The sequence below is a fragment of the Crinia signifera genome, chromosome 3, assembly GCF_055691185.1.
Source record: "Crinia signifera chromosome 3, ASM5569118v1, whole genome shotgun sequence".
Lineage (NCBI taxonomy): Eukaryota > Metazoa > Chordata > Amphibia > Anura > Myobatrachidae > Crinia > Crinia signifera.
Window position 1 is genome coordinate 47,814,414 of NC_139219.1, and position 72,089 is coordinate 47,886,502.

At 44.3% G+C, this 72,089-nt stretch overlaps 1 protein-coding gene across 1 annotated transcript; it reads right to left on the reverse strand.

The window, feature by feature from the left end:
* Nucleotides 1-36,776: 36,776 nt before the first annotated feature.
* ETAA1 (ETAA1 activator of ATR kinase) lies at nt 36,777-56,760 on the reverse strand. Its single transcript, XM_083175750.1, has 6 exons — nt 56,331-56,760; nt 54,350-54,490; nt 53,041-53,117; nt 50,857-50,963; nt 48,172-50,060; nt 36,777-37,279 (listed from the first exon to the last, which is right to left on the reverse strand). Exons 1-6 carry the CDS (start codon nt 56,554-56,556, stop codon nt 37,155-37,157), a joined length of 2,565 nt encoding a protein of 854 aa, XP_083031876.1. The 5' UTR covers nt 56,557-56,760; the 3' UTR covers nt 36,777-37,154.
* Nucleotides 56,761-72,089: the final 15,329 nt, after the last annotated feature.

Genomic DNA, 72,089 nt, shown 5'->3' on the forward strand with positions numbered 1-72,089 from the left:
CAAGAAGCAGCACATGTAGGAGAAAAAACCAGAGAGCGCACGATGTGATTATAAACATAAAGAGCACTTTTACTGTAGTAATATAGTCACATACATGTAAGGTTTAAAACAGCAGGCATGCAAAGGTATATTAACCCGGAGAAGCAGTTCAGGCATCCACACGCTGACACGGATAGCGCGGCAGCAACTGAGAACTCCAAGCCGGGACCAGGAACAGATCAGACGACGTCACAGCGTCAACACGTCATCCAGGACCGCCCCAACGCGTTTCGTCATTAGATGACTTCGTCAGGAGGCGTACGCCTCCTGACGAAGTCATCTAATGACGAAACGCGTTGGGGCGGTCCTGGATGACGTGTTGACGCTGTGACGTCGTCTGATCTGTTCCTGGTCCCGGCTTGGAGTTCTCAGTTGCTGCCGCGCTATCCGTGTCAGCGTGTGGATGCCTGAACTGCTTCTCCGGGTTAATATACCTTTGCATGCCTGCTGTTTTAAACCTTACATGTATGTGACTATATTACTACAGTAAAAGTGCTCTTTACGTTTATAATCACATCGTGCGCTCTCTGGTTTTTTCTCCTATATATATATATATATATATATATATATATATTTGTGTGTGGGAGGGGGGGGGGGGGGGCGCTACAATTTTTTAGCAGGGGGGAGCAAAATTTATAGTTACGCCACTGTTTCCAGAGAAGCATTGCACGACTACCGAGTGATGTTTATGATGTCACATGGACCTTCCCGCATTCCCAAAGCCCCTTTAATGTTCTTTGATAGGTTTTAAAATGCTTTCATCCACTGTATGTGGGCAGTCAGTTTACTTTAAATATGACACAGGTATTAAGCCTTATTCCCAAAGACCTAGAGCCTGTTTCAGATCTGTATTGCAATGCTGATGTTCACGCAGCTGAGCATTTATCAGTAGACTGTGCACGCGCCAAGGTTTTCTATCGATGTCACCTGCAATCACCAGCAAAAATATAGTATATGGATTGTTTGAGCAAGGAGGGCCCCAAACTAGCATCTTGCTAAGGGCCCAATGATGTATAAATCCGCCTCTGGGCCAATACATCTACCGCTGGTGTCTTAGATCTGTGGTTCCCTGCATGGAAAGCGGACAGGCAGCTGACATCAGCTGTCCACCCCTAGCACCTGCGTAACCGAAGAATTTCCATGGGAACGCCCAGTGTTTTCATGGGAACGCCCAGTGTTTTCATGGGAACGCATTTCAAAAATACCTACAACTTACTGTCTTATCCGCTGCTTCATCCAAAAATTTTCCTCCAAGCCTGGAAAATAAAGGCCCATTTCCCCCATTTTTTTTAATGCTTCCTGAAGTGGCCATGACATTTCCCCAAATCCAGCAGCATGTTACTCATGCTGTGGCATTTGGGGTGCTGTGAGCAACAAGGCATTCCCAGATCTGCACACGTGTAGTGCAGCTCCAGCATATGCGCAAATCTTTAATCCTGGCCTCCTCTGAATCAGCCCCATTCTGGGTTTGTGCCCCCTTACAATTATAGTAAAAGGACAGAGGTTGGAACAGGGTGTGTAAGTGGTGGCAAAGCACGCTATGGGGAATTCATGCAAATGAGTCACATGCCACAAAAGTGCAGGTGCAGGTGCTTGACTCCTGTTGCAAAACACGCACCGCTGATGACCAGCATACATTTCTGATTGGCTTAGTGCATCTTACCCCTGATACAATTACTATTATTAGTGTGTGCCTGCTCTCTTCTCTTGTCATAACGTAATTGATATTTGCAAGTCTACAGCATTAAAACAGATTTGCATTTGATCTTCAAAGGGGCAGATGTTTCATTTAATTGAGATTAATTAGTATTACTATTAAGCATCATGTGTATTTGCATTTGGATGTAATTGTATTTTCAATACACAGACTATATTGTGTATAAATTACACTGTAACTTTAGTATTTAGGAGGAAATGTATAAAATGTTGGAGAGCGATAAAATGGGAGAGATAAATTACCAACCAATATGGGATGGGGGGGGGGCATCTTGAAAGCAAAGTATTACACCCAGGTGAATGTGTGGTTAGGTCTCACAGGCAGAGCTGGATTTGAGGAGGCAGTGGGAGGAGTATCTTGGCTGCAGTTCTTCCCACTGCACGAAGTTGACCCTTCACCCGCCCATTTCTCCATGGTAACGATCTTCCTGAATGAAGCAGTTTTCAGTAAAACAGGACTTTTCCCTTCTCCATGAATATACCCCTATGTATGAATTCATATATACATTATTCATATGGTGCTACCGCAAGCCGTTATCAGCATATAGATATATAAGAGGTCCTGCACAAGAATCTTGATAACAGTATGTCGATATAGTCAAATGTCAACATAGAAGTTATGTTGACGAGCACATTGTGCATGTTGACTGTCAGCATGTTGACAGAGAATTTTTAAAGTATTTAATCCTAACCCGAGTCTAACCCCAACTACAACCTAACTCTAAAATTGACATGCACTGTCGACAATATATTCCCATTGTGAATGTTGACATGCTGTTATTGATGATCATACTGTCGACATTTTGAATGTCGAAATGATTACATATCATGGGGTAGATGTATCAGGGACTGGAAACATAGGATAAGTGAACCAATGGAAAAGTTGCCCATAGCAACCAATCAACTTTGAACTACTGTAGCATTTATCCAGGACGTTCTATAAAATTACACATAGAAATGGATTGGTTGCTATGGGCAACTTCTCCACTCTTCAATACTTGATACATCACCCCCTACTGCAGGGCCATCTGGCAAATACAGAGAGCCTGAATGGCTTTGGAGAGCGCACCCAAGTCCGTTTCTCTTTCCAACCCCCCATCGGTTGCAGGGCCGCCGAGAGGTATGCCGGGCCCGGTAAAATTGGGGGCATGGCCTAATCACTGGAGGTATGGCCAGGCTCTCACGCTGTCAGTTCATGCTGAGCCTGCTGCTGTTGCCCAGGAGGAACAGAGGGGATTGGCCCAGGCCACCGTCATGTCCCTCTAGCAAGCCCGGGCCTGGGTAATTAGTACCCGCTCCCCCCCTCTCGGAGGCCCTGATCTGTCGTGCCTGGCTCCAAGAATGAGAGGTGTGCCATGAGGCTGGCACCCCTGACTCGTGACACATCATGAGAAGTGCCTCCCCCCCACCCCCTGTAACTTGTACAGGGCTGGAAAGCAGCTTCAGTCTGTCTCTGTCCTACTGTATGTCTGAAATGTGTTTTTGACCTCTGCAGCCATTGTCCTGTGAACAGCTCCTTCTCCTTGTCATTGTCATGTCAGAACTTTGTGCATAATCCTCACAAATGATCACCTACATATGAGCATCCAATTTTTCTTATTGCTATGACTAAGGGCCAGATGTATCAAGCTTCAAAAATTGATAAAGTAGAGTGATAAACAACCAGCCAATCTGCCCACAACTGTCATTTATCCAAACCAGGCCTGGGGCATGGCAGTTAGGAGCCCACTGGATGGTTGTTTATCACTCACCCATTTTATCAATTTTTTAAGCTTTATACATCTGGCCCCAAATGTTTTATTTTTATTGACTATTTTATTAGTTGGAAGCAGTTTGCATCAATGACAAGGAAGTAATGCTGCTTTCCCACTGCAGACCAGTTTAAAGTACTGGTAATCTTAAATGGTATTTAAAACGGTATTAGCATTCCCACTGCAGCAGATTACCGTTTTAAATACCATTTAAGTACCATTCCCATTGCAGTGAACCGTGTAAAATGTAGAGTGCCTAACCCCCGCCCCCAGTGTAAAGAGTGCCTAATCCCCCCCCCCCAAGTGTAAAGAGTGCCTAACCCCCCCATACCTGCCCTGTGCCCCCACCTCCCCTCCCCTTGTACTTACCTGCACGGGGATGCAGGGCAGTGGGGAGGCAGCGGGGGTCCGTGCGGGGTCCAGGCAGTCCCAGTGCCTGATGAGAACTAGTAGTTCTCACTTTGCGCATATGTAATGAGTGCACATGAATAATAATGAGCCGCTCAATACATATGCGCATATGTAATGAGTGGCTCATTATTATGCACGTGCACTCATTACACATGCACAAAGTGAGAACTACTAGGACTGCCTGGAGGCTAAATAACGTTTAAGAGGCATTCCCACTGCCTCTTAAACGTTATTTTAACGTGTAGGACTCTGCTTTAAAAACTGGTTGAAATACCATTTAACTTTAAACTCTGGCACTTTCCCACTGCAGCCTTAAAACGGTAAATTGCGCTGAAAATCGGCAATTTACCGTTTTTTAGCTGCAGTGGGAAAGGGGCATTAGTTACAAGACTACGGATTCCTATCAGTCTTCCTTCACTAATTCCGTTATACCAAACATAAATTTGAATAAATGATGTCACAAGTGGGTGTGGACAGTTTTTTAAGTGCATTGTAACAAACAAATCAGGATAAATGATTACACCTCATCACTGGCATCACACGCCTGAAGAGACTTAAATCATTCCGAACTTAAACGCTTACAATATATCACCCTGATAAATAGAGTAACTAACAATGAAAACATATATTTCTGTCTTATTTGCAAAGCAATACAGAAACTATTTCAACGATGAAGAGTAGGATATTATAAAGGGCACCACCGCTGAAATACTATCCGAAAGAGCAATTAAAGTTTAAAGTTAGCCCCAAATTGTGCTCTATTTTAAATGAGGTCAACAAATGCAGCAATATATCTGCAAGGACAACCTAACCCTAATGAACCCCACAGTGATCTCTAGAGTCAGTTGTTCAGAGTCACATTACACTTACATCCTGTGATCTGTCTTCCTGGTTCCAGCAGTAAAAAAAAAAAAACTATATTCATTGTTAAAAGTCATTATGATCAAAGAGGTGTAGGAATCTTTTACATCTTGCAAGTATTGTACAAGCATTCGGAGCAGCGAACACACAACATTGACATCATTTTAAGTCACACATCTCAGACCGTAATGTTTCTATTTGTATCTTTGTTATACATTATTAATAAACTGATGTAAGTACATGATACAACAACAAAGAAAAGACATAATAAAATACACTGAAAAAACAAAATAAGGAAAACTTTTTAACCAGCAGAGGGCAGCTTACCCTCTATTGAGATGTTGCCCAAGAACTCATCGCTTTGTTCCACCATGTTCTATCCTATTTAATCAATAACAAAAGACTACGGTATCTTGGGTTGGAGGTAATGGGTAGGGACGCACAGCCACCACTGTGTTTCCTTTTAACTGTTTTGGAAAATGTGTATCCAAATAATAGTCACTGCTATATAAAGTTTAAATAAAATAGTACATACTGAATAATTACAAAATATATAAAAATACCAAACGATTAACTGTATCTACCTGTTATATTCTGCAACTGATCCATTAATAATCCCAGATGGAAGCTCTTGAATATTAGATGGAGCAGAAAGGAGAGGTTAAAGCATGTACAACCAGGATGGATTTACATGCACCGCCATTATCAACACCAGTATATCATTCTAACTATTTTTTTTTTTGCAGGGGTCTTACAAAACATAGGACCTTATTCTGGTACATTCATTGGCCCACGTGCGTTTGCATTGGGCCGATGTTTGGATTTGTGCATGCACATTTCTGCGCATGTGTGTGTGTCCACCTACGGCGCACAAACTGTTCGCTGGGTGCACGCACACATCCTTGTGGGCGGAGGGCGGCGGGGGCAGTGGACTGGCACATTAGCATCAGCATTTCATGGGTGTTCCCAAGAGAACCCTGGGCGTTCTCATGCCAATGTTGCTATGACGGACATGCGGGGGGCGGGCAGCTGACATCAAGGATGTCAGCTGTCGGCCTACTTCCCCCTGAGCGTACATGCATATGTAAGGTTGCTCATAGCAACACTTACATATGCGTTCACCTTCCACATCTTTTGATCATCGAAAGATGTGGGAGGGTCCCAGTGGCATGAGAATGGATGTTTATGTAAAATGGCACACCACCATTCGCAAGGCGGGATCTGGTTTACGTGCAAGGATGCAAATTCGCATCCGACCGAATGAACCAGAATAACCACCTTAATCCAGCCTTGCCTTCAAGAATGAACTCTTGGAATTTCTTGGAGACTCCTACATTTTGGGAACTTTTCTCAGGCTTCCAGAACAGTAGATCACCCTCCCGGTTTTCACTCACTTCATTGTCAATCACTTTATCATGGCCACAATACCCACTGCATTAAACAGCAGGTTTGGGGCCCATTTATGCAGATGGTGGCACCACATTCCCTGCTCCTCCATCATGTCTATAGCCTCTCCAGATCTACTGGTTATCAGCATGAAGTCTTAGGTATTGGGTAAAGTAATGGAGCCATTTAGCCAGTGGCTGGTTTGTAGACACAGAGGGGGTGATTCAAAGACAGACACAGGCTACAATTTTTGTCACAGCTGATACTGTGCATTCATTTTAATGCATGACTGATGGGGATCCTATTGAGATGCCCACTGGCTATGGTGAGATTCTGCAGATTGGTGCAATATCATTTGATATTGAACCTGTCTATGGCATTCATAGAATGCCGTAGACAGACCATGGCATTATTGATCCATCTTCCCAACCGCAAGACCTATGATCCATTATTTTCATTAACACATGGACATTGATTATTTTATAACTTTGTAGACTCTATGCTTTGAAATCTCCTTATTTTCCCTTTTTGCAAAAACTTTCTGGAGAGGACATACCTCGTCTGTTTGTTATATACATAGGGATAGCCATGTTGCCTTATTGAGGAAATCATTAGTATTCTACTGTACATATACTTTCATAACTACAAACTATCCTGCAGTCCTAACATAAAGAATGACAACTACATTTTGCAGTAACTTAATATTCGCAAAAAGGTCCATTCTGTAATGATTTAGGCAATATTGTTAACCTGTTACAAGGTAGGTAGTGTGGACAACACTGTTGGTGTAGTAGTTAGCATTACGGCTTCACAGCACTGAGGTTCTAGGTTCAGATTCCTTTAAGGTCCTATCCAGCAGTGGCTAGACATATAAATATACATGTTATCATGTATATAATATTTGTTCTGTATGGTTTCCCGGGGAACAGCAGCGTTATACACATGTGGCCCCCGGACATCAGCATAAAGGTGGCCATACACACACAGATTTATCTTCAGATCTGGCTGGTTGGAACAAAAACATGGTTATGGATGAGAGCAAATGACATTTGACCATTTGCTTGGAAATGCTGGAAAACTGACAAACTGTCACTCATCCATAACCGTTTTTGTTCCAACCAGCCAGATCTGAAGATAAATCTTACTAGTGTATGGGCACCTTTAGCCTTCACACACTCTTAAGCCCACCCCCTACTCCTGTGAAACTAGCCAATGGGAGTCTGGAGGCGGGCTTTGAAAGAGTATGTGAAAGGTTATGTTGATTGAAGAGCGTACCATTGCGCCCCATGTATACAGCACAGTCGGTCCCTGGGGGATTAATCCAGCACATATACAGTATTACAGACATGATAACATGTATTTATATGTGCTTAGCGATAACCCCTACACAACACAGTCAGTGCTGCAGCCTGGGGACTACAGTCACAGCTGGTCCTATCTCTGTGGAGTTTGTATATCCTCTCCATGTTTTTGGCGTTTCCTTTGGGTTTTGGTTCCTTCTGCAAGTTGAAAACATCTGGTAGGTTAATAAGATTGAGAGCAAAAAAATTACCCCTACTGTATTTATATGTATTCTGTGTACATGTGGTGGGGAATATAGACGGTAAGCTCCATTGAGGTGTGACTAACTATTCTCTGTAAAGAATATAATAATGTATGCACTATAAAAATAACTTAATAAATAACAATTATACACATGATTCCACAAAGTGCGAGTTTATGGCTCAGTGGGTTCACAAATTATAGCACTTTTAAACTATAACACATGAAACTGACTTAAATTTAAATGTCTTTGTTTCACACCTCTCTATTTAATTTCCAACTCTATGCTTCGAGGTGTGCGCGCAAAAGGTGTTGAAGTCCGCGCAAATTAAAGGTTAATGAGTCCAAGAAAAACAAAATGGATATCTCACTTTAAGGCGCACTGATCCTCTCCAGGTCCGCGTTTTGTTTTCTAAAAGAAGTCAAATGTAATAATTCAGTTACAGAAGAGTGCAATAGGAAACAGAATAAAGGAATTAGTATGACCACGTTATGAAGTCCCACAAGGGGTATCGGTTGAAAAGTTTGGAAGTAACTTAATGGGGAAAGGATCCAGTTGAGAAACGTAAAATGAAGACATAAAATAAGACTAGACACTGGAAAATAAAACAGACAATTATATTCTTTAGCTGTAAGGCTGTGCCAATTGGAAAGAAGAAAGAAAATTAGAGGGCTGAAAATAATAATAGTTCATAGTCACAAACTGAGACTAACATATTTGTATTGGCTTGGGATTATGGCACAACGCACATTAGTTGAAACTAAACAGAGGGAAATTAATGAGGGTTAGAGTATATTTTATTGACGGATAATTAATTTCGGAATATATTCCGCACTGTAGATAGTGACTGCTTGGAGCTTAAGCATTGTCAAGGTAATTCTGGATACAGCCTTTCAAGAAAACACATTATTTATAGATTTAATTACAAGAGCAGCTGAAAAGAAAATGAAAGCTAAGATTTCGTATGGCAAAGGTTCACAAGATGCCTTTTCCCCCAAAAGTAATTGAACTTGCGCACCGATTGGCCGCCCTTTTTATTCCTACAAAGCTATTTGCTTGATGTGACTAAGTTGGATTTGAAGTGGAAATTATTGCCGCATCAGAAAAGAGCTGCGGCGCCTTGAATATAACAAATGCATTTCCAAGAAGATATTTTAGTTACCGTATAAGTCCAACCAGCACTGTTAACAGCTATAGGAGTGTGAACTACAGTATATTATTCAATTATTATTTTGAACACAGTTAGTTTGTTGGACTTTCTAGGTGCTAATTCCAATTTTGAGGACGATGATTATTTTATACTGTAGCTGAGTGTACACTTCAGTTGCTTTTTATTACGTAAGCTTGGAGAACCCCCAGTTTTAGTTTTTTAAGCATAATAACAGTATTAATAACATTATGAATGATATGACTCTTACACAAAGGTTTCTATGTATGAGTCTTCTTTTTTTTTCTTAGCAACATATATTTTTAAAATAGTTTTTATCAGACCATCAATAATTTGGTGACAAAATTGTGCAATAAGGCAGGGCCGAAACTAGGGTTTCCGGCGCCCGGGGCAAGGCAGTCATTTGGTGCCCCCCCCTTCCCCTGACCGGGGGGGGCACACACCAAATGACCGCCTTGCCGCTGGCGCCGGAGACCCCCCCTCCCCGCTGACAACATACATACCTGTGTGCAGCCAGCGGCGGTCCGGGGACAGGCAGCGGGGTTCAGGGGACTGGTGTAGCCGGCAAGTCTTTTCAAAGTCATCAGCGCTTCCTGCCGCCGCGCTAGTAGGAGACGGACGGAGTGAAAGTAAGTTGCTACTACAGCGGCTACACCAGTCCCTGGAACCCCGCTGCCTGTCACTGGACATCCGCTGGCTGTCCCCGGACCTGACAGCACCCCCCCCTCCAGCGCCCGGTACGCGTGAACCCCCAGCCCCCCCCTAGTTACGGCCCTGAATAAGGTTTAATTTTATGCCACATAGTAGTGCCGTAGTTTATTTCCTGAACCATAATAATGCCCTAGTTAATGGTATTCCCCATAGTAGTACCCTAGTTTACAGTATTTTCTGAACAATAGTGGTGCCCTGGTTCACATTATGTCATGTTGTACGGCTGCCAATACATATTATGCAAAACAGTACCCTTGTATGCCATACAGTGTCCCTAATTCATATTATGCTACATTATGGTGCCTCCATTTCATTTTGTGCCACTTTACATTACCGCCAATTCATATTTTGCCACAGTGTAGTGCCTTCACTTCATATTATGTAACATTAAAATGACCTGCAATTCATTTTATACCGAATTACAATTAACAAGTCCAGGGATATATATTGTAGACCCCAACCCATAAAATGCTAAGGACCCCAATGTATCTAGTAATGGTGAAAAATGTATATGACACACACTACTTTGATAGGGAAGATGGGTCTTTCTCTCAGCTCCGGGCCCCATAGCAACTGTACTCCTTGTACCTATGGTAGAATCTGCACAGCTCATTAGTGTTAGCTGGTGCGAGATTAATTACTTGTTCTAATAGAAAATAATTTGTTATACTAAAATGCAATGCCATTTAAGAGGTTTTCAATTTGTGCCATTATTTCCACTGATGGAAATAGCTGCACTCGCCTCTACAATGCTGCCGGTACAGACAGCATTGAAGGCAGTCAGATCTGACTTTTTTTTAAAAATCTGTTGTTTAGATCTGTTTTGTTAGAAACGGCATAGGTGCCGATTTATGTTTTTGCTGGTGGGTGCTCAAGCCAAAAATATAGAGGAGTGGCTTCATGGGTAAATACCCCCACAGTGCAGGTACATAAATGCCTCCACAGTGCAGGTACTCCGCGGACAGAATACACTCTTCACGGCATACTGTTTCCCAGGTGGCCGCAAACTAGCAAGTAAATATGGCGGCCCAGCAGCGGGACTCGGGCCCGTGGGTGCTCGTGAATTTCCGTGGGTGCTCGGGCCTTTGAGCACCCACAGAATAGGCACCTATGAGAAACGGCCAAGGATTGTTGAAATCTGCCGTTTTTTGACAATCCGCAATCGTATTCACGATCCACAGACTTTCCGACACTCAACAGTCGGAACATTGAATTCCAACTGTCAAGTTACTAAAAACGTCCCGGGATTTCGACTGTCGGCACATTCTGACAGTCGGAATCCAGAACTGAATACCTCCCTATAACTGCAGATGGAACCACATTTATTCTAATCCAGTTTACATAAAGTGAAGTTTCTGGAACCACTTGTTTACTAAATTGAGTTGCATGCAAATCATGTGTAACATTTCCCAGAAGTGACTTTGCTGTGATTTGTATTAATGTTCCCAAACGTAGCGGTTAGCTGTTGGATTCATTGAAGTAAGAGAAACCCAAGGGCTACTGACTTGTTATACGTCAGTTGCTACCCTTTTACACGCTAATGTGCAGTAAACCCAGCTAATCAACGTAAATGCTATGACTCCTGTATGCTACAGATAATGAATTTACCAAAGCAGACTTTAGGACGACCATGTACAGAGTTCCGTTATAGTTTATTGAACATTGACAATGTTCATATGTGATAGGTCCAACAACAACCTTAATAAAAGTTCCCATTCCAATGTCATGTAATACACTGAGTTATACACAAAATTAATCAACACATAAGTACTGCACAATTCCAGATGCTAAACATTGGACTAAATACAATAAAAGCATTAACACATGGGATAATCACAGCCATGGATTTACAAGCATAGTCTCATTATGAATCATAAAAGCTTTTCAAATAGAATATGATATTCTAGGCAAGAATATTAGTTAAAAGGTTTTGTAAGCATTGCAAAAAAAATCTTTAAAATATGCAGAACACATCAATCTGCATTTTTATATAACAGTTGTCATCTCTGCTCCGTGATAAACAATGCCCCATAACCTCAGAGTGTTTACAATGGTTTTGCATAGCCGGCTAATGGAAGACGTGACAAAAATGTAATTCTGGGTTTTATTTCCTGTTGCGCACGAGTTTGATGGAATCAGAAACATTTTAATGATGGAATCAAGAAAATACATCTCATCAACATTTTCACATTTGTTCGAGAAGCATTTTCTGTCGCGCTCAGTGGCAGATGTATTAAGACTGATAAAGTAGAAGGTGACTGCCACTGATCACACTCACTGTGCAAAGTGACAGTTGGAGGCTGATTGTATATCCATTATTACCTTCTACTTTATCACCACTGTATCACGTCGGGTGCCGGACGGGGTCCCGACAGTCGGGATCCCAACAGTCATTATCCCGACGTCGGGATCCCAACTGTTAAAACACCAACGGCCGGGATCCCGACGGCCGTCGGCTATTTTCCCTCGTGGGGGTCCACGACCCCCATAGAGGGAGTATAGAATAGGTGGCGAGCGTAGCTCTCCACTGTGCCCGCAGCGTGTCGAGCGCAGCGAGCCCGCAAGGGGCTTTGTTGCGCTGGCCACGCTGTCTGAGACCAGGCAGTTGAGATCCCGACGTCAGGATAATGACTGTCGGGATCCCGACTGTCGGTGAATCATACCACACCCATCACTTCACCAGGCTTAATACATCCACCCCTCATTAACAATCAGCATATCGTTATCATACTACAATGATACACATCAAATGGACTTCATTCATTGGGATCTCTGTAAAAGTGTGAATTATATCCAGTGTGTAAGAACGGTGCTTTCTAATGTCAGAATGTGCAAAGTGTTCACTACACTGCTGTCCCCAGTTGCTTTGTGTAGTAAGAGAATAGATGCACAAGTACCAGTTACTGCTAGGGAAGATTACAGTCAGCGTATGTTGACACAGAAAGATGAAACACACAAAGGGACCTATTGAGGATTGCTCATAATGATCCAAATATGGCCCCAAACCCTATGGTTGGGGTTTCAGCATGCAAAGGACCGTTGTTTAACGAGCGGAAATGAATTACCCCAAAATTTCAAGATCACTACTGAAAAAAATACACTAGCAGCTGTTCAGCTATTGCTTTATCCATACTTTCTCATATCAGAGGTTTCCACGGGACAGTGTTTAACTCAGTTCCAATTTTCCAAAATGTTTACTCATTTTCTGTGGGGATTTGTAGGGCTCTCTGGAACTCAGGTGGTAACACAGCAGAAGTGGCAGTTAGAGGAGCACCTGTTGCTGGAAGCTAGGGCTCTCTTTGTGTGTGTGCGTGTGTGTGTATGTGTGTGCGTTTGTGCATCTGGGGGGCTTTCTCTCATGTGGGGTCACAAACACAAACAAAACAGGCCTCAGAGGTACATCGGCTCACTGGTAACCTTCCCTGTGAACCCTATGGCCAATCCGCCTCTGGGTCAGTGACAACTACTTGGAGAACTTGGATAGTTGCATACATTTCTCAAGCTATGGCATATACACTACATACTAGGGGACACACTTGTAAGCAAGTGTAGAAACAACCATCTACCCATGACAGGTGTAAGTACACTTACACCTTCTCCACGCATCATGAACAGTTTCACCAGTAAAAGCATAAGACTAGTAGTTGCAAAGTACAAAAAACTTGAACAGTACTTTATGTGCTTTTAAATTGGAATGTATTTTGAGTTCTATGACATCTGCTAACTGAAACATATCACCTTGGTTTTGCAAAGTGGGTGGGTCATTACGTAATAACCTGCTTTCTGTGCAAGGTACCAATGCAACAAGAAAATAAAATAGGTGCAGTATTTAAGGAAAGTAGAAGCCTGTGCACATCTTTGTAAAGGGAGTGTGGTTTTGTGGGTCTTGCTCCAGAGCTGTAACTTTGCATTCCTGTGTTTGAATCCTACCTCAAATTCAAAGGGTTCCCAGAAAAAGGAGGTTGAAAGTGACATCAGCCAAAACAGTGAAATGAGTAAATGTGCTGATTTGCAAGGCAATTTAACATGCTTAGACAGACGTTTCACAAATATCTTTGGCTGGAGATATGTGGTTTGTGGGAAGGCAGCAATTGTATATTTCAGGGAACCTGTGGATATATTTCACTACTTATAACTTTTGTGCCTTTGGAAATAAGGGATATGCCCAAAGCAGTTTATCATTACAAGCAGGGGTCATTATCAGTTTCAGCGCCGTACCACATTTTGACATTACGTGTCAAAACCAATCATTTTTAAGGTACAAGACTGTTTTTGCTCAGTTTTGATCTGTATGACTGTAGATTATTTGATGATTGCTTGCTATTAAGGAAAGTACTTTTTTGCAGGTAAAAAAGGCAAAAAAGGGGTAAAAAACTGTAAAAGATGGTGCGATTTTGCTTGTGATTCCACCCAATTCAATTGGAATCAAATCAAATGGCAAGCAAAACGCATTTGATTTGGACTATTTATTTATTTACAGTTTCTTATATAGCGCAGCATATTCCGTTGCACTTTACAATTGGAAACAACAGTGATTAAACAAACTGGGTAGATACAAACCAACATGGAGGTAGGAGGGCCCTGCTCGTAAGTTTACAATCTAAAGTCTTGCCTGCGCAGTCTATTTTTCTATCTGATTTTGTTGCCGGTGAGCTGCTCTTCGGGATGCGACCGAGGCGAACGGACTGTTCGCCAGGTGCATGCACTCAACATTGCGGGCAGTGGGCAGGGGGACTCGCCCATGGGAACGCCCAGCGTGTTAGCTGCCCGCCCACTTCCTGAGAAATGTTCATGATTATATAAGTGACCTGAGAGTCACTTTATATATGCGTGCACTCACCACATCTTTCGATGGTCGGTGACCATCGAAAGATGTGGGAGTTTCCCCCCCCAACCTGTGAATGGATGTTTATGTTAACTCGTGGACTCGCAAAAGTGCGAATTTGCATCCTTGCAAATCAACCAGAATAAGGGCCTAAATCCGGCAACAGTGCAGCCATTAGCTTTACATTGTTAGCTTTCCCCATTGCTTGAAGGCTGGGGGCATTGTTGTAATCATCTAAAAGCATCTATAAACCTTATAAATGCACATAAGTAAAGAGAAATAATTATACTCATTAACTTCATAGTTTTATAATACAGGAGATTATCATAATAAATGTACAATTCCTGCCAGTAAAAATGGTATGACTTACTTTTGGCTCCCATTAAAGCTGTCAGACATTGTGCAAGGAGGTTTTTTTTGGAAAGTGTTTACTGTCCTGCTGTTCATACAATCACATATCTGCGTTATTCTGTCTGTGTAGTTTGTCAGCAATCGTTGTAAATGCCAAAATTCAGTATACAAGTTATTGTTCTTGCTTACTGTATTGTCATGTTTTTGTCTTGCTTTTGTGAACATTTAGGTTGTGATTCAGGTTAGATTGCAAAGCACATTTGGTTTGCTAATGAACAAAACCATGTGCACTGCAGGTGGGGCAGATGTAACATGCAGGGAGAGTTATGGTGCCTATACGCTTATGTGATCGGATGCGATGGGACTTATGGTACCTAAAGTGCCCTCTTCCTGCACCCAATGTCGCATGCCATCTGCGATGCCACATCGGGTGCTGGAAGAGGACTGGTGCTGGAGTAGTGTAGCGCTGTGAAGGAGCAGCGGCGGCGGCAGAATTTTTTTTTTAAATACTGGGCGGTTTGCTAATTGGCTGAGAGCTCTCTCTGCCAATCAGCAGCCTCACATTCAGGCGGCCGCTGATTGGCTGAGAGAGCTCTCTCCCAGCCAATCAGAGGGCCACCCATTGTTTTAAACTTTTTTTTTTCAAAATCTGCTGCCAGTGTTCCATCACAGCACTACGCTACATGGACGACGGACGCCACCTGCGCTCCATCCGCCCCCTCTTTCCAAATTTGATTTCTCAAATTGCTCCCTCTGAACGATCGCATGTGGTTAAAACATGCAATCGCTCCTGCAATTCGATAGATATTATGTGTAGCATATAATATCTATCAACGTGAGATTCGACCGGCCGGCCTGCACATAGCTTCGCATGGTACACAAAATATCCATACAGTCATTTGATTTATTACACTGATGCAGTCAAAATTTAATGATTGTATGCAATATCGCACCATTAATTTGTTTCTGTGCAGGATAAATTCTGGCTGCTTTATTTTTACACTGCAATATAGATATCATTTTGAAGTATACACCCCACTCATATCTAAAGGCCCCCATACATTGAGCCGATTTGGTCCGATTTCATCCGACTGCGACCAATCGGGCCTTTAAAGCGGATCAAATCAGCTGTCCCTGACATGCCGTCGGGTTCCGATGCACGGTCCCTTGCAGCAGGTGGTCAGACCTACTGGCCGTCCGACCACCCATCCTGGGACCTCCCTCCTGGCGGCGAGACAGGCGGGAGGCAGGGACAACAAATTGTGACAAATCGCATGCGTCCCTGCCACCCGGGAAGGTCCCGGGCGGCTCGCAGGGTATCGGGTGTCCGTACACTGCTGCGAGACATCGCAGAAGTGCATGGGCACCTTAACTCTCTCTGCACATGTTACATCTGCCCCACCTGCAGTGCACATGGTTTTGTCCATTAGAAAACCAAGGGGACGATTCTGGTTCACTCAAATTAACCCTAGAATATCTGTGTGTGTGTGTACATGTGGTAGGGAATATAGATTGTAAGCTCCACTGGGGCAGGGACTGATGTAAATGTTCAAATAATCTCTGTAAAGCGCTGCTGAATATGTGTGCGCTATATAAGAAACTGTTAATAAATGATAAATAAAATAATACCGTGTTTCCCTGATAATAAGACACTGTCTTATTTTTTTTCCAAAACAAAAAACACCATAGCGCTTATTTTCAGGGCAGGGCTTATTTTAATTAACATTGACAGCAAATGTAAAAAAAAACAGGTGCCCCCATTCCTCCTTTTAAAGTAACATGCCCCGAGTCCTTCTTACACAGCCCCCATTCCTCCTTTTAAAGTAACAGGCCCCGAGTCTTGCTCCTCACCGACAATACAGCACTTTCCAGTTCTTCTTCTTCTTGTATTCGGCCTGCACCACTGCTCCCTCCGTGCAGCAGCCGCGTGATGTGCATGGTGACATCACACGCTGGGCGCAGTGCATCCCTGGGACCGGGAGCTGCAACAGCTTCTACGGTACAGTAGAAGCCTGTACAAGCAATGGCGGCCGTGAAGGGGGTTAGCGGGGGTGGAGAGGTGGTTATAGAAGTTAGTACCCGCACTCGGCTTAGGGAATTTTTATAGGGTTTATTTTCGGGGTAGGTCTTATGATCGGGGATACACAGTAGTTTTAGCATTCCCTAATAGCAAAACTGTGGCAAGGCATGATGGGACTTGTAGTTTCACAACAGCTGGAGGTCCATAGTTTGGACATGGCTGTGTTAGTGGATTGAAACATTGCAGCAGTTTATTTCTAATGTACGGGGGCCATAACTCTAAAGTAAATTAGTATACTAATAAACTATCAATACATAATACATAGGGGCATGACATTGTGAATTCCAAGGCCCTTGAGCTACTGACAGGTGCATGGTCCGGACAATCCATCTTGATGGTTCCCTGTCAGGCATCAGTACCCTGTAACCACCCAATCGACTGGTGCCCCTGATCATACAGGCACCTAGCTGTATTATTCCAAGCATGTACTGTTACTATATATCTTTGTACTTTGAGATCAAAGGCTTTTAAGATGGACACCAGATGGCTCCCCAGCTCTGAAGGTGGTCACACATGGGCTGATCCTGTTGTTTGACCTGAGAGTTGTTTTTATTCCAGGTGGCAATCTTGTGTAAATCTTTTTGTAACCATGCTTGGCGTGCCCCTGTGACATGAAGCCGCAATACAGGCCACATTAAACATTTTAAACAAGAGCTGAACTGCACTAGCTCAGGTTTGATGACTGGATTTCTTTTGCAGAAGAAAATCTCTCTGTGTACCCGCAAGGAAAGTCTCACCCTGATAATGATGACTCTTTACCCTGTATATCATTTCGGTAGAAACAGTGAAAGCTTATTTGCAAACTGCTCTCCAAAAACCAGGGCCGGTGCTAGGGTGTCCGGCGCCCTCCTGCAAACCATAAATTTTGCGCCCTTTCACATTGCCATTGCAGGTTCGCCCACACAGGCTGCAAATGGATGTTTAGCATAAACATTCATTCATATCCCTCGAGTAACCGCCCACATCTTTCGATGGTCAGCAACCATCGAAAGATGTGGAAGGTGCACACATATAAAAGTGACTTTTAAGTCACTTACATATGCGTGCACGCTGGCAGGAAATGGGCGGGCAGCTGACATCCGGTGATGTCAGCTGCCAGCCCCCCGCTCCCGTGCCACTGCCTCAATACGATGAGAATGCAGGACCGCAGGCGTGCACCATCGGTCCTCCGTGCGAATGCACAGAGGACCGAATGGACTAGAATAGCCCCTATAATGATAACCCGGCCCATTATTTAAGTCATACTTGCCTACCTGACCCTCTCCATGAGGGAGAAAATGCTCTGTTCCTGGGCTTCCCGTGTAATGTAGGATTGCCATCACCTGTGGGGAGCTAGGGAATTGATAAGAAAGGTGTTTCACCACAGGTGATGGTAATATGATGGTCATACATTACCAGGGAAGTTCAGGACCAGAGCATTTTCAGGTAGACAAGTATGATTTAAGTACATCATTTATCTGTCTAACTGAATATTAAAAAAATATACAATTATTAAAAATATGTTATAACATGTATTATAAAATACTCACTCATTGCTGTTTAAATCTTGTGCAGACCAGTCCTTCCTCTTCTATCTGCGTAGGCAGGACCAGGACACAGAGGACGCCATTACATTACACCCCTCTCGTGATCGAGGGGGAAAGGAGGTGATAGAGGGGGCGGAGTGTAGATGGCTGACACTGGCCACTCCACACAAGGCTCTGCTGCTCATTTGATTGACAGCCTGGGGAGCAATGGGTATGGGGCGGCCATGATGACATCAAGGGCAAGGCATTGTGTCAGTGAGTGAGGGGAGCTGCTGGTGCCGCTGGCTGCCTGTCATAGTATTTGACAGGCTGCGGCAGCCAGTAGCTAACTATCACAGTCAGTAGCCATTATTAAAATAAATATAACATTGAGTAGAGGGCTGTACTGCTGCAGGCAGGAAAGATGGCAGAGATTGTAATACAGCCTTATCCTCGCATATAAGGACAGGGACATCTAGGGTGCTAGCATACATAGGTATCATGACATTCTCAGGATCTGAGCATTGAAGCATAATTTTATCTTCTCCAGCATCATACTTATCAATAGAAGGGGTAGGGATCACATCTCCCTGCAATTCAGTGAGCTGAGCAAGAAGCCTTTCAGTAAAGGCATAGATAGCCTGCAGGATTTGGTGATGAGAGGATTCCATCGTGTTGGGAGCTTTAACTGGTCAGGGAGAGAGCAGGAATACTGCCCAGGCGACAGGATTTTAAATTAAGATGAATAATGTGTCCCTTTTGATAGTGAAGCAGATTCTCTTGCAAAGTACTTTATGAATATCCCTGTATAATAAAGGGGGTACACAGGTAGCCCCAGGCCAGCACAAGGGCAAAATTAATAGTGGCGCTTGTTCTAACAGGGTCTCCCAGGCCAAGATATCCGTGTCCCTCTCCCTATTACCGCATTGCACAGAGGGGTCACTCACGAGTCTAGGCGTTTAGGTTCAGGGGATGCAGCAGGGAGCCAGTGTGAACGGAGCGGCAGAGCAGATCGCCGGTGAGGAGGATCCGGCCAGGCGAGACTGTAGTCCAGCTGTCCGGAGCTCCACCAGGGGTGGCCGCAGCAACAGCAGGATGGCGCCGGGGTCCGACCACTGTGCAGGATCTTCACTGTGGTAGATCTGAAATCTCCGCAGTAAGTTTTGAAGGAGAGAACCGCATGTCAGATGACACAAGATGGCAGCTAGCCGCGAGCGCACCAGGGCCAGCACGAATAAGACCAGGGGTCCTGCCGCGCCCACTAAGAAGGATCCCAGGAGGATATCAAACAGCCCGGCAGTGGCAGGGGGGCATCAGGGGCCACAGTGAGCTGGGCAGGGGAGTCCAATGTCCCGCAGTCAGGATTTAAAGCAGGATTTATGAGGAGCGCAAGCACCCTGCGTCCTAACACTTACTCAGCCAAGCCTCGCCCCCCCCATTATTAAAATAAAATACAAATTGAAGCCTAGCGCATCGCACTGCGCAGGCTGTACTACTGTACGGAGACTGGTGCAGGGGGGGGGAAACAGCTGAGCCAGGCACTGCCGTGACCGCTCTTTGCTGGGGACAGGAGGCGGACTTATATAGGGAGCAGGAGGCAGACTTTGTAGGACTCTGAGTGTGTTTGTGTGCGCACAGCCGCACACAGCGGGGCGCAGCATCCATCTCTCCATACTGTGTACTCCGTCTCCATACTGCCGCCCGGCGCTGTCAGACAAGCGCTGCGGGCGGCATGCAGGCAGTGAAGGCGAGGGGCCGGGCTGAGGCAGCTTTAGCAGCAGAGCAGGGAGAGTGTGCCTTTTCAGCATGGCGCCTCCCTGCTTTGCAGGAGCTGCTGAGCGGCCAGCGCCGGCCCTGCCAAAAACATAAGATGCACTAGAGCAGGCATGTCCAAACTATGGCCCTCTAGCTGTGAAACTACAAGTCCCATCATGCCTTGCCACACTTTTGCCATTAGGGAATACTAAAACTATGGCAAGGCATACTGGGATGTGCAGTTTCACAACAGCTGGAGGGCCACAGTTTGGACATGCCTGCACTAGAGAGACAACTGTGTACTTCACTTGGGAACTCTGCCCAATACTTCCCCTCCACACACTGTTGCTCATCTGTAAAGTTCTCCATCTTACTCCATAAACCAATTCTCCATAGCAGAAATCTAAGGACACTTGTACTGTACAAATCAAGTTTCATGGTATGTGCAGGAACATGTTTGTACTTCACCATTATGGCAGCTCACAATAAATAATGGCTAAAGGGGGGGGGGGGAGGAGACAACTCATTAATTCTTGTCTTGTTGTTTTCCTTCATGCTGCACAGCCAATAATTTGTCCAATCAGTAAGTATTGTTTATATTTACAGCACGGGAAAGAACAATACTGTAATAAACTCTGCACTGTATATAGGGGACTGATTTAGAGATGTACGTTAATGCCACTGCAGCTGCTAATTTGTGTGCGGCAGCAGCTGTGTGCAAACTTCACAGCTGCGGGAAATTGCCAGTTCTTTGACACTGGTGGTGTCAAAGAACTGGCGATTGCATACAAACCATCGGATGCACAATGGTCAAACATCAATCTTCTGAGTAACAATTTGGTCACACAGAATGGCCACATGATATTAGGCACTGAAGCCACTGTAACTGGAAAAGGAATTGCAGTCACAAGCTGTGACGTGGTCGCATTAAGCCTGTGATCGACTTGTCATTCCCCCATTGCCTCCCATACACATTGGGCCTAATTCAGACTTAATTGCAGAGCACATTTTCATTTTTTCTCTAATGGACAAAACCATGTGCACTGCAGGTGGGGCAGATGTAACACGTGCAGAGAGAGTTAGATTTGGGTGGGGTGTGTTCAAACTGAAATCTAAATTGCAGTGTAATAATAAAGCAGCCAGTATTTACCCTGCACAGAAACAAAATAACCTACCCAAATCTAACTCTCTCTGCACATGTTACATCTGCCCCACCTGCCGGGATTGTCCATTTAAAAAAAAACATTAGTTTGCGATCAAGTCTGAATTAGGCACATTGGGATAAATTTACTAAGATGGGAGTTCTATTTCAAATGGAGTGTTGCTATGGGCAACCAATCAGAATCTACTTCTTTATTTAGAACGTTCTAGTAGATAATACATAAAAGGTGATTGATTGTTTATAGCAACATCACATCTGAAATAGAACTTCTTTCTTAGTCAATTTCCCCCATTGTCCATGACTGCAAATTATTTTGCAAATAGATTCTCTCTGTGGCACACCGTAAGACCAAGGCGGCACATATGCGGTGCCACTATTTATTTATTGTTTCTTATATAGCGCAGCAGATTCCGTTGCGCTTTACAATAATAGACAGTGATAGAACAAACTGGGTAACAGACAGACTTGGGGTTAGAGGGCCCTGCTGCAAGCTTACAATCTAAAGGGATATAGGAGGGAAACACAAGGACAGGCACCAGTAATAGCATAGCAGTCCCAAGTTACAAGTCCAGAAGGGAAGCTATATAATACATAAGTGCCTCAGAGGGTTATGCATGTAGAACTTAAATATGATCGGCTTGCCTGATGAGGTGAGTTTTCAGGGAACGCTTGAAAGTTTGGAGGCTAGTGGAGAGTCTTATTGTGCGTGGAAAGGCATTCCATAGGTATGAAAGTCCTGTAATAGTGAATGGGAGCTAGTGATCTGTGCAGAAGAGAGACGCAGATCTTCTGCAGAGCGGAGTGGTCGAGATGGGAGATATTTTGTGATAAGTAGAGAGAGATATGCTGGTGCAGTATGGGTAATAGCTTTATATGCTAGTAGAAGTGTTTTATATTGAATACGGTAAGATACAGGTAACCAATGGAGGGACTGGCAGAGCGGATCAGCAGACGATGAGCGTCTTGCAAGGAAGATCAGCCTAGCAGCAGCATTTAAAATGAATTGTAGTGGCGAGAGTCTGTTCTTGGGAAGACCAGTTAGGAGGGGATGCAGTGTAAATCCCGGTGGTCGGGATCCCGGCGTTCAGAATCCCGACGCTGGAATCCCGATCGCCGAAATCTCGACACTTAAATTAGTGTGCCGAGTGTAGCGAGGCACTGGGCCCGCTGCGTGGCGATCCACGTCCCCCCCTTGTCGGGATTTCGGCGATCGGGATTCCAGCATCGGGATTCTGAACGCCGGGAACCCGACCGCCGGGATTTAATACTGAATCCGTTAGGAGACTATTGCAATAATCAATGCGGGATATAATGAGTGCATGGATAAGAGATTTAGTAGTGTCTTGTGTGAGATACGGTCGTATTTTGGATACACTAGACACATGTACTGTTACCAAAAATTTGCTACACTGCATACTAAATCGCCATTGCTTCGATCTCTGAATCAGGTCAACAAGACCACATCGCTGAACAATTTGGCTTTGTTCTGTTGAATGTTGGCATGCAATTTTTAAGAATAGACTTGTCTGCACTATGACGAACCCATGATGGTCATGTGAAAGATCTAGTCCAGGATTTAGAACAGCAGCAGTTGCAGGGCTAGCAAGATCCAATCCGGGTTTTTAAGATGTATTGTAAATCTCTCTCTGCTGATTAACAGCACCTGTTACTACCTCTTTTAGGTTTATCCAGAGCAGGGGGTCATTGATCCCAATCCCTAAGAGACTGAGTGATAGGCGGGGAATGTGCGGACTATGGGCCTTATTCTAGTTCACTCTTTCTGACAAAATCCTTCTCAGATGGACAAAACCATGTGCACTGCAGGTGGGGCAGATTTAACATGTGCAGAAAGAATTAGATTTGGGTGGGGTTTTACTTCAAAGTGAGATCTATATTGCAGTGTAAAAATAAAGCATCCAGTATTTACCCTGCACAGAAACAAAATAACTCACCCAAATCTAATTATATCTGCACATGTTACATCTGCCCCCCTGCAGTGCACATGGTTTTGTCCATCTAAGAAGGATTTTGTCAGAAAGAGTGAACTAGAATAAGGCCCTTAGTTAGGTGTTCTCTGGAGTGTATCCTTACTGTGGAAAACCTGCTATGCTGTAACTGAAGAATTGCCATACTGTTACCTTGTACATTATACCTGCTACAAATAAAGAACAAGACTTTACTGATATCGAGTCCATGTGATTCCTTGTTACACACACACACACACACATATATATGCAGGGCTATTTTTCAGCAGGCTCCAGCAGGAACTGAGGCCCTTATTCTAGTTCACTCTTTCTGACAAAATATTTCTTAGATGGACAAAACCATGTGCACTGCAGGTGAGGCAGGTGTAAAACCCCACCCAAATCTAATTATCTCTGTAGAAGTAACACCTGCCTCACCTCCAGTGCACATGGTTTTGTCCACCTAAGAAATATTTTGTCAGAAAGAGTGAACTAGAATAAGGGTCTCAGTTCCTGCTGGAGCCTGCTGAAAAATAGCTCTGTATATCTCTTATATATTTGGCTACATCTGTCACTCAAAGTGTGTCTGGAGCTGTAACGCTGGGTTGTGGACTTCCATCTTAATTTATGATTGTCATCACCTGTTTTAAACAGGGTAATTGATAAGAAAGGTGTTTAAGCACAGGTGATGGTAATCCATAAATTAAGAAGAAAGTCCAGAAACAGAGCAATGTGTCCCTCCTGGAGAGGTCACGTTGGGAGGTATGCACCTCCCTCCCTCCCCCCCCCCATTCACGGCATCCCCACGATTAAATGGCACATGCAAAACACTGACATGGCTATGGTCGACAATGAAAAAGGTTGACAAGATTTATTTTTCACTTTTTCAATGTTTTCATATTCATTCTCATGTGTCGACATAGACACCAATGAAGTGCCACACTTATGTCAACATTTACATGTGTTGACCTTTCTGTGTTGATTTTTTCTTGTGGCGATTCGCGGGACACACCCCTCCCGCGACCCCCCTCCCGCGATTTTCAGCACACCCCCCGCAATTCGCGGCACCCCCGGTGACTCCAGCGATTCGCGGCCCAACCCCGTGACACACACCCCCCCTCCTGCGATCCGCGGCACCCCGCGACCCCCCCTCCCACGATTCGCGACAACCCCCTGGGCCCCCCTCCTGCGGTTCACGGTGCCCCCCACGACCCCCCCTACTGCGATTCCCTACCCCTGACCCCCCTCCTGTCATTGCGGCAACCCCCCGCCCCCGCGACCCACTCTCCCGTGATTCACTGCAACCCCTTGCGCCCCCCCCCCCTCCCACAATTCGCGGCACCCACACCCCCCCCTCCCGCAACTCACGGCATCCACCCACGACCCCTCCTCCCGTGATTCGCAGACACCCCTCACCTCCTCCCTCCCCCCCCCACCCCCGATTCACGGCAACCCCAGGATTAAATGGCACATGCAAAACACTGGCACGGCTATGGTCGACAATGAAAAAGGTTGACATGAGTTTTGGAAGATTTTTTTTTATTTTTTTTTAATGTTTTCATATTCATTCTCATGTGTGGACATGGACATCGATGAAGTGCCACACTTATGTCAACATTTACATGTGTTGAACTTTCTGTGTTGATTTTTTCTTGTGGCAATTTGCGGCACCCCCCGCGACCCCCCTCCCGCGATTTGCAGCACACCCCCCGCAATTCGCGGCACCCCCGGTGACTCCCGCGATTCGCGACCCCACCCCGTGACACACCCCCCCTCCTGCGATTCGCGGCACCCCGCGACCCCCTCCCACGATTCGCGCCAACCCCCGGGCCCCCTCTACCGCGGTTCACGGTGCCCCCCACGACCCCCCCTACCGCGATTCCCCACCCCTGACCCCCCCTCCTGTCATTGCGGCAACCCCCCGCCCCCGCGACCCACCCTCCCGCGATTCACTGCAACCCCCCGCGCCCCCCCCTCCCACAATTCGCGGCACCCACCCCCCCGCGACCCCCCCTCTCCCGGAATTCACGGCATCCACCCACGACCCCTCCTCCCGATTCGCGGACACCCCTCACCTCCTCCCTCCCCACCCCCGCTCGCGATTCACGGCAGCCCCAGGATTAAATGGCACATGCAAAACACTGGCACGGCTATGGTCGACAATGAAAAAGGTTGACATGAGTTTTTGAAGATTTATTTTTCTTTTTTTAAATGTTTTCATATTCATTCTCATGTGTCGACATGGACACCGATGAAGTGCCACGCTTATGTCAACATTTACATGTGTTGAACTTTCTGTGTTGATTTTTTCTTGTAGCAATTTTTTTCCAGTGACAACTATGAACTATGTGCACGTCAACCTACACATCATCAACCAATTCTTTGTATAATATATAACACCTGTTCTGTTTTACTGTAGGTGTTTTAAGTCAGACCTTTTACTGCTACTATTACTGTTTATGTAAATGCATTCTGAATGACAGCAACATCCTACCATCCTTCTACAAGAATATATAACCAACTAGGTGATTCATCGCGCCCCGTGCCCCCCCCTCCCGCAATTCACGGACCCCCCGCGCACCCCCCTCCCGCGATTCGCAACCCCCCCCTTGCACAATTCACGCCCCCTCCCACGCTTTGCAGACCCCCGCCCTCTCCCGCGATTCGCCGACACCTGCGCCCCCCCCCCCTCCCTTGATTCATGGCACCCCCGCGCCCCTCCCGCAATTCACGGCACCCCTAAGCCCCTCTTTAGTCCCCCGTATACTCACACACCCCTATCACTACCCAGCTTCCTGCTCTCCTGAACCGTAACTTCCACCACTGGGGAGTTTGCTGACGCTGTTTTGCCCACATGCCCCTATCATGCCTCATAGCCCAGCCTCCTGCTCTCATGCACCCGAACTCCCACCCAGTAGGAGGAGACACTGACTAAGGGCCACCATCCTGTACTCCTGTACTGCCACGCTGGACCCTCACCCACTGGCAGAAGCTGCACAGTATCTTCCACCCTCCTCTTTAGTCCCCCTTATGCCCACACACCCCTATCACAACCCAGCCTCCTGTTTTCCTGTGTCGTGACCTCCGCCAGTGGGGAGCCGCTGACTCAGAAACACCCTACTATACTATTGCACACACACACACCTAAAAAACATGCACACACAGCCCCCCCCCCACACCCACAAATGTCACTGTACCATCCACACTATCAATGTACATCTTACTCTGTAACCGCTTTTTAATTAAACAAAACAATACACACCCCCTTCCACATCATATGCTCTCTAACACATTTCACCTATAACTCAAGTTGCAATACAGGCCATCTTTCATACAATTCTAACCATCTTTCTCATATGCAAATGTTCACTAATTAAGGGGGCGCAGCCCCTTACGACGGTGTGAAGAGCGCCCGTAGGGCGCGATGAATCACCTAGTATATATATATATATATATATATATAAATAAAATATATATATATATATAAAAGTGGGTTAACCTCCTTGGTGCGCTAATACTAGAGAGACAGCAGCTCCTCCGATAAGGTTCTCCTGTTAGTGAGAGCCAAGGGTGTAAGAAGATACAAATGGGGGTTATCGGAGTGCGCTAAAGTGAGTACCACTTAGCCAATTCACAATTAATCCAGTCAGCTGGTATTCTTATCAGAATTTCTACAGAGCCGTTCTTTCATCCACTTTTAAAATAAGAACGAGATTCCTATTAAGATATGCGATCCTTTATTCATAAACCCAACGCGTTTCGTCGCACAGGACTTCGTCAGGGGTATGGCAATAAAGTTTTATATAAAAAATCTCAGCGAGATGGATGTGGAATCAGTGTCTTTGCACTGTGTGATATCTATAATTTCAATTTCGTATGTGTGAGGTTATCCCTTCACGGGGATCCTTATAGATATGGCAGGTCTATTTCGGATTTAAAAGGTAGTGGTCACCATGGCCTTGATGGTCCTAGGGTATGTTCCACCAACTTAGAAAGCAAGGTATACTGATCCAGTCCACAGGTACCTTTATATCAATCAATGGTGTTCCCACAATAAGTGTTTTCTAAACAATCTGCCGGCAGATGATATATTGCTGCTGGATATCTCCAGTAACAGTCACTAATCTCCTCTGCAAGCAGGTACATATCTATATATATATATATATATGGGTATCAAGGCGTCTGCACTCTTTTGGCCTGCATGATCCACTGCTGTCCCTTAGTGATATTGTTCCTCACTCATGCTCCAGTGTTTAAGGACCAAAACGTCGGGGCTATGTGATTATAAATTACTCTATTTTGACACCGTTGGATGAATAAAGCTTTCTTTTGATTGTATCAATTGGATATTTCATTGATAAAGTGGCGAGTGCGCATTTCTCAACCTGAGAACGTGTATATATATATATATATATGTCTAGTGTCCTTGAGTCTCCGAAACACTGTTATCTGCTGGCAGAGAGTGAAACTACATCTGTTTCTCACACATGCACAAACACAGAAGGTAGCAGACTAGCTTTTGCTTCGAGCAGGCTTACTAGTGTTATATATATATATATATATATATATATATATATATACACATATATATGATTACTGTGTTCCACTTTAATGCAAAAACAGCTCATTTGAAAAACAGGGCATTGTTAAGTATTTTGCTTCACGGACGTTTCATAATGAAGATGATTCTTGAGACTAATTAATCCTTAAAATGATCAGTTGATCTATCTCATTGAGACCAATACATTTTTAATTGTTCATTTTAGTCAAGCATCATTTGAACAGAACTCAATTTGCAATTTCATTAGTGTACAAAAAAAAAAAAAAAAGCCTGGGGTCTGTTACTGGTAAAGAAAAAAATCTTTGGCAAAAATTCCTAACGGATGTTAATCCTGTAATTAATTCTATGTATCAAGCAAGAATTAATGTGCCTTTCAATTTCAGCATATTTCATTGTGCCAAGAAGTGCGTTTTGTCATACCTTCCCCTTCAGAGAGAGAAAATCTTTTAACAAGCTCTGTGGCAAAATATCCAGGCAACTAATGATAAGCTTTGAAACAACATTCACAGACCATTTGCTTTGATGGCATTTCAAGGTTTCTTCTTCCGCACGTATAGCCTACTGTATGCAAAGGGAGGAATAACTATTGCAACAGCCTTTAACATTGAACGCTCAATCTGTTTCTTTATCTTGTTGCACACATACAGTCTGATTCAGGCTTGTTTGGAAGGGGCCAAATTCGTGCAAGTTCCGATGGCGTGGGCTCTGCGCGTGCGCAAATTTGGGAATGCAGGCGGGCCAAGCAGCTGACTTCACATGACATCAGCGCCAGCCCATTTTTGGTGGTCTCCAACGGTAATAAATAGTCAGTTACTAAAGGGGAGAGAAATCATTGACCATGCAGCATTGCAGATGCAATATATCTTTTAGATACAGTATATTGTGTGCATCTGCCAGCTTTTAGTGGCACCCGACCAATCAATATAATGGATGCAGGAAACACCCAAAATGACATTCCCATTGGTTCCTGTGACAAGAAACTAAAGCCGGCTGATTGGTTAGAGTGTATGCTGTGCTGTATACTTACCAAAATGGTCAGTTGGTCAGATAATCTATTGCTCATCATTGTACCACACAGAACTGTCACTTAAGGAGTTAGATTCATGGACAGAAATCTAACACCACAACTAAGCCTTAGCCTTTTTTTTGTTTTGCTGGTCCTTATTTCCTGACCCAGAGGGTTTTAGGCGGCTCCAAAGCTGAACAAGGTGGTAGATAGCGATAGACAGAGGTCACTGCACGGAGAGCACACCAACAGTTTCCAATCCTTCACCCTTAAGGGCCTTTGGGTGCCGTTGACCCAGCCGGCAATAAAATGTAACTTTTTTTGCATTGGAATGTTCTAGAGTTTTATTTTTCATCTCTAACTGCAAATTTGTAATTAAATAGGGTAGCAAGTTCAATGTATCACTACAAAGTAAGGCTTATGAGTCAATGTAGTAAAAAACAATTATAAAATACAATATAGAGTTAAATTTAAAAAACAGCTTTTAAAAATCAGCACAATTATTTCCGGTACTTGAATAATTCAATGTACTTGACATGCTGCATATCTCTTAGTGCAAAGAATTTTAGTACAATTAATAATACTTATCATAATAGAAAAGACAGTATTTGTAGGCCAAAAGCTATGCAATTAGTAGACATTTTTTTACTAACCGGGCTTTGAATGAATTGTATGAGTATTTTGCTCTACACTACTTTTAATCTTTCAAACGGTGATAGATCATTTGTGCTCAAGTTGCAGTATATCAAGAGAAAAGCCTACATTGAAAGAACAAAGAGACTGGAATTCTTTTTAATACATATTCTTTGTGATATAGTGTCCTATATTATTACAGCAACAGCTTTTGATGTTAGAGAAATTATACCAGCTTTGTAGATAACATTCAGAATCATTACTGTACAAAATGTAATATGCATGACTAGTAATTACAAGAAATATACTACACAGAAGCAGATTGCAGAATCAAATGCCACTGTAGACATTTTCTGTCTGTTCAAGGTGGCTACATAAAGATAACAGCCATTTCTGTGCCAGAAGTGCGTGCATAAGTGTGTTTTAGATGGGCCATTCAATTTTTTTGTATTTGTGATTTTTTTTTTTTTGTATTTGTGGTTTATGTTGTGTTTTAGAGACTACTGCTGTATTTTTTATAACCATGTACTTGCAGTGTGTAAAATCTATTAATACACTATTTAATCCCGGAAGATATTCCCATCAGGTGGAAATAGCGTCCATTTCCGGAAAGATTAGGTTGAATATGAAGTTTGTTGTTTCGACTGTCGGAGATTCCTCTGTGGATCGGCGAAAAATAGCCGCCAATAGTCGAAAAGAGCAGTGGATTCAGCAATCCAGCATCCATTTTCCACAATGCAAATTAGACTTTAAACAAAGTCGAACCTGCATCTGTTTTGGGTTTCGAATACTGATGACCGATATTTTCACCTATAGAAAATATCGACCAACATTGAATATTCAATTAAGTTTGTTTTTTCAGCTAGCCGTAAAATATTTTTTAATTCTAATTGAATAAACTCCCTTTGTGATAAAAAACTTGAATAAACCTATACAAAAAAGTCGATAAGAGGCTGTTTTCTTTGTAACAAGCCATTAAAAAAAGGTGGCTAGTCCTTTAGTGATCTGATTAGTGATCAGATGGTGATTCTCTGAATGATATAAAAAGACATTATTCTAATTGTGTAGTGTTTTTGTCCAAAATACAGGTGTCATTTGCTTGCAAACCAAAGGTAGGAATAAACGAGGCGGTACTTATGTAATATCTGGGCGCCCGATTTTTTCATCGCATCGCATAGCATTCAATATAGTGGCATACAATTCATGCAATGCAATTTTTCATTGTAAAGACCCGATTTTTAATTGTATAGTCACCCATGGGTGATTTCATACCCCCACTATCCAACTACGCATGGAGTTGATTTTATATAGTGTGGCGAGCACAGCGAGCCACCGAGCCCGAAGCGTGGCGAGCCCCGCGAGGGGCTGCAGAATACATGTAAAGTAATCCGCATGCGCTCGCCACGCTTCGGGCATGGTGGCTTGCTGCGCTCGCCACACTATATAAAATCAACTCCATGTGTAGTTGGATAGTGGGGGTATGAAATCACCCATGGTTGACTATACAATGAAAAATCGGGTCTTTACAATGAAAAATCGCATCGCATCGCATGCCTTAAGTAGTGGCATGCAATGAAAAAATCGGGCGCCCAGATAATACATAAGTACCAACGAGGCTTACAGTATCTGTTGTAGTATGGTACGTAGTTGCTGAAATCTAAAGAATATTAGGATGTAGTCAAGCATATGGATGGCCCAATCAATATTATTATTGTTTATTTATATGGTGCCACAAGGGTTTCATAGCACCTATCAATACATTCATGAGCAAAAACAAGAAAACAACTTCAGCACAAGGCAAATCGGGACAAATACCTGGTAAATATAGTTACTTTAGGATACAGGACACTGAAGTAATTATTAGGGTGCAGAAACCTAGGGTTAGGTACCGTTAAATGGAGGAAGGAGTAAAAAATAAATATAATCTAAGAGAGGAAAAAGCACATAAGGAAAGAGGGCCCTGCTTGTGAGCGCTTACATTCTAAAAGGGAGGGACAGAAAGACAGCAGCAACACAGAATGGGTAGAAGGCATAAACAGAAGGTTAGGATAAGAGATGGCTGGGTATTAATGAAGTGAGTCTTGAGAACCCATTTAAAGGTTTGTAGAGAGGTGGAGTGTTTGATAGGGACAGGTAGAGAATTACAGAGATAAGGAGGCAGGAATGGGAGGACGTATCCAGTTGGCAGAAAAAGTGGCTTGCATTTGTGGAGGGCGGCTGATAGTGGATATACAGATAGGAAAAGATATGTAAGTGGGAAAGGAATGGGTGAAGGCTTTGTAAGTGAGGAGCTTGGATTGGACTCTGAAGGGGAAGGCAAATATATAATATCGATCCAATATGTCCTTTCTAACCAAATCAGACGGGCAGATCATGTACATCACTTAGTGTGTATGCCCAATATGTTTACCAGCACCGGTTCGGCCCTGCTGAACAGTGACCATTCTGTCCTTCATTAAAACACTGTCATATCATCCAAGTGTGTATACGCCTATGTAACATTTTTAATAGTAAACAGTACAAGGTCATGAAATTCCGGCGTTAAAATAAATGTGGGCTGTAAAAAGCTTTTGAACTACCAACCTGTGTGTTGCCCAACACCAATAAATAATAGCAAAGCAGAATTTTCCTTACATCAATTTCAGTGGGGAACTAACACTAGAGAGGGATTGTATGGTGGATTTAAAAAGTCTACACACCCTTAGTCAAACTGCAGGTTTTTCTGATGTAGAGCAGTGGTTTTCAACCTCAGTCCTCAAGGACCCCCAACAGTGCACATTTTCCAGGTCACCCGGCAGGTGCACAGGTGCTCTTATTACTCAGACACATTTTAAAAGATCACAGGTGGAGCTAATTATTTCACCTGTGATTCTGTGTGGAGACATGGAAAAGGTGCATTGTTGGGGGTTCTTGAGGTCCGAGGTTGAGAACCACTGATGTAGAGCATGATATCAAGATAAACTCATGCCAGAACTTTTACATGAGTTACAAAAAATGAGTTACACTGGGCCAATTTGGTCTGATTATGACAGATCGGGGCCTGAAATTGGCCCAAATCGACTGGATGCGCATGCCGCTGATCACACCGGCGGGACTTAAGATGTCTTGCAATCAGACCCATCAGTGGCATATCATGGGTGCTCTTTAGCACCCACAATGAGTCGGGTCCAATCCGTAAGTGTCCCAGCAGTGAAGCACACACCTTTAAGCAGTGATGTGATCCCGGCAGCGGGGTCGAAGCGGCAACTGGGAGCTGGTATCGGCATTTGCCGGCTGGTGGGGTGGGAAGTGGCTGGTGAACTAGAAATAATATTTTCAAAAGTCTGGCCGGACGCTGATTGGCTGAGAGAATACGACCAGTCTTTTCAAAATATTTTTTCAAATTCAGTTGCCGCTTCCCGCCCGCCTTCTAGCAAACGTCGCTAATAAGTGCCAAAACATAAGCGAGCCTACTGGGGAGCAGCTAGGGGCTATCAAGGGAAAACTGGTCCGACTTGTCCTTAGGACAAATAGGCCCAATGTATGAAACAATAGCATCCTACTCAGGAATCGGGACATCTGTCAGAATGAACTTAGGTCTACAGTCATTAGGTCGACCCCACTAGGTCGACTGGCAGGAAGGTCGACCTGACTTAAGGTCGACATGGGCCAAGGTCGACATGACTTAAGGTCGAATTTGCATAAAGGTCGACATGAGGAAGGTCGACTGGTCATAAAGTCGACATGGGTTTTTCACTGTTTTTTTATCCGAATGTCGACACAGTTGGTAATGAGAATCGGACCCTCGCATCGCTCGCAATGCTTCGGGCACGGTGCCTCGCTGCGCTCGGCACACTATTTTATTCTCCCACCACGCCCTAGTGGATGGTAGGGCATGAAATACCGTCTGTCGGCTCAAAAAACAGTGAAAAACCCATGTCGACCTTATGACCAGTCGACCTTCCTCATGTCGACCTTTATGCAAATTCGACCTTAAGTCATGTCGACCTTGGCCCATGTCGACCTTAAGTCAGGTCGACCTTCCTGCCAGTCGACCTAATGACTGTAGACCTAAGTTCATTCTAATAGATGACCGCTTCCCCCTACAACACCCTGGCAACATGTGTGCTTACCAATAAACCAATACTTATACCCCTTTCACACCAGAAAATGCAGTGACTTACCCAGGAATACATCCTGGGATCATTCACTTGCATTTTCTGGTGTGAAAGGGGTATTAGTGGAAATCCGATTTGTTTTTATTACAACAGTCTTCTCATATAATTCTCAAATTGGCAATTCTACCCTAAACTTACTTGCAAAAAAAACAAAACTTCAAGCTCCATAAAATTGTGAGCACAGTGCAATTTTTGTGTTTTTCATGGGTCTGAGCTCCTACTAGCCCATTCCCAGACTTTCATCTTCCTTTTCTGTAGCCATTGCTTGACTGGATGGCTCAGTCTTGATGGGAAGAGAAATGTAACTTCAGCTTTCGGACAGAACACAGGCTTCTCACTAAATCTTGACATTTGGAGCTATTTATTATGTTCTCCATCCTGACTGGAACTCCTCTCCGAGCTGAAGAGAAGCAGCCCCAAATCATGCTGCTGCCACTCTGCCTCCCACTAGGTTCTCTGGGGGTTCTCTTTCACGCCAAACCTCTTTCAGAATAGGTCAAACTTGGTCTCAATCAAGACAAGACATTTTCCCCATATGGTTTGGTATGGGTAGCCAACATCCCAAAGGAGGAAATCCCGACAGTGGTGAGGTAGCAGGCTAGCAGCCTGTCCCTACCCCCTCCACACACACATAGCCTGTCCTGAGCAGAATACAGTAGATTGTGGTCACATGCAGGGGTTGACCAGTTCCTGACAACATCCCATAGAATTTTAACATAAATCTCTTGTTCACCTCCCTGAAGAATTTTCTTATACCCCCTTTAACATTGCACTTAAAATAGTGTTCACACTAGGTTTTTTTTAGGGCAAGTGCTGACTCCTGGACAGGGCACTTTTTTTAATCAGGAGGGCACACTTTTTATTAGAAATTTAGAACAAAAAATAAATATCTATATATATCTATATAGAAATTTGCACACCGCACTATGATTACGCTGATTAAACATCGTCATACTCTATGCCAATTACATATTCTGTCATAATGACAATTACACATTATACCACACACCATAATGCTCATTACACATGATGGCATACACTGTAATACCCATGATGGCAAACCAAAACTTCTCAGTGGCATGTCAGCATGGTGGGGGCAGCATAGGGGTGAGGTCTTAAAAACCATAGGGTGCGGCACCCTGCAAAAAAAGCTTAGAAGGAACACTATATAATCTGGTATAAACCCGTTTCGAGGTACAGAGTGAAAGAACCAAAGTGAATAACCCGGGTCGACCAACCCGGTATTTCGGGTTAAAAGAAGTGTTATTGTGAAAGGTGTAACTGGGTTTGTGATGTGAAAGCGGTATTATTGTCTTGTTGTTAACTACAGGGGGACATTCCTGTTGCTCTAAATTTTCTCCATTTATTGATGTTCGTCCACGGTGTTTTGTGCCTTTGAAATTATTTTATAGCTACAGTATATGGCTTTAGTGGTATACAGTCATTAGTTCGACCCAATGAATGTAGACATTCATTTGTTTTTACCACTGAGGTCGACAGGGCTTAGGTCGACACCTAAAATTGGTTGTCAAGGCTAAAGTGGACAGGGTCGGAAGGCCAACACAAGCATTAGGTTGACAGTCAAAAGGTCGACATGAGTTTTTCCAGGGTTATTTTGAGCCAACTTGTGCAGACAGGAGGTATTTCATATCCTACCATCCACTACAGCAGGGGTGGCCAACCCGCGGCTCGCCCCCTGCTGAAGTGAGGCTCTCCTGCTGCCCGCCGTCCCCCCCCCCTTCCCTTGTGCTGAGGGGAGGAGAGCGCGCATCGCACATCTCTCCTACCCCTCACTGTGCATCCTTGTGTCTGCACCGTCCGCCAATCAGAGCCCGCGGGCCGGCATCCAATCAGGAACCGGCCCGCGAGCTTTGATGGACGGATGGCCCAGTCACAGGTAAGTGAGGGGGGAAGGAGACGCACGGTGTGCTGTGCTCTCCTCCCCTCGTGGACAAGGCTGCAGGGGGACGCAAGTCTGTCCTCTCCCCGCCCGGCAGCAGCAGCAACAACAACGGTGAGTGCTGCTGCTGGGAAATTAGCACTGTGGGGGCAATGCAGACGGTGGCACTGTGGGGGCATAGCATATTTTTGGCACTGTGGGGTCAATGTAGATAGTGGCACTGTGGGGGCAATGCAGACGGTGGCACTGTGGGGGCATAGCATCTTTTTGGCACTGTGGGGGCAATGCAGATGGTGGCACTGTGGGGGCAATGCAGATGGTGGCACTGTGGGGGCATACTCGGCACCATGGGAGCATGTGTGTATCTGGCACTATTGGAGGCATATGTGTATTACACTCACCGCAGGGGTCCAAATAGACCACGCCCCTTTTTCGGCGCACGCATGTTGTTGGCTCTTTAGCTTGACTAAAGATATTTTTCGGCTCTTTACCTCTGACCGGTTGGCCACCCCTGCACTACAGCATGGTTAGAGAACATAATAAGCGTGCCCGAAGCATGGTACACTTAGAAGGTTTCCATGTTGACTGTCAACATTCGGGCCAAAAAGTGGGGAAAAACTCATGTTGACCTTTTGACTGTCGATAATAAAGCGAAATGTATTGGCATCATCAACGCAAGAGATAGCAAGTCATGTCTGATCCTTGCACCCGAGGAGGAACAAGTTCACTCTATTATCATATATTCCAGGGTTGATTACAGTTTAAAATTCTATAAACACTGTCCAGAATGTAGAAGATGCCGTGAATTCCTAAATAACCTACCGGATTAGGATTACCCGCACATTTTATAACTTTGACACGTGGTGTGGCAATAATACTTATGAAGAATTAAATCCACCTGAATTATGCATTGGGACACTACTGAAAGTTCAATACCTTCAAATAAACTTTACTAAGACCACTATATTTTCGGGATGCAGCAAAGGTGAAAATGTTTTTATTCCTTATTACTCCTCTACTTCCCAATAACTTTTACTTACAGTTTAGGAGACTTCAGCTCCCAGTAAATGCCTATTTTGCTATGATTAACGAGTCCCAAGGCCTGATTACATAAAATACATGTGTGCCTGACAAATGGGTACATTTCACATGGTCAGCTTTCTGTAACCTGTTCTCGAGTCAAGGGATAGCCGTTTCGGCTGTATTGTTTTGACAGCTATCCCCTGATATATGCAAGACCCTAATTACATCAGAAAAAGTTACTTAATGAATGAATATGAATCACACAAACAAGAGATAATCCTATTTATTTAACATATGTAAGAGCGAGCAATGAAAAAAAAAAAAAGGAAATATATTCCAACAAGGAATGTACAAACACATTTAGAAGTGCTATGAAATTAGGTAATTGCATTGTTATGTAGTGAAAAATAGACTCAAGAACCGTGTTTTATGAAAACATGATAAATTACAATCAACATATTTTATTCCTGAACATAACAGGATATTTTAGTTATACAAAATTTGCAACAAAAATATAGTTTAACACTGTAAACAATTTGCAATAAATAATAAAATAGTGCTTGCTGACATTTATAAACCCGAATTCTCACAGAGAAACTAGATTAATAATCTAAAGAAAATGTCTGATGACATGAGTGGCGTCAGATCATGTTGGTGCACTGTCATTAGAACACGCTCGTACTTTCATTTTCCTCCTAGCCAAAGCTTCTTGTTTTTTCCGCTCAATCTCTTCCATTGAACATTTCTTATTTCGGTCATCTGGGACAAACACTGGAATAAAAAAAAATTACAAATAAAAACGTAAAATATATTGCCAAAATGTTACCTGCCATATCCCATAACTAAAGAACAAAATAAAAATTGTTACTGCAAAGACATTCTGTATGTTGCCTGATTTATGTACAGTATACATGTTAAACTTTATTAATACTATGGGGGTATATTCAATTAATGTAGGATCCATTCCGACATTCATTTGTTGGAATGGATCCGACATGCCCTATTTAATCAGCAGCCGAATGCATTTTGCCACTGCTGCCAACGCGGCCGGTGCCGGGTGAGTATGCGGTCAGAGGCGGGACGGCACCCTCTTTGCCGGTGAGGCTGCTGCTCAACCAGCCCGATTGCGGGACCGAGTGACCGACTAGAGGCGCTGATCTCCTTGCCTTATCTCCTCAATCCAACTTTTTTCAAGTCGGATTGAGATGGCCATAAACGGGGCCAAAACCTGTTGGATTTATCCAGGTTTCCGAAAAGAGCATGTGGATCCGCGGCTATTCCGCCAATACAGACCTTATTGAATTGGTCGGAACCCCTTTTGACCTATTCAAGTCAGAAACTGCTGTCTTATCGACTATGGTACTTGTATACCTTCACGGCTCCCATCGCATGCCATATGTAGTGGCATGCGATGCGATTTTACCGGGTTTTTTATGCATTTGTGATGAAAATTATATCACAAATGCATCCAAATGCATTTAAATTAGTAGCAAACATGTGAAATGCACCCCAAATGTCATTTTTCACAGTGTACCACCCCCACTATCAACGCCAACCCGAAGCATGGCGAGCGCAGCGAGCCCGCGAGGGGCGGCGGTACGCGTCCTACGACCTTTTCATACCCCCACTATCCACGTCAGCGTTGAGAATAGAAAGTGTGGCGAGCGCAGCGAGCCCCGCGAGGGGACGCGGATACCTTTACAGGTATCCGTGTCCCCTCGCGGGCTTCACAGGTATCCGTGTCCCCTCGCCATGCTGCGCTCGCCACACTTTCTATTCTCAACTCCACGCCGACGTGGATAGTGGGGGTATGAAAAGGTCGTAGGATGCGTACCGCCGCCCCTCGCGGGCTCACTACGCTTCAGGTTGGAGTTGATAGTGGGGGTGGTACAGTGTGAAAAATGACATTTGGGGTGCTTTTTACATGATTTTAACACATGTCCATGATTTCAGTGAAAAATGACATTGCATCACATTGCATGCGATGCGATTTTTCCCTGTACGATGCCCATCGTGGGAGCCGTGATACTACACAAGTACCTCGACTATAATTGAATATGCCATTTTTTTTAATCCTTTTTATTATATTTTAAATTTAAACATTTAACAATGACATAAAAACATGAACAAGTACAAAATCAAAAACACAAGACTTCAGGAAATAATCATACATATTACTATAGCATTTCATTGGTTTACCCATTTACTCCAAACTTTATTGAATTTACTTATCGTGTTTCTACATGTGTGAATGTATTTTTCATGTGTTATTGTATATTCAATTAATGCTATGCAACCAATAACACCGGCCCTTTATCAGCCACCCACATCCTGGCTACCATTACCTTGGCCAATAAGCATATGTTAATAATGTAAGCCTTGTCCTCTCTACTCATGCACCCATCACTAATAATGTTCAAAAGGCAGCATTTGGTGGTCAAACTCTCCCTATTGATTCCTGTATCAACCAAGGTTTGCTTAACTCCTGTACTACCATACATTCCTGGGGCAAGTTTACACTTTGGGCATTTATTTGAAGTCCTTCCTCCAAATTTCATCAGTCTTACAGTTATCATATATGACCTGTGTATCATGTACAATTTTATTTGTTGTACTCCGATTGAGTTTGTAGCATTAGGTATTGATGACAGCGCACTGGACCATTCCTCGACTTCTATATGCCCCACATCAATCTCCCATTTCTCTTTTAGGCCATCTAGCTCATCCTTATTATCCAGTTGCAATAGCCGATTATATATTTTAGAGATTATTTTAACTTTGTCATGATTTTATAATTGTTTTAATTGGGGATGTCCCAAATATTTAGGTTTATATTTAGGCTTTCCCTAAATTGTGCCTCAAGTGCGCATCTCAATTGTAAATATTGAAAGAAATATGCTGTTGGTACAAGAAACTCTTCTTGCTGTTGATTAAATGATTTGAATCTATTGTTACAATATAGTTGACACAAAGCAGTTATCCCATATGGGCCCCATACATTAACCCCTTCCTGACGCAGCATGTTTTTGCCTTCCTGACAGAGCCCTTTTTTTCAAATCTGACATGTATCACTTAAGTGGGGATAACTTTTTTTTGCTTTTACTTATCCCAGTGATTTTGAGATTGTTTTCTCGTGACACATTGTACTTCAAGTTAGTGGTAAATTTGGGTCGATACAGTCTGTGTTTTTTTGTGAAAAATACCAAAATGTCGTAAAAAAATGGAAAATTTAGCAATTTTCAAAATGTTAAATTTTCTGCTTGTGAGACAAATAATCATACCACTCAAAATAGTTAATAACTAACATAGACCATATGTCTACTTTATGTTTCCATCATTATTTCAGCCTCCTTTTAATTTTTTTGGACACTAGGAGGCTTAAAATATGAATAGCAAATTCTCAAATTTTCAAGAAAATTTCAAACACTGATTTTTTTAGGGACCAGTTCAGTTCTGATGCGACTTTGAGGGACTTGTATGTGAGACACCCCCATAAATGATGCCATTTCAAAAACTGCACCCCTCACAGTATTCAAAACAGCATTTTGGAAGTTTGTTAACCCTTTAGGTGTTTCACAGGAATTAAAACAAAGTGTAGGTGAAATTTCAAAATTTCATTTTTTTTGCAGATTTGCAATTTTAATACATTTTTCTAAGGAACACAGTAGATTTTACTAGAGAAATGTGACTAAAAATTGATTCCCCCAATTCTTTTGTTTTCATAAATATCCTATATGTGGCCCTAGTGTGCACGTTGACCAAACCACAGGCTTCATAATAGAAGGAGCACCTACTTGATTTTGGAGCCTCCTTTTTATGAGATTATTTTTTAGGCACCATGTAGGTTTCTAGGCACCATAAGATGCTAAAAGTTAGGAACCCCCCCACAAGTGACCCCATTTTGCAAACTACACCCCTCAGGGAATTCATCTAGGGGTATAGTGTACATTTCAAACCCCCAGGGGTTTCACCAATTGTGGTACAACTGGGCAGTGAAAATGAAAAATTAATTTTTTTTACACAAAAATGCAGTTCTGGCTCCAAATTTTTCATTTTCACAAGGAATGAAGGAGACAAAGCACCCCAAAATCTGTGCCCCAATTTCTCCCGAGTACGGTAATGCCTCACATGTGACCAAAAAATACCATTTGGGTGCATGGCAGGACTCAGAAGGGAAGGAGTGATTTTTGGATTTTGCAGCTCAGATTCTGGTGGAATGTTGGTGAGTGCTATGTCGCAATAGCAAGACCCCCGAAGCACCAATACAGTGGAACCCCCCCACAAGTGACCCCATTTTGCAAACTACACCCCTCAGGGAATTCATCTAGGGGTATAGTGTACATTTCAAACCCCCAGGGGTTTCACCAATTTTGATACAACTGGGCTGTGCAAATGAAAAATTACATTTTTTACACAAAAATGCAGTTCTGGCTCCAAATTTTTCATTTTCACAAGGAATGAAGGAGACAAAGCACCCCAAAATCTGTGCCCCAATTTCTCCCGAGTACGGCAATGCCTCACATGTGACCAAAAAATACCATTTGGGTGCATGGCAGGACTCAGAAGGGAAGGAGTGATTTTTGGATTTTGCAGCTCAGATTCTGGTGGAATGTTGGTGGGTGCTATGTCGCATTAGCAAGACCCCAGAAGCACCAATACAGTGGAACCCCCCCACAAGTGACCCCATTTTGCAAACTACACCCCTCAGGGAATTCATCTAGGGGTATAGTGTACATTTCAAACCCCCAGGGGTTTCACCAATTTTGATACAACTGGGCAGTGAAAATGAAAAATTAATTTTTTTACATAAAAAATGCAGTTCTGGCTCAAAATTTTTCATTTTCACAAGGAATGAAGGAGACAAAGCACCCCAAAATCTGTGCCCCAATTTCTCCCGAGTACGGCAATGCCTCACATGTGACCAAAAAATACCATTTGGGTGCATGGCAGGACTCAGAAGGGAAGGAGTGATTTTTGGATTTTGCAGCTCAGATTCTGGTGGAATGTTGGTGGGTGCTATGTCGCATTAGCAAGACCCCCGAAGCACCAATACAGTGGAACCCCCCCACAAGTGACCCCATTTTGCAAACTACACCCCTCAGGGAATTCATCTAGGGGTATAGTGTACATTTCAAACCCCCAGGGGTTTCACCAATTTTGATACAACTGGGCAGTGAAAATGAAAAATTACATTTTTTACACAAAAATGCAGTTCTGGCTCAAAATTTTTCATTTTCACAAGGAATGAAGGAGACAAAGCACCCCAAAATCTGTGCCCCAATCTCTCCCGAGTATGGCAATGCCTCATATGTGACCAAAAAATACCAGTTGGGTGCATGGCAGGACTCAGAAGGGAAGGAGTGATTTTTGGATTTTGCAGCTCAGATTCTGGTGGAATGAATGGTGGGTGCTATGTGGCATTAGCAAGACCCCCGAAGCACGGTGAAATGATGAACCTAATAATCCATAGATGTGTGGTATATTTTAAAACACTCCTTTATACATAGGCCGGGTTTGTCGGGGCAAGTTTCACGGTGGAAAATAGTATCCTTTCTTATTCCCTTTTTATAGCAAACTGCACCTTTTTTGTGTCCTGCCCTTTCTTGCAGTGGAGGGGATTTCGTTAGGAAAATGCTGCCCTGGTACAATACGGGGGCCAGTACTAGAAGTACTGGGGCCCTCTGCCTGCTGGTTCCCAAATATTAGGCCCTTTATGACTTCCTCTTGAAAGTGCATAAATGTCCCCCTCTGGCTGGTAGAACGGAATAGCACGTAAGCGTTATACAGTGCCATCTGGATGATATACACGGCCAGCTTCTTGTACCAGATTTTTGTTTTCCGCAGGGGACTGTACGGCTTCAGTACCTGATCTGAAAGATCCACTCCGCCCATGTACTTATTGTAATCTAGGATACAATTAGGTTTTGAGGTGTGGGTACTGGTACCTCATACAGGGATGGAGGTGGTACTGTCTCCATGAATTGTTGTCAGTATAAGGACATCCCTCTTGTCCTTATATTTGACCAACAACATATTTTTGGTGGATTGTGCCCTGCTTTCACCCCTTCTCAGTACTTGGGCAATGTGCGTTTTTGGGAGGCCTCTTTGGTTCTTGCGCACAGTACCGCAAGCTGCTGTACCTCTTGAACCAAGGGCCTTAAACAGGGGGATGCTAGTGTAAAAGTTATCCACATAGAGGTGATAACCTTTATCCAGGAAGGGGTGCACTAAATCCCAGACAATCTTTCCACTAACACCTACGAGGGAGGGGGGGGCATTCTGGTGGTTCAATTCTTGAATCCTTCCCTTCATATACCCAGAGGTGCTTTCACACAGTTTATACATTTTTATGCCATACCTTGCCCTCTTACTGGGAAGGTACTGGCGGAATTTAACCCTTCCTTTAAAATGTATAAGGGACTCGTCGATACAAATACATTTTTCAGGGATGTACATCTCTGCAAATTTGGCACTGAAATGATCAATGACCGGCCTGACTTTGAATAGCCGGTCAAAGGTGGGATCATCTCTGGGTGGGCACTGTGCATTATCGGTGTAATGTAAAAATTTAAGGATTGTCTCAAAACGAGTCCGAGTCATGGCCATACGGTAAAATGGGGTGCTGTACAGAACATCTGTACTCCAATATTGCCTAATTTCTGGCTTTTTTACTATGCCCATATGTAACACCAGACCCCAAAACGTCATCATCTCTACTGCATCTACAGGGGTCCACCTAGCAAATGATGACGTGGGGTTTTGAGCAATAAACTGCTGGGCATATAAATTACTTTGGTCCACCATTAAATTTATAAAATCATCAGAGAAAAATAATTTGAAAAAGTCAATTTCTCTGAGACCTGTTGAATCAAATTGGATTCCTGGGATGGCCAAAAACTCAGGAACCTGGGGCTCAAAATGGTCTGGTGGTGGGGTCCATACGGGATCAATCATTTGGGGGGGGGGGGTCTCAGCTGCTCTACGGGGGCGTCTTTGAGGGGGTCCCTCATCACTAGAGGAGGAAGAGGAGCTTAAGACGAATCCTTCAAATTCCCCGCTTGCATCACTGGCTGTGTCAGAGTCAGAGGCAAGCATGGCATATGCCTCCTCCGCTGAATACATTCTTCTGGATGACTGGGATGACATTTGGGATGACATTTTTATTTTTGTGTTTCTGTAAGTGTAATGTTTCAACACGTGTATAGTGTAGGGGGGGTACAAACTTTATTTCAACACGGGGGGTATGTAGTGTGTAGTGTGTATGTAGTGCAGAAAAAAAAAATACTTTATACAGGAATTTGATCCCAATAAAAAAAAAAAAAAATTGAAGGGGTTAAAAAAAAAAAAAAAAAAGGTCCTGCGCCAAAAATTGAGCACAGATGTTGGTCAGTAACGTCCGTCACTGAACAGCGCTCAAAGGCAACAGGACACCCACAAAAGCAACGTGGGTGTAAAAACAATTAAAAAAATAAAATAAACCACAGCACTCTCCAAAAAAAAACAATTTAAAAAAACTGCAGAAAAAAAATTATATCAACCCTGTGCCAAAAATGCTGTTCAGTGATGTACGTCACTGATCAGCGGCCACAGGACACCCACAAAAGCAACGTGGGTGTAATAAACCACAGCACTCTCCAAAAAAAATAAAAAAAATTTAAAAAAACTGCAGAAAAAAAATGATATCAACCCTGTGCCAAAAATGCTGTTCAGTGATGTACGTCACTGATCAGCGGCCACAGGACACCCACAAAAGCAACGTGGGTGTAAAAACAAAACCCCACTGCACTCTCCAAAAAAACAACAACTGCAGATCAGTGATGCAGTGATGCAACACTAATTAGCAGTGAGGGGCAGCAGGCACACAACTGTGGGTGCAACCTGACAGGGTATATATAAAAAAAAAAAAAACCCTGGACCCCCAAAAAGTTGCTGATCAGTTAATTAATTTAAACTGATCAGCACAAAAGGGGGGGCAGCAGGGGGGGCAGCAGTCAGTTGCACAGGCAGCACAACCTTTGGTGCAACTGACAGGTATATATATAAAAAAAAAAAACCCCAAAAAGTTGCTGATCAGCACAGATATACTGATCAGCACAAAAGTGCAGCAGACACAAAATATAGCACTCTCTATCACTATCTCTCACGATCTGTGACTCTATGACACTGCAGCAGCAGCACACAGGAAGTCACAAGATCCAGGAAGCATCCAGCTGCTGGCAGCACGCTACCAGCGGTGATCAGGTAAGTATCAGGCAAGGATCAGGTATGTATATCACGACAGATTGGTCGGTGACCGCTCTGCACGCAATTCCAGACCGGAATGGCGTCTGCAGCGCAGTCACCGTTAGTTTAAATGACGCGCCTTGGCTGTGATTGGTCCGTCGGTCCGACGGACCAATCACAGCCTTGGGGGCAGGTGGGGTGAGGTGTGGTCATCACCGGTGACCCCCTCATGCCCCCTCACACCCGACGGTGATTGACACCTGTGTTACCGAGCGTCTGATTCGCCGGTAACACAGGAAAACGCTGCGACTGGCTGTTCACATTGAACAGCCAATCACAGCGATCGCCGACGGGGGGGGAGGCATCGCCGCCCCCCCTGGGCATGCAGGGACATGTCTGCTGTCAGGGACAGCAGACATGTTTAAACTGTCACCGCGTCTATAGACGCGGGGACAGTTTAAAGTCATGACGTATATATACGTCATGTGTCGGGAAGTACATCCCGGCCATGACGTATATATACGTCAAATGTCGGGAAGGGGTTAATTACTCAAATATATTTTGTTTCATTCAGACCCTGAGGATAACTTAAAGGGGTACTCCACATCTAGTTCGTAAAATTTCACTAAATTTATTAGCTTCTCTCCAGATGTTCACTGGATTTCTGTGGTGGGAGGTCCTCCTCTCACTCTGGGCTACCAGGTCCTTCACCCCCTCATTTTTGATGGTGGATCTTATCCAATCTTTCAACATTGCCATTTGGTTTGCGATATAATATATTTTAAGAGCCTGAAGTCGTGCATTGTTCCATATAAAAGAGGAGATCGTACTATTAACTTTTCTAAAAAAGGAATCTGCCATGTAATGTGGCGATTGTTGTAATGCGTATAGCAATTTAGGGAGGACTATCATTTTTATCAAGTTTACTCTACCCATGGTGGTTAAGGGTAATTTACGCCAATTTTTTATTTTAGAGTTTAAATATGTTAATAATGGTACAGAATATGCCCCTTTAACGTAATTTTATGGATGTAAATTGAGAGTATATAAAATACTGTAGATATTGTGCAATTGATGCCCAGCAGTCAAATTAAATGTATTGCATGATTCTATAGCGTTGCGCCATAAGAACACTCCTATATGTCTACCAGCACCTTCTAACCCTCAATAGCTAGCGGTTAATGCCGGTGGTAACCAGAAACAACAAAATACAACATTAGCTAACTACTATGCACACGATGTCTAACACATTCATAGAGGACAACACATGAGATATGAGGTGTAACTATCAAATAACGAGACTGTACTTGCAAAGGATAAAACATACTGCAGGAGTTAAAAAATGGAGTGGGGGAACAAATTTCACTCCTCTCGCACAGATAGTTTGTCAAAAAATGCTTAGTCCATAGTGGAGTAACAGGGCACAGTGTATGTCACATGGCTTCTGGGGCAGACTGCATGTCACATGCACGCATGTTGCGTGGCACAACAGATTTAGTGATGGTTGCGAGGCTGTTGAAGATTATGAACTTCAGGGGAAAGCCTTGCACACCAAAAAAACAATTGTTCAAACTGACTTGCTTTAAAATACGAATATGATAGCAGAAATGGTAGACATTTGTTAGGCAAGTGCCTAACGCGACAAAAGTTTTTGCTAAGATGGCTCCAAAGCTTCTCACTGCCGAGCAGAAAGAAAATCAAATACGAATTTTTACAGACATTTTGGAACAAATTCAAGCGGGTTTTTAGAAAACATTATTAACTGTGATTAAACACAGATCTCCCAATTACAAACACCAGTTCATCAACTGGAAAACACCATCACTAAGAATAAAGAAAGCATTGCAAAACAATTCCAAATCCATCTTAATTGGTTTCTTTGATAGCGAGTTTTGGGCAAATTGGACATAAGAAGGCGCAAGTCAATAAACACTACTACAGTAACGTTCTTGAAACTTTGCAGAATAAAGAGGCAAACGTGAAGAATGGGTTCATCCACGATCAAGACAAAGCAACAGCCCATACAAATCTCTATGTGATGCAGTTTTTAGCAGAGAAATAAATTGCAGTACTAGAACTGCCTTCATACTTGCCAGACCTAGAACCTTCTTCCTTTCCCTCAAAAGTCAAATCTGGACTCCATGGAACCAGTTTTGCATCAGTTATTGAGATGGGATGCGGTCATTTGGTCTACTGCATTATGGTCGACAGTCATTAGGTCGAATCCATTAGGTCGACATGCTAAAAGGTCGACATGACTCTAGGTCGACATGGGAAAAGGTCGACATGATTCTAGTTCGAAAGGTCATTAGTTCGACAGGTCATTAGTTCGACAAGGTCAAACCCAGTGAAAAACCCCATGTCGACCTTGTGAATGTCGACATAGACAATGTCGAACTAATGACCTTGTCGAACTAATGACCTGTCGAACTAATGACCTTTCGACCTAGAATCATGTCGACCTTTTTCCATGTCGACCTAGAGTCATGCCGACCTTTTAGCATGTCGACCTAATGGATTCGACCATAATGCAATAGACCAAATGATCCCAACCCATTGAGATAAAGAGGAAAACAGAGCTGTTAAGACAACTGACTGATAAGTTACAGCATGGCTGTGACCGATGTAAAATAATAATGCAGCGGTGTACGCAGCAAGGGAGATCATAGAAGAGGAATAGTTTAAATGTACCTAACAATTAAACAAGCATCAGTCTCTTTATGTAATAGCAACACCTCATATTACAGTGACTATGATGCACCGTTTTGATTTTTAGGTGGTTTCTTGGTTGAATTGCACCTTTCCTACTTTATCTGTGGCCAGTTGGGCTGCGTATTTGTTTATCCTTTTCACCTCATGTTCTGTTTGTGTATTGATAGATTATCTGTTGGTAGTGATTGTGATCAGTGAGCATAGCTGCACCCTTAAGGGTCCTACAAACATGGAGATTTGCTGAGCGTTCTGAGCGATGCTAGATCATTCAGAATGCTCAGCAAAATCCCTCAGCACACAGGGATGTGTGTTGAGCGATCTGTCAGGGCCAGTGTTCTGTGGTGAGAACACTGGCCCTGACCGATTAATATCCAGCATGCTGGATATCAATCGGCAGGCGACATAGACGTGCTGGGCAGCGCATAGCTATCGCTCCCCTACCCACGGAGCAATGTAGGGGCATTTTCTAAGCGATCGAGTGAGATCGCTTAAAAAAGCCCCTAAATCGCTACGTGTGTAGGCCCCATCATAGAGACATTCTTATAATACAACCTTGCACTCAGGGATTTTCTTTGCAGCCCATAGATATTGCATAAGTAAATCTGCATAACTCTACCATTACTCTAAGCAATATGCGCAAGGACACTGCTGATGAGTCAACTGCCCCCATAAAGTATTGTGAGAAAGCTACATTTTAGCAGAACACCCTAGAATCTGTTCAGCCTTACCTTTAGAAGAGTGGAGGGTAGACTCTGAAATGTGCCTTTTCAGTGACGGTTGCTGACTAGGGCGTATGCTTGATTGCATGAAGCTACTTCTTTTATTCTTACTTTCACTGACATCCTGCAGGTAAAAACTGCTCTCACTGGCGGCAGCAGGCGGTTTTGTGTGAACAGATGTGGCCTGGGAAGGTTTGATTCTGGTAAAAGAATACTTTGATGGTGCAGATGAACCTGCTGTATTGGATGTAACATGTGGCTTTTGTGAGTGAGACTCATTGAGCATTGGCTTTTTACTCTCCACTCCGGAAGGCACGGAATTAGATCTCTGGAACATTGATGATGTTTGGTTCGTCCTCAGAGAACCTTTGCTATAAGAGTTTGAGCAATTTCCACTGACCGTGGCAGGGGAGGCCCCTTTATTATTTGTTTTATAACCTTGTTCTGCATGGCCATTGAATTTAGCAAAATGACTTTCACTTTTATGTTGCTGACTTGCAATTCTAATATTTGATCCCACTTTGCAACTGGAGCTTGGTAACAATGCATTTTCCTTTTGACAATTACTTTCATTAGGTACCACAACCTGAGTTAATCTTTCAACATCATCACAAACTTGGTACAATAGATCATCGTCTTCTTCTTTCTCTTCCCAAAGGCTATCAGATTCACAAAACATGTCCAGAATTTCATCTGAAAACTTAGGATCCTCCCATTCGTCCATGAGGACAGAGTCCTTGGTTATAGATGCAGAATGTTTTTGCGGTACAGCCTGGGCATAGTTTTTAACAGGTTGGTCCTTTACTTCTCGAAACGTTGACGATTTAAATGAACAGTTATTTGTCACCTTAGAGGTTTTAGGAAGTTCACAAATATTGGAAGGATTTCTATCACGCACTAGGCAACTGTTACGATTTACGGTCAGCTGTAGTCCGGCGTGTGTCTGTGATTTAGATGACATTGGAGGTCCTGTACTAGAACCTGCCCTCTGAATATTCCTGTAATTTGTATTACTTTCCGTTTTCTTGACAGTTGGCAAGTCTGGGCTATGTAAGTTACTGTTTTTTCCATCACACTCGTTTAAATTCCGTGGCACAAACTGGTAACTATTCAACTTATTAGAGGTGGAAGTGGTTATGGACTTGGAACTAACTCTCCCTCTAGCAAAATCCACGTTTGTGCGACCTGACTTATCGGGAGGCATGCTGTTTTTAGGCGTAGCGATCAAATCAGGATTTTGAGTAATCTGCATAATAAAAGAATCATCGTCAAGAATATCAGTCCCCCAGTCATCCTCAAAGTCATCTTGGCTGCTTGATACAGACTGGACAAGGTCAGACTGCTGTACATTATCTTTTGGTTTAACAATATTTTGCATGGAACATTTATTTACACCTTTAGATGTATCTGCATGTATTGTACTTAAACCGCACTGATTTGAATTTGTATCGTTTTTGCAAGATTGTTGGTTGTTACTGGGCAAAATATCTTTCTCCATGCTGTTTATTGCATCTACGTGAACTTCGTGCAAGCTTTTGTTGCTAACATCTGAAAAACCTTGGCTTAATCGTCCGCTGTATTTCTGCGTAGACGAATCAAAAAGGTCATTTAAAGCTGCTTCGACGTCCTGATCCACAGACCTCTGACTGCTGATACGGGGCAAACCTTCTTTAGTTGAACTCTGACTGACAGATTTCAAGTCAAGAAATAGATCATCTTCCTCTGCGATGTCATCCAGCAAAGAATTGCCTTCACCTTTTTCAACCGTTGCCACATTAACCATTGTATTTCTAGAATCAACCAACACATCGACATGCTGGTCTTGATGCTCTATCAAGTTCCTGTCTAGTTGCTTTGCCAACTTCATAAGTTCATCTTCTGTAGGTAGAATGCTTGACCTACAGTAGTAACCAAAAATACATAAAAATGAAAGTTTAGATACCAAGAAGAGTGTTCTGGGGGTCATGCATTTAAAAGACCTCCCATGGGGCCACAACAACAAACACTAAGGGCCAGATGTATCAAGCTTCAAAAAGTGATAAAATGGAGATTGATAAAAGCCAGCCAATCAACTGTCATGTTACAGGCTGGGTTTGAAAAATGAGAGATAGCAGCTGATTGGCTGGTTGTTTATCATTCTCCATTTTATTACTTTTGAAGCTTGATACATCTAGCTCTAGATGCATCTTCCTTGCGTTGACAAAGCTTTGTGATCTATAGCAGTGTCAGGAAAACGTCTACTTTAGCTCCAAGTGTAAACTCATCTTTTTCACCCTTTTAATCAGTAATAAGCTAAAATACTAAATTAATCAGACAGATAAATTTCTTATACGCCGTCATTGTAAACAGGTGGTAAAACTATAGGACACAAACTGGACAATAAAACACTGGCTGGGGACCGCCGGTGAAGGAGCAGAGGATTGCCGGTCACCCATGTACTGGAACTGAATATGTGAAATACTACTTCAATGGTTTAAGCAATGTTTTAACTGCATAAAGTTACTTTAACAGATCAATGCATACTTACCATTGCAGAAGCATAAAGCCACTGTTTGAGAACAGCTATATAACAGGACGGTGTACAGTATTAACCACATGCTTTCTTCTACTTAAAGAAAATAATAATGTGTTGGTTTTAACTTTTCCAATTGAACAAATACAAAACAAACAAGCTTTGAACTAAATGAAACGTACCTATTCTTTTTTGTTCTCGTCCGGGTAACGACTGGTGTACATGGGATAGCATCATCTCCAATCCAAACCCCGAGGTAAGCTGCGTCAGAGTTTACCGGCTTCTCACCCTGGAATAGGTACATGTAATATCACCAGCGGCAGACCAGTACATTCGCTGTATATAAGGCTATTGGACCGAACACTTACTTATTCTTCACAAAGCAGTATTCTGTATTTTATGTTCAATTTTATTCCTATGAAGCAGAAAAGAAATATGCCCGCATTTGGCTTTACGTACACTGTACATGGGGGATGCGTTCAGGACACCAGAAGTCACTATACCAACACCTGGCATCCTGACTGCTGGGAGAATGGCGTCGGAATCCTGACATTAATTAGGATGCTGGAATCCCGCCTGGAAGTATGCTGGGGTGGGTAAGGGTCAGGTCGGGGAAAGGGGTGTTAGGTTTAGCTAATAGTGGGGGGTTAGGCTGCAGGGAGGGAGGGTTAGGTTTTTGGAAGGGGTGGGGTTTAGGCTGCCATGGGTTAAGTGTAGGTAGCAGGGTGCTGGGGTTAGGATTAGGTGCTAGCAGGGAGTGTGGGGGTCAGGCTGCGGGGGACGGTTAGGCTGCTAGAAGGGAGGTGTAGGGGAGGGCAGGATGAGGTTAATGGTGTGTACACATAGTGAGATTCACGGTGGGGGGGTCACACACGATTTGGCAGTTGATGTGCCAAGTTTTGCATGCGATTTATCACATGCAGTCCCCGGGGAGCTGCAGGCGGAGGGAGCTGTGAGCTGAGCAGAGCGGGGTGGCTGTAAGCAGAGAGCCAGGCAGGGGACACAGAGAGACAGTGGGTGGCGAGGGGACCAAAGACACAGGTAGCGTAGGGGAATTCTTCACTAAGAAGAATAGGGGGGGGATCCCTTGATAATGGGCTGCAAGCTTAAATGTTTTGATCAAAATATTAACCCATGATTCTATTTGCTGCATGAACACGTATTTGCAGAATTTTATTGTTATTGCTGATAACAGATGTCTTTCTACTTTTTATCTTGGAACTACAAAACCCAATTCAGGCTGAACAAGATAAAATATTGCTTGGGAGAATACATGGTGTGCAGAACTGTATACTTTATACGCATAGCAATGTCTGTCTAATCAGGACAAACATTATAAAGGAACAGAACATGCACCCTGTATACATTTGAGGCATTGCATTTTCCTTTATATCCTACCACTACCAACAGTACGGTTATATGATATGCAAATCATGGTTAGAATTAAAACTCCGTAATGGAGCTGGAATTTCTGAAAGATAAAGTAGCTGGACTTATCCTGTAGCACTATAGAGAAGCGTTGTCCTCATTCAATAATCTCTTGTATCCATAAAGCAGACAGGAATAGTAATTTGCACACATTTTCCTGTATTATTTATCAATTCAAAATAGATCTGTATTATCTTTTCAAGACTTAGCACAGTCTCCACTTCTTCTCACAGGGGGATATTCAATGGGCGGTATTCAATGCCCTCAGTGAGCAGCAGCAAAGGAGGTTTGTATGGCGAGGGGGATGGCTTTTTTAGAAAGGAAAAGCCATCCCCCTCGCCAGCCGTTCGCTGTTTTCTATGTTCAGGGGAAATCCTAGCCGTCGATTCCCCGAAATGGCGAGGTTTGCCGCGAATGCAGAGAGCCCGCTGCATATAGCGTTGAGCCTCGTCGTTTTGGCGGCCGCACTCCCCATTTCCACCTCGCCTCAGGGAGCAGGCTTGGGGCAGAGATGGGGAGTGAGAGGGGAGTGTTGAATACTGATGGCGGGCTAACAGCGCTGCTCGTCGTCAGTCGCTTGTGCCCCCCTGCGCATTGAATATACCCCAATGTGTGCTGATATTTCCCACAGTTGGAAATAACGGCATTTTTCAACAAGAATAGGTCAAATTTACATTCTACCTATTTAATCAATCAGATATTTTTCAGATGGTCAAAAAATACGTGGATCAGCAAAAAAATTGTTAACGGTCGTTTTGGCTAATATCCCAGCCACAGTATTGCTACTGCGGCAAACTGAAACTGTGGCAGGGCATGTGGGGATACATCGTTCAGCAGATATCAGTATATTTCTACTGCGCCCGCTAAGAAGAAAGAACAAAAAAAAATCCATTTATTGGTCATTTATCAAAGATGACATATTGTATCTAGCAAGTTACCTTTGGAGCAATTCTATTAACGATATCGGAAATGTCAACTGAGCATTTGCTTGCAGTCTGTTTTTTCTTTCCATTATCTAAAAAAAAAAAAAAAAAAAAAAAAGAATCACACAAACATTTAGAGAAGATACAACTACAGATGGAACCCCTCATTATTGCGAGGGCTGGTGATAAAATTGCCAGTCCCCGCCATCTGTCGGAAGAGTGTGCGCGCTCACAAAACTCGGTACTTATGTATTATCTGGGCTCCCATGTTAAATGCACCCCATTTTTTCATACCCCTACTATCCAACTACGCATGGAGTTGATTTTATATAGTGTGGCGAGCGCAGCGAGCCACCATGCCCGAAGCGTGGGGAGCGCAGCGAGCCCCGCGAGGGGACGCGGTCTCATAAGAAAAACGGGAGCCCAGATATTACATAAGTACCCAAAACTCTTGCGCGCTCCGTTCCGACGGAGCTCTCCGCTGCCGTCCGCTGGTCCCCTCTGCCTCCCCACTAACCCTGCCCATCTTCCTGAAGCGAAGATGGGCAGGGTTTCCGCGTCCCAGTTAGAAGGAGAGCCTCTCCGCTGGCGATTGCTAGCGGGGACATTCTGCCGATCCCCGGCGCTGAGTGAGAAGCGCTCCATCTGTACGTGTGAGTATTATGAGTGGCACCTCCACCACAAAACTTAATTACGTTATGTTATGCACACTTTCATCTCTCCATTTATGCTAGCTGCTTAAACACTGCAATCAATGCCGCACCTCGCAAAGAAAAAGGAAGGATTTGCAGCCAAACACTAACATTATGGAGCTACCTGGATCTAGTATCACTAGACATGTAGTTTTGAGCCTCATACACACTAAGCGACATTTTAAATGATATTGCTAATTTTGGCCCTTCTGAGCCATATTGTTTTTAATATTGCTTATACGCTCCTTTGGGTCATCAACGATGTCCTCCGTCATCTGTACATGCAGCTCAATTTGATTATATCATCAATGACTGCATGCACAGAGCGGGGACCTGATAATATCACTGAAAAATATCGTTCAGTGTGTATGCACTATATCGATTGCCAGGAGTTCATGGGAAATAGATGACATTATCGCTCATGGAGTGAATCTTCTAGTGTGTACTCTGCTTTAGACTTGGGTGTTGCATCAAACTGTTTGAGGTTTCTGGATTTACAGGGTACACAAGGTATGGATCATTGGATAGACAACAATTATAGGGTCATTAGGTCGACATGGGTTTGAGGTCCAAAACAGAAATCGTAGCATCACAGTAACTATTCATAAAATATAAAGAACATAAATTATTACCTAATTTAAAGGGTGTTGGTGAATGGGGATCCCAAAATATTTCCTGCTGCTGATCTGCATCATTATATGGAGAATTAATGGCTGACATCCATGGTTTACATTTAGTTAATCTCTTTGGAGTTTTATTATCTGGACACAATTCTGTAGAAGAAATAAAAACACTCATTGTTTCTTTTCAAACTTGATCCATATATCTTTGCAATGATTTGGTGTAATTGGCATACTGTAAATGATATGAACAAATGAAATAAGCTATAGGGGGGACGTGTCAACCAATAATTAATTGATTAGGAGAGGGGTATTAAGTACTTTCTAATTAAACTTATTTTGAGTTGTGGAACAGATTATACTTTGATATACCTGTTTTTCACACTATAGTATAACAAGCATTGATCCAACAACAGACATCGAGATATCACTTTGCTAAGGGTACTTACTGGGGTGTGCTACAAACAATGTTCACAAAAATAAACCTCTAAGTGCAGGATGCTGAGCAGTGAGGACAGGATATAGTTATTTTGGAGTCAAAATAAACATATGCGGGGTACACACCAGGACGACCCGCTCACGATGCACATCGTGAGCGGGTCGTCAGTGTCTCGTCCGACCCGCTCACGATGACGCGGGAGGGCACGACCCGCTCACGATGTGCACCGTGAGCGGGTCCGATCCGATGGCGACCCGCACCCGGTTCTATGGTCGTCATTGAGATCCTACCTGCAGCAGGTAGGATCTCAATAACGACCGACCGACCCGCGGGACCGCGCATCGGATCGGAATCGCTCCACACCAGGTCAGAAAAGGGCCCAATCAGCACACAATCTACATCCGATTGATCGGAATTGGATCTAGATTGTGCTGATCGGGCCCTAGTCGTCCTGGTGTGTACCTAGCAATAGCTGTAGTGATAGATCACATCTAAAGTCTGCTCTCATCACTGGTTAGCTCAATGTTCAGAGCAAACCTCGTTACTGTAATACCCTGTGTGCTGTTTGCACAATGGAAGCTACAGGGTAAATATACCAAGTGGCAGCTTTTGAAATGCAATGTTTTTGCAATGCAATGATAGTATAATCAATGCTCTCCTTTTTTCGCTTATATCAGTGATCTTTAAAATGTTGGGGATAAAGCTGCAGCATAGAAGGGTATACTATTAAAAAAAAGATGCTTCACCAGGGTTCGCATGCGATCCTGACAGACAGAGGATCAGCTGGCCATACATCGCAGTAGCATATGGCCATCTTTAAGGGCTAAAAGAGGTCTTATCTCACATCATGTGGCAAAACAAGTCAGAAATGCGTGCTGTCATTCTGCCGGGAAGTATTTTTGTCCTGAAATTAAGGCAGGTTGTCAGCATTACTGCAATGTGTCTGTGTATATATTATACTAGTATGCGGTCAGTCAAGAAGTAAACACTATATCTACTGTATGACCCCAGGAGCATCGTTGTTGTGTACTTATACTTTCCCATGGGGGTGTTATTACATGCCATTTACCAATGTGTAGAAAATTACCCCGGTACCACCAGTTAATTATGTTGTTATTAGCATTACACCTGGGTAAGGGATCCAAAACCATCAGCGGGACGTCAACATATTCAATGTAGTCATACAGGAAAAGTTGATGCGCATGCTACTCCGGTACCAACCGGTGACATCACAAGTATTCACATGAACACTTCCTAAGTCAGCACTACCGTAACAGGCCGATACTTGCACAGCTGCCGACACATCATGTAAACATTCAATCCACCAGCGCAAAGCCAGCAATACCTTAGTATCTGTATGTGCACACTTTAGGTTACTAATCTGAAGTGTTTGTGTGTGTGTGTGTGTGTGTGTACATACACACTTATTGTCAAGATCACTTTAATTGCACCGTGTGTGCACAGACATAGGTATATGTAGGGTCACTTTATCTGGGCCCGGTCTCCCCAGGCTGGGGGTGAATGTAGCAGTATCACACAGAAAGTCACATTTACCCTCCTCTCTCTCGCCCCGGGGGGCAACAGATGATGAGGCCGGGCTTAGTATTCGGGCAGCCCCACACCGCTCGCTCCGGCGCAGCTTTCTAACACCCTTGTTCCGGCTTGGGGTTTCCCTGCCAGAGCCCGGGGCCCCCTCCCGGGAGACTTTCCGTTCCCTGGTCTCCTCCTCCTCGGATGCCAGCCGGGAGCTATGTGCAGGCTGCCTCCTTCGGCTCATCATGGTCCCGGTGCTCCGGGCGGCGCAGAGAGGGCCGTTAACTTAGGGGTAAAACGAAACAGGGATGCCGATGGAGACAATACCGAAGCGTACAACCAAAACTACTACGGCGCCGCCATCTTCCACAATGCTGACCGCCGATTGGTGGACGGCGCGATCGGAAGTGGCTCTGAATAGACGAGCGGCAGGAGAGCTGGGCGTCATCTCACGCTGCGTGCTCACAGTGGCTGAGTCCCCGTCTGAGCATGCGCAGAACACGTCGACTCCAGAGAGTCCAGATTCAGGCTCAGCCTCAGCAGCATCCCTGACTGTTGCAGGGTGATGCTGCTGCTCTGACTGTTGCAGGGTGATGCTGCTGCTGCCGGTCACTCAATTCATTCGATGGCATAAATGTAGAGTACACGTACATACATGGCGTTCATGGTTGTACTGCAGTGCATAGGGCCTGAATAAGACCATACTTGCCTACCTGACCCTCTCCATGCGGGAGAAAATGCTCTGTTTCTTGACTTCCCTGGTAATGTATGATTGCCAGCACCTGTGGTAGCTAGGTAAAGGTGTTTCACCACAGGTGATGGCAATCATACATTACCAGGGAAGTCCCAGAGCAGAGCATTTTCTCCCTCATGTAGAGGGTCAGGTAGGCAAGTATGATTCAGACCCGCTCGTTGGGCTGTAAACCTGCAGCTCAAGTAATTATCGAACATCCGTTCATGCGCATGGTAAGCAGTGCGCATGCGCAAGCTGTCCACCTGAATTCATCGTGTCGGCAATGCATCGTTTTCTGAGATTGGCCCATAAAATGCGTTTAGTGGCCATTGGGAGGGAGGGTCGCTGGCATTATCAGTGGCCTTCTCTTCACGACCTGCGCAGAAGTGCGTTCGTCAGGATGGTGTTTACCTACTCGTTGGCATCCGAACACTTGCAGCCCAGCGAGCAGATCAGGATCGATGCCAGCAGAGAGCGACACCCCAGGCGGGGAAGATGAACTGCACAGGTTTTGAAAGATGCAGGGTGCTAGAATAACCATTATTTATTTATTTATTTATTTACAATTTCTTATATAGCGCAGCAAATTCCATTGCGCTTTACAATAGTAGACAGTGATAGAATAAACTGGGTAACAACAGACAGATTTGGAGGTTGGAGAGCCCTGCTGCAAGCTTACAATCTATAGATATAGGAGGGAAACACAAGGACAGGCACCAGTAATAGCATAGCAGTCCCAAGTTACAAGTCCAGAAGGGAAGCTATATAATACATAAGTGCCTCAGAGGGTTATGTGTATATGGAACTTAAATATGATAGGCTTGCCTAAAGAGGTGAGTTTTCAGGGAACACTTGAAAGTTTGGAGGCTAGTGAAGAGTCTTATTGTGTGTGGAAGGGCATTCCATAGGATGGGAGGAGCCCGATGAAAGTCCTGTAATAGTGAATGAAAGCTGGAGATCCATGCAGAAGAGAGACGCAGATCTTGTGCAGAGCGTAGTGCTCAAGATGGGAGATATTGTCGGACCCATCTACCACACCCAAGAGATATATGCTGGTGCAGAATGGTTAATAGCTTTATATGCTAGCAGAAGGGTTTTAAATGAAATATGGTAAAACACAGGTAACCAATGGAGGGACTGGCAGAGTGGACCAGCAGACGATGAGCATCTTGCTAGGAAGATCAGCCTAGCAGCAGCAGCATTTTGAATGGATTGCAGTGAAGAGAGTCTGTTCTTGGGGAGACCATTTAGGAGAATATTGCAATAATGAATGCAGGATATAATAAGTGCATGGATAAGAGATTTTTTTTTAAAATATATTCTTTATTATATTTTTCCTTTAAAACATAGACATACACAGACATTTACATGCAATGTACGAAACATACGTACACGACATTTACATACAATTTACATCTATACAAACAGTACACAAAATGGTCAGGTCTATCCCATTCGTTTACGGTATTGTCAGAGTAACATCCTCCGATTTCTTATTTTTTCCTAGTTGTGCCTATATACACTTGACATTTGTCTTTCAGGCCCATGCTGATTGCGCCGTGGGGGTCCCTCCCCTAGTTCTATTAACACCATATATACATTTAGTCTTGTTCTTTAGATAGTTGCTACTTGCATGTCTTCCGTTCCTATGTTTCGTGACCCTTTCTCTACTCCCCCTCACATTATTAGTTACGGCTGTCCACTGCCGGGTGCCTCCTTACCGAGTCACTTGCCAGCAGGAGAAACTTTATTTACGTTTGTTTCACGTTAATTTTCTTTAGTTAAGTTGATTTTAAAGGCTTAGTGATTCCCAAAACATTGTGCTTTCATCCCCCTTTACACGTTTCTCGTATGATTACCTATTATAGATAATAAAATTTTGTTTATTGTGTGTATTTCTTTAGTTTCTAATTTGTGAACAATTTACTTTAAAGTGATACCTCCCCTTGAATAATTTCTTCCCCTTAGTACAAGTGTCTATGTTTATTTTATGTGCTCATGCGATTGTAATATTTTGAGGCTTTCCACCTGCCCCAAGTTTCCTCATATTTTTTCATTGTGCTTCTACTTATGTGCAAAAGTTTCTCCTGCTCGACCGTGTAGTTAACTATAGCTACCCAGCAGTGGACGTCCGGACCTTTTTTGGCCATCCAGGTTCTTGCCACTATAACCTTGGCCAAGGAGCAGAGGCCCACCATATACCTTTTAACATCTATTTTGATTCTTCTATCGCTCACTATACCAAGTATACATTTTTTTACGGTGATAATTTCTCTGGGTACTCCAGTTTCTATCATTATACTTCTAATCTTTTCCCAAAAGTCCTCCACAACTTTACATTCCCAGAGCAAATGCAGGAAAGTACCTGGGGATTTTTTACACCTAGTCCCCCAAATTTTACCATCCTATTTGTTGTGAGGTATGCTCTATGAAATACAAATATTTGTACTTGCTGGACACGTATAGCGTTTGTGGCTTTGACCTCTGCTGACATGGCCTCCTGCCATTCCTCATCTCCCAAAACCCCCAAGTCGGCCTCCCATTTTGTTTTTAATTTTGCTAGATCATCCCCTGACCCCAACTTTTCAATAGTTTTATAGATTCTGGATATTAGCCTCCTTTTATCTTCCGTTTTTATAACTTTTTTGATTGGTGATTCAGCAAAGCAAGGGGCCGAGCTAGGAAGCCGTCCTTCCAGGGCACTTCTCAACTGGAGGTATCTAAAGAAGTATGACTGAGGCAACTTAAATTCCTCCTTCAGTTGGAGGAAGGATTTTAGTCCGCCCTCCCCGTATACTTGGCTTAGGTTATTAACCGAGTATGGACCCCATACCTCCCTCAATTGTAGTCCCTTTGCCTCCCCTAAAATCCATCTGTCCTCTAGCGGGTGTTCAGGGTCCAGACTCCCATGTTCAATTAGTTTATTGGCTTCTTTCCAAATTTTAATTGCCTGCCTAATCAAAGGGGGATCCTGAGCATTTGTGTGCCCTTGGAGAACTCTATGCCGTGGATTAACCCCAGGCGTTGATGTCTCTACTAGCGCTGTAATTATATCGCTTCCCCCCTCCTCGACCCACCACGATCTCAACTGTGCTAGCTGAGCCGATAAGTAATACCTTCTAAAATCTGGCATCGCCATTCCCCCTTCTTCCTTTTCCCGCATCAAGGCTTTTAACTGGACCTTCGGCCGGGTATTGTTCCAAATAAAGGATGATAAAATACTATTTATTTTCCTGAAGAGTGAGTTGGGGAGGTAAATTGGTGATTGTTGGATTACATAGAGGAATTTTTGGTAATATAACCATTTTCACCAAGTTTACGCGGCCTAGCACTGTCAGCGTTAACTTGCTCCAGGATTTAATTTTTTTAATCAAATATTCCATCAGGGGCTGAATATTTAGGGCAATAAACTCGCCTGGGTTTTTGGAAATCCAAATCCCCAGGTACTTGAATGATGCGACCCACCTTAGGGGGGATGGGTGGATAGGGGGGGGGCTCCCTATTTCCGCTGAAAGAATATGGGATTTTCCCCAATTAATTCTAACCCCTGAAAAATCGCCAAATTCCTCTATTATATCCAAGACCAGGGGCAGTGATATTCTATAGTCGGATAGGTATATTAATAGATCGTCCGCAAACAAGGATACTGTATCCCTTCCTGCGCCAACTCTAAAACCCCTAATATTCATATGGGACCTCAGGATACAAGCCAGTGGCTCTATTGCCATGGCGAACAAGACAGGGGATAGAGGACACCCCTGTCTTGTTCCCCTGGCCAAAGCGAAAGCCGGCGAAACCCAGCCATTCACTGAGACACGAGCCGTTGGATTTGTATACAATAATTGTATCCACTTTATAAATTTAGGACCCAATCCAAATGCCTCCAGGACCGTCCACAAATAGGGCCATTCAACAGCGTTGAATGCCTTGGTTGCATCCAGTGAAACCACGGCAGGGGAGCTGCCTTCTTCCTTTGGCATTTGCAAATGCCCGTATAGTTTTCGTAAATTCAAACAGGTAGCTTTCCCGGGCATAAACCCGGACTGATCCGGGTGTATAATTTTAAAAATATATTTATTTAATCTCGCTGCCAAGATTTTAGCCAATATCTTTGCTTCTACTGACAAGAGGGATATGGGTCTACTATTTTTGCCTCGGTCATTGATGGTGGCATGATATTCTCATCGAAGCAGGACCCCAATGTTTCCAGCAACGAGGGGGCGAGGACACCTATAAATTCTTTATAGACTTCCGCTGGTAGACCGTCCAGGCCGGGGGCTTTTTTACCAGGTAATTCCTTGATTGCCTTCCTTACTTCCTCTAGGCTCAAGGGTGCTTCCATGTCTAGGGCTTCCATATTTCCTAGTGTGGGTATATCAATTTTTGCAATATATTTGCTAAGTTCAACCTGGTTGTGTTTTAACCTGGAAGTATATAGATGTTGGAAATAGTTCATAAATTCCTGACCTATCTGTGGTGTTGTGTCAGCTAGGTTGCCATCTTCCTTCTTTATCTGGCTAATGTTATTAGGTGGTCTTTCTACCTGTGCCAAGTATGCAAGGAACCTACCGGGTCTATCTGAGTGTTGGTAATGTTGTTGCGTATGCTGCGCCATTACTTTTACATTTTCCTCCCGCAGTCTATCCACCCATTCCCCCTGGGCCACCAGCCATTCCTGCCTGTGGGAATCTAATCCACTGGTTAGGTATTTTATTTCTAGGTCCACACTTTTTCTTTCCAGTTCCTCAATCTTTTTTCTATTCTCTTTTTTTACCTCCCCAACTCTCTTCTTCAGGGTGCCCCTTATAAATGCTTTAAAAGCATCCCACACTATGGCCCTTATTCTGGTTGGTGCGGTCAGAGCCGCACACGGGGCTCCGACCGCACAAACCAAGGGCCGCCCACCAGATGGATCGCCACGGCCGTCCGTACACGGACGGCTGGCGATCCGCATTAAAATGGTGGAGGCTACGCCTCCACCATGGTGGGAGCTGCCCCCTGCATTCGATGGTCGTCGACCATCGAAGGCAGGCCCGCACGCCGCGGCAGCTCCCGCAAGCTAAGACCACACGGACAATCGTCCGTGTGGTAGCTTGTATGGGGGCTGAAAGCTGACATCCGGCGACGTCAGCTTTCCGCCCCCATGTCATGGTAATGAGGGCGTCATGCCCTCATTACCATGCATACGCCCCGCGTTTGCATGGGAACGCCCATGAAACGCGGGGCGTACACATAGGGAAATGAGGGCATGAAGCCTCTCACGCCCCTATACGCCCCCTTTGCGGCGGACGAAATACGTCTGCGGCGAAGGGGGCTGCACATGCGCAGATTGACCTCTGCGCATGTGCAGAGTCCAAACATCGGCGGTACGGCCGCACGCGGGCCGTACCGACCGAATCAGAATAAGGGCCTATATCTGGTGAGGTGGATCCCCTGTTTAAATCCCAAAATTCCTCCCACTGGGAGCTCAGCATTTCTTCCTGTCCCATATTTTGCAACCACCCTGGATTGAATTTCCAATAACCCTGGCCCTTGTCACTTATTTCTGTAACCTCCATTTCTACCGGAGAATGGTCTGAGATGCCCCTGGGTTTGTACTCCACCCTCCCCACCTGGGCCAAGAGATTTTTAGAAACCAATATAAGATCTATTCTAGAGAATGCCTGGTGGGAGGATGAGTAGCACGAGAATTGTGGAGTTGTGGGGTTGCGGGCCCTCCACACGTCCACCCACCCCATGTCCTGTATAAAATCCTATATTACTTCTGGCCGTTACCACTGGGGAACTCCTCCATCTATCAATTTGAGGGTCTAAGACATTGTTGAAGTCCCCCGCACATACTACGGGGGCATGCGGAGACATGGCTACAAATTCGGCAGCTTTTACCAAAACTTCATACGAAAAGGGGGGTGGTATATATACAAACAATAACAATATTTGGATGCTATTCACCATACAATCAATAAATATATATCTCCCTCCTGGATCTGTCTGTACTTTGTTGCAGAGGAAAGGTATTGATTTCCTAACCAAGACGGATATACCTCTAGATGAAGATGTGAAGGGAGCATGGTAGGTTTTGCCAACCCAGGGTTTCTTTAAAGATAATAGCTTCCCCCCTGTCAGGTGTGTCTCCACCAAGCATACTATATCGGTCTTGTACCTTCTCAGTTGTTCCATGACCAGGGAGCGTTTAATTTTGTTATTAATACCCCGTACGTTCCATGTCAATACTTTGACCATTTATTTATTTTGTTTATATATTTTTTTTTCCCCCAAAGGTTTGGCTTTTGGCCACCATGCTCCCCCCTCGCGCCCCCACATCCAGTGCCCTCCTGTACCCACTGGGCCGGAGAGGACCACCACGGCCTGCTCTATTGCTAGGCACATCCTCTGAAACATTACCTTTACTTGTATATTTATAGCATGACTTGACCAGTACCAATACAAACATAACATCATCCCATTACCTCTACCCTCCCCCCAACCTGTATACCTCCCCCTTGATGGCATACTTTATACCTCCCACAAACACAGAAAAAAACTAAAAAAAAAAAAAAACATACACAAAAAAAAAAAAAAAAAAAGGAAATTCTCCCCCACACGGGGAAGGAGAGGAAAAAAAAATATATATATCTTAACCCTTATCTATGGGGCTATATAAACACAAAAAAAACAAGGACCACCAATATGAGGGGAGCTCCCTGACAGAGAATTAGCAGATCTAATATGTCCAGCCATTTTGCCGCTTCATCTGGTCTGGAAAAAAAAAGGGTTTCACCATTTGAAATCACCCTAAGTTTTGAGGGAAAAACCATGGAGTATTTTAAATTGCACTCGCGCATCCTTTTTTTAACATCAAAAAATTTTGCTCTGTCCTTCTGGAGGTCCAGGGCAAAGTCCGGGAACACCGATATTTTAACTCCATTGTATTCCAACGGCCCCTTTATTCGTATCAGACGAAGTATAGTGTCTCTATCTTGAAAATTTTAAAATTTTGCTATTAATGTACGGGGAGGGGAGCCTGGTGGTAATGGTCTGGAGGGGACCCTATATGCCCTTTCCACGGCAAACTGGCTGGTAAATGCTGTCTTTCCAAATTTCTCAGACATCCATTTTTCAAGGAACCTAGCTGCCTCTGATCCCTCCTCGCACTCGGGGAGGCCCACAAACCGCAGGTTATTTCGCCTCATTCTACCCTCCATGTCTGAGAGTTTTGTTTTCATTTCTGCCATCTGCTGGGCAAAGACTGACATTTTTTTTAACCCAGTGTGTACTGGTATCTTCTAGCACCGAGATACGATTTTCCGTTTCTTTAATTCTTTCGCTCATTACTGTGAGCTCTGTTTTAATTAGTAAGATGTCTGCTTGAACTCCATTAATTTTCTTGGTAAGTCTCTGCTCGCTACTACTTATTGCCTCGAGAACCTGCTGGAGCGTAATTTCAGGGGTTCTTTGCGGACTATTACTTTTAATGGGAGTGGAATGCGGTGTGGAGTTTGGTGTTTGTGCAGTATTGCCTGCTTGTGTCCGGGCGTATCTCTCTAGCCGGGCTGCGGCAGCGGTATTCCCCGTTTTACCCATTTTGCTGTGGGTTGATGGCTCAGTGCTATCGGTCTAGAGGTATGTCAGTGAAAATTTATAAGCCCACACCCGTGCTGGGTCTTTAAATTTGCTTAGTCCTTTAAACACCTTGCCGTAACTTTGCAGGTGTTTAGACCACGGGTGGCGTCGGCTTACAGTATTGCTGGGTACCCAACTATCCTTGTATTGTGGGGAGACAAGGCCGTGCCAGAGTATGTCCCGTGCACTAATGGTCAGTCTCAGTATAACCAAGGATTACAGCTTTCAGAGCCATATGTAAGAAACAGAGGAAAAAAAAGATCAAAAAAATACTGCACCAGTCTCTGATGTTAACTTGGTCTCCTCCGGTCTCTTAGGGGTTTTTCCAGGCTCCTCCTGGCCTCCCTCTGTGGTCTGTCACCCCACAGCAATAGACACTCCACCTGCCACCTCCAGCTCCCAGAGTCAGTATCCACACTGATATGTCAGCCCAGGCCTCTCCTTCTCTCACTTATGCTTGGTGCTGCTGCTGTATGCTGTGTACTCTGGCCCGTGGTTAAAGCTGTGCTCAGTGGTCTGCCACCCCCTGAGCCATAGCCTCCCGGACTGCAGGCTCGCTGGAGGGATCTCCGATTTCCTCCCCCTTCAAGTACCGTCAGCAGCCTCTCAGCAGGGCCCTGTCCCTCGTCGGGTGTTTGGTGTGGCTGTGCTGCTGTGAAAACAGCGTGCGGCGGTACAGTGTGCGGCGGACGGCGCCCTCTCCTCTCCTTCGTCACAAGACGCCGACTCAGCTGACCTCACCCGGAAGCGTCTCTAGTGAATCCGGTCAGCGGGCGTCAGTGTGCCGCAGGGTCCATACGGATGAGGCCGCCAGAGAGCTCACTCTCCCTCCTGCTCACTCCCTCTCAGCCGCCCCAACTCTCTCGCATGGATAAGAGATTTAGTAGTGTCTTGTGTGAGATAGGGTCGTATTTTGGATATGTTTTTTAGATGCATGTAACATGATTTGGTGACAGATTGAACGTGGGGAACAAAGGACAATTCAGAGTTAAGGATAACCCCTAGGCAATGAGCTTGAGGGTAGGGTAGATTGTCGAGTTGTCAACAGTCATGGAGATATTAGGATGGTAACTGTTCTTAGTTTGTGGGAATATAAGTAACTCTGTTTTGCAAATATTGAGTTTGAGTTGGCGAGAAGACATCCAAGATGAGATGGAAGAGAGGCATTCAGAGACACTACTGGTTATTCTAGCACCCTGCATCTCTGTTCGGTGCGGATCACTAGCTCCTATTCACTATTACAGGAGTTTCATTGGGCTGCTCCCATCCTATGGAATGCCCTTCCACACACAATAAGACTCTCCACTATCCTACAAACTTTCAAGTGTTCTCTGAAAACTCACCTCTTCAGGCAAGCCTATCATATTTAAGTACCACACGCATAACCCTCTGAGGCACTTATGTATTATATAGCTTCCCTTCTGGACCTACAAGATATGCTATTACTAGTGCTTGTCCTTGTGTTTCCCTCCTATATCCCTATAGATTGTAAGCTTGCAGCAGGGCCCTCCTACCTAAGTCTGTCTGTTACCCAGTTTGTTTTATTTCTGTTTACATTTGTAAAGCGCAACGGAATCTGCTGCGATATATAAGAGACTGTAAATAAATAAATACTGCAAGGTGTGTGTGTGTGTATAGTATATATTACTCAGTAACATATCCTTATAAAGTAGTCAGCATATTGCACTGTGCCTTTAGCTAGCTATACACTAGGGGAGCCCTTGGAGAAGTCGCCCACCATTCCAGGTGGCTGAATCGCATCCGATATATCATATGTAGTCCTTTTGCATTCGATACCATCCAAGCCTGCCTGGCTTGGCATAAATTCTGCAGACTGCTTCGACTCATGGAGGCAGATGTATCAAACTGCTTATAATGTTTTTATAAGAGCATAATGTAGAGAAGCAGGCACCCGTTATGGGCAAATGTATTGCCCCCGCCGATAAGGAGAGCCGTTATGCCCAGCACTAATGGCTCTCCTTGTCAGCTCCCCCGGCACTCCCCCCCCCCCCCGGCCGGCTGTCTGGGCATGCGCGAGATCTCCAGCGCAGCCCGAGCCAGAAGCAGGGCTAGTGTTGTCCCCGCAGTGGGGGCTGGCGATTTAACGCCTGGATGACTGTTAAAACATCGGCCTGGCCGTTAATCTCTGGGGGGATTACAGGGGACGTTAACTGCGCTAGTAATACATTGGGGAAAACATAATCCCCCCCAGCAGAAATGCACTTAACGCTGGTTAGTACATCTGCCCCACAGGCTCTGGAGAGTTGCACACAGAACTGCGAATTGCATCTCGACCTGCTGTCAAATACATTTGATTCAGCACTGATCTCAGGGCTGCTAATTATCTCTCTCCACTTTATCTGATTCCAAGCTTTGATAAATCTTCCCCATAGTCCATGAAAATAATCATTTATGTTTTACCTTTGTAATGTATATTGTAAATAGTGTAAGTTAGGCAGTTAGAGGGGTTTATTCACATGCCGGGTGATCAGATCAGATCAAAGTACGCATGCGCGAGGCCATCCTGCAGTAAAATCCTGCTACTCACTTTTTATCACTGGCCATATGCAGTTGATTGACAGGAATCCAGCGTATGGGGGTCGTAACTGGTCTGTTTCTGGAAATGTCAGAGAAAACACAGGCGTGCCCATGCATTTTTATGCGCTGTGCAGCACAAGCAGGGATGTCTACCAATGGGTGATGGTTTCTTATCAATGGATTTATCCCATGAATTCCAAACACCAATGGCACCATCAAGGGTTAATGCTCCGATGGCCATACCTAGTTGGTTATGCTGTTGCCGCAAATGATTCCTGGTCCCAGCCGCTGGTCCCCTGCAAGGGACCAACGCATGCGCCGTAAATATTTTCATACTGCCCATGCGCTGGCCTTTGCAGCAGCCCCCAGAGGCATATTCGGGGTCCCGGGTCCGGTGCATGCGCAGTGTCATCTGCGGTACTGTGCATGCGCAGAACCCGGCTTTGTGGCTGCCCCGCAGTTGCACATAGAGAGGCATCCCGGAGGGAGGGAACACCTCCCAATAGGACTGCCTTGAGTGATTGGCAGGTCGGACTTCCAATAGCAAGTCACTGCCAGTCACAGTGAAGCCAGAGCAGTCTCGCAGACTGCATCTGACTTCATAGACAGTGGTGGATTTTACCTGGGGGGGCTGCAGCGCTGCAGCGCTGCAGCCCATAGGTAAAAAACGCCACTGGTTAGATATGCAAAAACCTACAAAAGGAGTATTAGCCAGGTAAAGGTGAATAAGTGAATTTAATCCAATACTTCTGAAATATCTTTGCCCTTTATATATACCATTTATACTGTATATAGAACTCTTGTAAATGGCACTCAATTGATATACAGTAGCTACTAAACTGCATTCAGGTCTTTCACTGGATTCAAGATGTAGAAAAATAAACTAGGGCCTTATTCTTGTCGATGCGTAAATTTCCGAATTCTTTCAGATGGCGTTTTTTAGCCGTCTGCGCATGCGTGGGCAACGCTATGCGCATGTTCCACGCACGGTCTCCGTACTCGTTCTCACTAATACCGTACAGAAATGTGCACCGCATTCACTCGGCAAATATGGGCGTAATATGGGCGTCATTCGGAAGTGGGCTAAACTGGGCGTAAACATGGGCGTACACGAGGGAGTGCACTAATTCTGGTAGGCGTGCATTCGGACAGAACACCGACTGCAAACGAACCAACAGCCAGGAAATATGCGGTCTTCATAAGCAAGTTTCACTTTGCGGACACCACTCGGTCATGCGCTAGGCATTCGGATCGCCCAATTAGTACGGCTGCACCTGAACCACAGTCAGCTGAACACAATACAATCCACTCCTCTACTCATTACTCATTAATTACACTCTTTTCATTGCTTCAATTGGAACCATTGCAGCCTGGACCATTACTAAACACACAAATATATGCTGACAGCACGGCTGCATTTTTTACACACATTTACACTGCAAGCAATGGACAGAACTTGGTTTCACTAATATAAATATACATGTCACTTTTACATTCAGCAATAACACCACACATTTGGGGATCAAATGAAAAATGTATTACAGTTAGGGAAAGCATAACATTTTAATAGCATGTTATGTGGCACATGCCAAAAAATAAAGGGACCATAACAGGAATGTACAAAACAAACAAAAATGTACAAAAATGTATTCTTTTCATACATAGCCTCAGCAGAATCATTAGGAACACATCAGGTGGCTTCACAAGAAAAGTATAGCACCAACACTTCAAGTACAGCAGACAGTAATGATAGCAGAAAGAGGGCAACAGGGGAACCAAACAAAACATTTGAAACGAGGGCAAATGTGGGTACCCTGTGCACGGGATTGGGTTGCACACATGAAGCTGACACACACAGCAAAATGAAAGATTTGGGAAGACAAGGGTGGAGATTAATACGGAGCCAAGTTCATTTTCGGAACCGTTTGTCCCTGGTAGGGTCCTTGCCACGTGCAGCAGCTCCACGGCCACGTTGGGATGGTGGGGCAGGTGGAGCAGATGATGTGGAAGGGGGGGATGGTATTCCCCTTCTGCCAGCAGGGAGTGCTGGTGTAGGGAATGCACCAGAAACGGCTGACAATAGGGCCCTATTGGTGGTAAGTAGCTGCGCCACAAGCTCATTATGGCGGAGGAGGAGGTCATTTTGGCACAGGGCTTGCTCTGCCAACACCTGCAGGCTGCCAGCTATGGACTGCTGGGTGGCAGCCATGGCCTGCTGGGTGGCAGCGATTGTCTGCTGGGTGCTGGCAATACCCTGCATGACCTCCTCGGTCCTACGCAGCGGCTCTGATGCTAAGTCTCCCTGCTGGCGAATCTGCCCAAGCATCTGCACCCACCTGTCCAAATCCTGTGTGGCCGTTGGCTGCTGCACATGGCTGGCACGTGTGGCAGGTGGCACTGACTCCTCCGCCTCCTCAAGAGTATCACTACCGCACGTTGGAGATGATGCTGAAAGAGAAACTTACAATTACAACACATTCCTATAAAATTAGTACAAACTACTTATGCCATGCAAACAAATTACCTTCTAAATCAGCCGCAAACACTTCCACTGGGGCCTCACTATCCATGTTGCTCACCCCCCAGACCTCCTCAATAGCAATGCATGGCAGAGCCAACTCCTCCAGGGGGGTGAGCTTCAGGCGGCCTGGCATGGGGCCAGCCCCAGAGGTGTGGCTGTGGTTCCAACGTGCGGTCATTTTCTTCTTGAGGTTGGTTTTGAAGTCATGCCACCTGCAACCAAAGTTTAAATATTATTACATGTCACCCCTGACGTTTGATGTAGCATGCATTGTAATCTTCTACAGATTTCAACGTGTGCTTCATTCAACATAACTTACATTATGTTAAACTATAATACCAACACTTTAAAGAAACATTCACACTCACCCAACAATAAATAAAGTATAAGTGACATGGCAATCATGTCTGTTGCTCCTAGCAACATGACCGACCATTTACCAAATCCATCTAACATCTAATAAAAACATTAATGATGTTGTTCTGCTCAAATGTAACACACTTGAACTTGCCTCTTTTTCACGTGCTCCGTCTCACGAACTTGTGGAGCTACCGCATTAATCTCCACAGTTATGTCCTCCCAAATCTTCCATCTCCTTGTGTGTGTCAACCTGTCCTGTGTCAAGGCTATCCAATCCTGTGCACGGGGTACCAGTATGGCAAGCTCCTGCGCTTCAAATGCCATGTTCCTGGTGCTTGGTTCCTCTGTTGGCCTCTTTCGGCCACGGCCGCGGCTACCAGTCGCTGTACTTGAAGTGCTGGCCAGGCTACTCTCTTGTGAAGCCACCTGCTGTGTTCCCAATGATTCTGCTGAGGCAGAAGATGGCCCAGCTGTAGATTGGGCAGCTGTAGATTGGCCAGCTGTCTCTGGTGAGGGCCACATTGGAGGTGATAGAGTCCAGGCGAGCTAGGAGGCGCTGATGCTCCTGTTCTCCCTCTGATTGTGAACCAGACATGTTTGCAGCACAAAGTTGTATTTTGTGCACACCTATATATACACATTGATGTAATAGGCGTACATCAGCTCCACCCTGCGTTCTGTGCGGCAGCGTACCGTACGGCGACGTACACCGTAGTGTTTGTGCGGCACATAGGCCACGCCCATACCAGCGGAAAATCAAATGTACAAAACCAGGCGTACATTCTAAGTCTGATTTTGAACTCAATGCCAGATTTTAATCACAATGCACCTTTAGCCAGACATAAATTAGATCTGTGAATGTTCTTTTGTACTGTGCACTTGTTTGGTATGTACAACAAATGACACTAACCCATTCCATATGTTAATCCAGTCCACAACTCATGCATTAGTAATCACATTTAAAACCACATCTATAGTGTGGGCTGGTATAAGGTAAGTGTATAAATGGCACCATGGCCTATTAATGGGAAAAGGTATAGCACTATTTTGTATGTTAGTGGTGTATTGCTTTCAGACCAATAAGGCTGTCTAATTTAGTACCTTGTACAGATATATGTGTAACTGTATATTGTGGCACACTATTTAACCTGTTGTTTTCACCCATGGTTGGTGAGTATTTTGTATCTCCTACCTCTTTCACTCTGTCTGCTTTGTATGTGTGGTGAAGGCAACCTATGGCAAGGGTTGCTTGGCGATGCGATGTTTTCGCCAATTGTTGGGCGCATACACAATGTTCATGTCAATATGAATAATAAAGTTTATACCAAATAGTACACTTCACAACCAATCACAGGACATGAGTATTTATCATGCGTTATAGCTAAAATGGCTTCTTACGGACGTGCAGCACCTTTCTCCACCGCGGAGCTGCTGGCCCTAGTTGCCGTAATGGAGCAGAGGCTGGGGCGTGCAGGCCCATATATTTTGAATCGAGACAAGCACCGGGCGTACGTTGCTGCCCGGCGCAGGATACTCGTCCGCACACACGTGCGGAAGACCGTCGCCCAGCTGGAGAGGCGATGGTCCGACCTGCGGAGGCGCCAGCCAGAGCTCCTCCAGCGTTTGAGGCGCCGTATTGAACGGTGTAAGTTTTTTCGCTATTCATAAATGATTAACAGTGATTTACATTAGTAACAAATTTATTAACATGAGGTAAAGTGGGTGTTGATGATTGAGAAATGGCATATACAATATATGTGTGATACTTCCTCTTTCACATGCAGTAATGGGGATATAATATGTAATTGTAATAGAAATTTGACTGTAAAAAGACACATCCATTTTGTCAATTTTTCCCACAGCGCGGGAGAGAGCCAGACAGGCCTGTGAGGAGGCCCAGGAGGAGGTGGAGAAGGTGGGCCAGGTGGAGGTGGAGGAGGAGGCGGGCCAGGTGGAGGAGGAGGAGGGCTGCCAGGAGGCGGAACACTTCCACTCCACTCCCCCT

Coding starts and splice junctions, on each gene's coding strand:
- ETAA1 (XM_083175750.1), bottom strand. CDS start 56,556: ATGATGAGCCGAAGGAGGCAGCCTGCACATAGCTCCCGGCTGGCATCC. Junction 50,964..53,040: donor TTAATAGAATTGCTCCAAAG/GTAACTTGCTAG, acceptor TACCTATTCCAG/GGTGAGAAGCCGGTAAACTC. Junction 37,280..48,171: donor TACCCTCCACTCTTCTAAAG/GTAAGGCTGAAC, acceptor TTTTTATTCCAG/TGTTTGTCCCAGATGACCGA.